The following is a 72,089-nucleotide window of genomic DNA, read 5'->3' on the forward strand; positions in this document are numbered from 1 at the left end:
TTCATGCACTTGAGACATCTTGGTGATTCACTAGTAGATTTGGTGTGAGCCTTCAATCATCTGTCTTTAATATCTTTGACTTATCTCAGAGCATTATCACTTACTAGTGGTAGAGGATCCTTGTCATCTTCTTCCAATATTTGCATCAATATGGCTTACCTATTTGAGCAGGAATATCTTCAAACAACCACATATAATCTTGTTGAGCACACTCTCTATCAACCTTCTCTTCATCTGGTGGGAGTCCTAAAGATTGACATCCAATAGTATACTGATGACCTCCACATACTTCTCCTCTGGTGTTAATGTGATTCTTGATAATATTCCCCCTCTTCATCACAATCAACATCCCAACATCTTTCTCTCTTGTTGGTTGGCAACAATGCAATACTAACATGTCACTTACCATTCTGCAGTACTTATGTATTCAACACAATTCAACACTAACTTGTGTACCGGTGACTCCAATGACCATTCTGCTGACTGAGATTCTCTCCCTTACCGGTGACTTGCTAAGCTAGGTGACATCAAAGACATCACATCTGGTATGCATCAATGATAGTGTTCCATGTACAACTTTTATACCAGTGGTCATCCTATACCAGTTGACATCAATGACAACACAATGCCAACAAGAAAGAGAGAGGGGGGAGGGAGAGGGCAGAGATAGGATGGGAGAGAGAGAGAGTGAGAGAGGGTGAGAGGGAGAGAGACTTGAGAGAGAGAGAGAGGATGGGAGAGGGAGAGAGAGAGTGAGAGGGGAGGGGGAAAATGGGAGGGAGAGAGGGAGAGGTAAGAGATAGGATGGGGGAGAGAGAGGGGGTGAGGGAAATAATGGGAGGGAGAGAGGGAGAGGGAAGAGATAGGATGGGGGAGGGAGAGAGAGAGTGGGAGAGGGTGAGAGGGAGAGAGACTTGAGAGAAAAAGAGAAAGGGAGAGAGAGAGAGAGACTAGGAAGGAGAGGGAGAGAGAGAAAGAGAAATAGAGGAAGAGTGAAGAGATATGATGGAGGAGGGAGAGAGAGAGAGAGTGAGAGGGGAGGAAAAAATGGGAGGGAGAGAGGGAGAGGGAAGAGATAGGATGGGGGAAGAAATGAGAGTGGGAGAGGGTCAGAGGGAGAGAGACTTGAGAGAGAAAGAGAAAGAGAGAGAGACTTGAGAGAGAGAGAGAGAGAGAGAGAATAGGACATGTGTTAGACCTTAGAACCCTTAGGACCCCATATGACACCTGACGATACCATATGACCCCTTAGGACACCATATGATCCTTGAGGACACCATATGGGCCCTTTTAACATCCTAGTACACGACATGACCACTTATGACACCATATGACCCCTTAGGACAATATGATGTCCTAATGGGTTATATGGTGTCCTAAGGGGTCATATGGTGTTCTAACACATGTGTGGGCCCTTAGGACTCCATATGACCCCTAATGACACCATATGACCCCTGAGGACATTATATGACCCCTTTTAATATCTTATACATGACATGACCCATTATGACACCATATGACCCCTTAGGACAATATGATGTCGTAATGGGTCATATGGTGTTCTAACACATGTGTGGGCCCTTAGGACCCCATATGACCCCTAATGACACCGTATGATCCCTTAGGGCACCATATGACCCTTGAGGAGACCATATAGCCCCTTTTAACATCCTAGTATACAACATGACCTCTTATGACACCATATGACACCTTAGGACAATATGATATCCTAATGGATCATATAGTGTCCTAAGGTGTCATATGGTGTTCTAACACATGTGTAGGCCCTTAGGACCCCATATGACCCCTAATGACACCATATGACCCCTAAGGACACAATATGACCCCTAAGAACATCATATGGCCCCTTTTAACATCCTAGTACACGACATGACACCTTATGAGACCATGTGACCCCTTAGGACAATATGATGTCCTAATGGGTCATATGGTGTCCTATGGTGTCATATAATATTCTAACACACGTGTGGGCCCTTAGAACCCCTAAGGACACTATATGATTCATTAGGACACCATATGACCCCTTTTAACATCCTAGTACACAACATGACCCCTTATGACACCATATGACCCCTTGGGACAATATGATGTCCTAATGGGTCATATGGTGTCCTAGTGTGTCATAAGGCATTCTAACACATGTGTGGGCCCTTAGGACCCCATATGACCCCTAAGGAAACCATATGGCCCCTAACAACACCGTATGACCCCTTAGAACACCATATGACCCCTAACTACACCATATGACCCCTTAGAACAACATATGACCCCTAAGGACACCATATGGCCCCTTTTAACATCCTAGTACATGACATGATCCCTTATGACACCATATGACCCCTTAGCATAATATGATGCCCTAATGGGTCATATGATGTCCTAAGGTGTCATATGGTGTTCTAACATATGTGTGGTCCCTTAGGACTCCATATGACCCATAACGACACCATATGACCCCTTTGGACACCATATGACACCTTAGTACACCATATAAAGTCCACATGGTGTCTTAAGGGCTCGCATGGTATTCTAACACGTGTGGCCCCTCAAGACTCCATATGACCCCTAATGACACCATGTGCACCCTTAAGGCACCATATGACCCCTTTTGATTCATTAGGACATTATGATGTCCTAATGTGTCATATGGTGTCATAAGGGGACAAATTGTGTCATAAGGGGTCATATGGTGTTCTAACACATGTGTGGGCCTTGAGGACACCATATGACCCCTTAGGACACCATATAACCCCTTAGGACCATATGATTTCCATATGGTGTCTTAAGGGGTCATATGGTGTTCTAACACATGCTTGGACCCTTAGGAACCCTTATGACCCCTAACAACACCATGTAACCCCTTATGACACCATATGACCCCTTAGGATAATATGATATCCTAATGGGTCATATGGTGTCATATGGTTTTATAACACATGTGTGGACCCTTAGGACCCCATATGATCCCTAACGACACCATATTACCCCTTAGGACACCATATGATGTCCAGATAGTGTCTTAAGGGGTCACATGGTATTCTAATATGTGTGTGGTCTCTTAAGACTCCATATGACCCCTAACGACACCATGTACCCCCTCAGGACACCATATGACCCCTTATGACACAACATGACCTATTAGGACAATATGATGTGCTAATGTTTCATATGGTGTCATAAGGGGATAAATTGTGTCCTAATGGGTCATTTGATGTTCTCACACTTGTGTGGACCTTGAGGACACCATAGGACCCCTTATGACACCATATAACCCCTTGGGACCATATGATGTCCATATGGTGTCCTAAGGGGTCATATGGTGTTCTAACACATGCGTAGACCCTTAGGACCCCTTATGACCCCTAACAACACCATGTGACCCTTTATGACACCATATGATCCCTTAGGACAATATGAAGTCCTAATGGGTTATATGGTTTCTTAAGGGGTCATATGGTGTCCTAAGGCATCATAAGGTGTTCTAATACATGTTTGGCCCCTTATGACCCCATATGACCCCTAAAAACACCTTTTGACCCCTCAGGACACCATATGACCCCTTAGGACAATATGATGTCCTAATGGGTCATATAGTGTCCTAAGGGGTCATATGGTATTCTAACACATGTGTAGCCCATTAGAACACCATAGTATCCTAAAGAGGTAGGGAGGGGAAAGAGAGAGGGAGGGATAATGAGAAAGGGAGAAAGGGAGAGAGAGAGAGAGAGAGAGAGAGAGGAAAAATGGGAGACAATTGATAGAGAGGGAGAGAGAGAGAGAGGAAAAATGGGAGAGACAATTGATAGAGAGAGAGAGAGACACCTAAGAGAGAGGGAGAGAGATAGGGAGGGGGAGATATACAGAGACCTGAGAGGTGGATGGAGGGATTGTGGGAGAGAGAGAGAGAGAGAGAGCTAAGAGGTGGAGGGGGGGATGGTGTGTGTGTGTGTGTGTGAGAGAGAGAGAGAGAGAGCGGTAAGGAGAGCCTAAGTGAGAGGAAGGGATGAAAGGATATTACAAGAGACTAGAGAGAGAGAGAGGTGAAGAGAGGGAGAGAGGGAGAAAGAGATATAATGAGAAAGGGAGAGAGGGAGGGGGAGGAGAGAGGAAGAGACTGGGAGAGAGATACACTTGAGAGAGGAGGAGAGTGAGATATAGAGATAGAGGTTGAGAGGGAGAGACTTAAGAGATAAATAATGGGAGAGGAAGAGAGATGGAGAGAGTGTTGGCAATTGACACTCATCCAGTAGATACTAATGCATGAATAATGGTATAGGGTTTTCATTGATGGAAAATCTCCTTGGAAATCCTATCCGGTAATCACAGATTTTGATATTTGAAAGTTATTGTTATCCGGTGGCAGACTACCGGTATTTCGGGATAAGCAGTCCAATTTTGGTCTAGAAGCTTTTCAGTGATTTTGGTGGTCAGATTCGTGCATGGGATGATAGGGCCAACTTGTGGAAGTCATTTTGACATCATTTTATGGATCCGTATATGTTTTGGTGATTCGGTTCAAGCCGACTCATGATTACACATTACACTATAGTCCTACTTGACAATTATTTATTTTGTGAATGCAGATATATAAGACTGGTGTAGAAGACCTTTTTGGTGAATGGTGTGATGTGATATGAGAGAATTGTGATCGAGAAATCCTTTTGGTGCAGTTTTACGTGCGCATTCTTTATCTGGTAGCTGACTGAGACATAAAACATAACATAGTAGTAGAGGTGGTACAGTCAAACTTTATGCACTTAATTGGAACTCATCCAGGAATTGTTTTATGCTATTTTGGATTTCAATAATTGTAATTCATCATTGTAAATGATTTGTAAGGCAATGAGCCTTTTGAATTATTGTATCTTGAGTTGTAAGATCTAGGCAGTGTGCCTGAATGCTAGTGCATTCCACTTTTGTGTTGGCATTTTGGATATGTTGATATGGTTTTGTCATTGATGTCAACACCTGTCATCACTTGTCAGCACTTATCAGCACTTGGAGATCTTTGGTTATGTTCACCGGAAAGTCAGAGACTTATAAACAATCACCGGTATTTGGTTCACCGGTAGATTATATTGCTCACCGACACTTGGAATGACTTGGAGACTACTTGGTTATGTCGAAGAAATTATTCGATCACTTGGTTTTGGCGATTTGGTTATTTGTTTATTTGGGTTTTCATATTTGTTATTACCGGCAAATAGGTCCAGTATATGCACTGGCAAGTATATCTATTCCAGATCAGCACAACACATTATGGAGATGATCTATTATTATTGTAAATGCATTGAGCCGACATCATGCATCAGATATTGATTTATTTGTAATTGATTTTATTGTAATATCTTTTAGTGAGCTGACCTATTCAAATTGGTCTTAGGTTATGGTATAAATGTAAGATCTCATTTGTGAGATTAAAAAGATATTGTGAAAAGGATTATAATAAGGTATATGCAAAAATAAGCAGAGCTATACATGCAAACATCATTTGAAGGTTGAAGGAAGGATTTTGTGAAGCCAATCAAAACTAAACCAGTACTGAATCTAGCATATGAATATGCTATTTTGTGCATTACATTATCATTGGATTTAACCATCCAGTTGTAGTTAGTGTGACTCTCATTTTGTGACTGAGCAGTGAGCTCTAGGTAGCTGGCCTTTCTGCATGTGCAAAATCCATATTGTACACACATACTATCTGCAGTAGTATCATTTGATTGTGGGTAAGGCTTCCCATTATGGTTTTTCCCCTTACAGGGTTTCCACGTACAAATATTTTTGTTATGTGTTGTGGATGTTATTGTCTTTCTATTTCATGCATTAATCTTTACCGATACTACAATTAACTGTTAAGACTATCTACCGGCATAAAGTTTGGTTTACCAGTATTAAGCATTAAGTTTTGGTTAAGTTAATTTTGGTTGAATTTATTGGACAACTGATTCACCCTCCCTCTCAGTTGTCTCCGAGACCTAACATTTTGTACTATTGTTTTTCTACTGGCCATAATAGAATAATATTGTTGGTTCAAACCCCACTGTGGTTTTTCCCATTTGGGTTTCCATGTAAAAATCATGGTGTTATGTTTTTGTGGTTGATTATCATGTGTTTCAACATTTTAATTTCTTGCATATGCTTTCGGTGGTTTAAGATTAAGTCAAAAAATTTATTTTTCAGTAGATCATTAGCCCCCCTCTCCGTGATCCTTGATTCCAACACACACACACACACACACACACACACAGAATTAAGTGAAAAAAAGAAAGGGAGGGGGAAGAAGAGAATGGGAGAGAGATACACTTGAGAGAGGAGGAGAGTGAGATAGAGAGATAGAGGTAGAGAGGGTGAGAGACTTAAGAGATAAAGAATGGGAGAGAAAGAGAGGGAAAGAGACTTAGAGAGAGAGAGAGAGATAGATGTTGGCAATTGACACTCTATTGGTTGGTTTCACTATGTTGTCATTGATGGCAACATGATTTTGTGTATGAGCTTCATATGGTGTACCGGCAAGCACTTCATAGATTCTAAACCAACACCGACGCTAGCAGGATAGAAGAATTTCTTTGGTCACTGACAATGCAGATCGACATGATATAGAAAAGGTTATCAGTATTCGAGGCTGCCATATCTTGGATCCGGCATCGACAATTTGTTTTAATGTTTATATGTTTGTGATATCTGGCTGACATGTAATTTGATATTGTATATCTCTTTGTAAGCCAACATAAGGCATAAAATGTATAGGGTATATAGGTCAGTTTGATAAGATCATTTTGATAAGGTAATAGACATGGAATGAAAATGTGAATGTAATTACTCAGAGAGATTATGTATGTGAGGAATTTATTGTAAGGGTTATTTTGATAAAGGGGTTTAGGGTTTCAACCAGAATAGACAAAGCTTAAACTGGAACTGTATTCTGGAATAGAAGATGCTATCTTAGCAGTTCACTCTTCCCTAGATTGTTGTCTGGAATTTTATGTAGTCAGTGAGGCTCCTATTGTGATTGAGCAGTGTGCTCTAGGTTGTAAGCCTTCCTGCAAGTGCAAGCCCATCATATCTTGTAATATCTCTTCATATCACTAGTGGATTGATATTGTGGGTCACAAATCCCACCGTGTTTTTTCCTCATTGAGGTTTTCCATGTATAAATCTATGTGTTATGGTTCTCATTTATGTTTTTGTCTTATTGGTTGCTTTACTTCTTTCAAATCTATTTTACCAGTATACCAGTTGGTGTATGAATATTTTGTTAAGGCTAAAATATACTATTCCGATATAACACTAATTCACCCCCCTCTCAATGTTATTGGTTTCCCAAAATTGGTATCAGATCCTTGTGCCTCGGAGGAAGTTTAACAACTTGAGGAAGATCCTGAAAATAGAATCATTGAATATGGCTTTGGAGAAGCAGCTTGAGATGGCACTTGAAGATTATGATGCTAAACAATTGAAGAACTTAAAATTACACAATGAATTGAATTCTGCTAAGGAATTCATTCTTGTCCTACAAGAGAGGCTATCATCTGTTCAATCTAGGAGGATGAAACTTTTGCAAAATCAGGATGATGAAGAGAAAAATGCACTTAAGGAACAATATCATAAATTGAGTCAAGAGAACATGGTTATGAATAATGAAATGCAAGTTATAACTATAAGGATGTCTAAGGAGATTGAAGATAGAAAAAAAAAATCTTGTTGTGTCCCTAAAGAACAAATTTGAAGAATGTGGTAGGTTGGTTCATGAAAATTATATGTTGAGAACTGATTTGGTACAATCCCAGAGCAATGAGAAAGAGATTGAGAGACAAATGATAATACAAAGAGAAGATTTAAGTGTTGCAAGTGAGTACAAAGGAAAATTCAAGATCAACTCAACACAACTTGATGAGTTATTAAAAGATGGAGACAAATTGGAGATTCCATTGGACTTGGATTTGAGCAAGGACAGAGTTTCGATACTGCTAATGAAGATAAAAACCATAAGGCACCGGTAAGGAAATTCAATTCTTATAAATTCAATGGTAGATGTTTTGTTTGCAATAGATTTGGTCACATGGCTAGGTAATGTAGAAACAGAGAAAATCATAACCCTGATTCTGCTCTCGATAAATGTTCTAAATGCAATAAAATTGGTCATAAGACAGAAGATTGTAGAATGAATGTTAAATGCTATGCTTGTGGAACATTTGGATATATGGCTAATCAGTGTAGGTCAAACAATTTCACCAATTTTAGCAAATCAATTTAGAAGAACAATGTTACATGTTATGCATGTAATGAAATTGGACATATTGTTAAGTTCTATAGAAGCAGAAATCCACTGGTTAGTAATGGATGATCAAATGAAAAAGGAAAAGAGAAGTTTAGTGAAATCCAGCAAGATCATACTTAGAGATGGGTTAGGAAGAATGAAGAACAATTATCATATAGGAATATCTTGGTTACTTATCTGGTAGAAGAAGTTGCTCCTGCACCAGCAGTGAGCTCATCCAGTAACTAAGGCAGATGCCTTAGGGGTATGTAAAATTCATGAAGATTTTGTATATGCCCTGGGAAGAGGTTCTAGAATATGTTCTAGATATTGGAGAGCATTATCTGGCATAGATACGTTCTAAGCAAGATCCGGTATCTTTCACCAACAGTCATTTATGTTAATAGAAGATTAGGGTTTTTGTCAAAGGATAAAAGGTTGAATACGCTTCATTGTTAATCACCTTGCATTTAGAGTGATTTCAGAGTGAGTGAGAGTGACTAAGTGCAATCAGAGGCTATTAAGAGGCAATCAGATTTCTTCTTGAGCGATCACATTGGCATCTAGAAATATTTGTTGGAGGTTTTCACCGAGAGCAAGAAAAAGGTATTTTTATTTAAACATGGAAGCGGGATCATCTTCTATTCCTTTTTTTGTTGCAAACCCAACTGTAGTGGAGGTCAAGGACCACCCCAAGCCAATTTTCAAGTGGTATTCACATGTGGCGACCCAAGAAGATTTGGTTGGAGCATTTTCTCATGTTTCAGAAGGAGTTATGTATGTAGAGGACTTAGGAACTTTAGTGACTAAGGGAATGCATGTTAGGTCCCAGAGACAACTAAGAGGGGGGGGTGAATCAGTTGTCTAATAATTTCAAACCAAAAACCATTTAACCAACTTAATGCTTAATATCGGTAAACTAGTTAAGTATGCCGGTAGATAGTGTTAATAGTAAATTGCTATACCGGTAAAGATTAATGCATGAAACATAAACATAAAGTCATCCACAACACATAACACCAATATTTGTACGTGGAAACCCTATAAGGGGAAAAACCACAGTGGGAAACCTTACCCACAATTAGATGATACTACTGCAGATAGTAAGTGTACATAAATGGGGTCTGCACATGCAGAAAGGCCAACAGCCTAGAGCTCACTACTCAATCACAAATGGGAGTCACACTGACTATAGTTGGATGGTTAAATCCAATAAGAATGTACTGCACAAAATAGCATCTTCATATGCTGGATTCAGTACCAGTGTAATGCTGATATGCTTCTAGAAAAACCTAGCTTCACCTTCAAAAAATGTCTTCATGTATACCTCTGCTTAATCTCACATATACCTTCTCACAAACCTTTTTCACATTCCACATTCGATCTTACAAATAAGATCAAGTTACATTTATACCATAACCTAAGACCAATTTAAGTAGGTCGGCTCTACAAGATATTACAAAAAACATTTTACAAACAATATAATATCCGATGCAATAACCGATTGAACATGTTGGCTTAATGCATTTACAATAATAATAAATAATCTCCATAGCGTGACATGCTAATCTGGAAAAGATAAACCTACTGGTGTAACCCTAGGTAACCCTGGACCTATTTGTCGGTAAAAGAAAATATGCAAATATGAATATACCAATGATTAATTCTTCAAAACAAAGTGTCCACATGATGTCTTCGACATTACCAAGTGTCTTCCATATCATTCCAAGTGTCGGTGAACCATATACCAGTAACTATGCAATAGTTACTTGCTTGCCGGTAAATGTTGCTGGATCTCCAAAGTGCTAGTGTTCCAGTAGGTGTTGACATCAATGACAAAACCATACCAAAATACCAACAATCTCCCCCTTTGGCATTGATGGCAACACAAGATGGAAAAACCATCAAAGTGCCAAAACAGAAATGCCAAATACCAAAAACAAACAATCTCTCCTAAACAACAATCTCTCCCCCTAGGAGCAACATGTGTTTATCCAAAAATTTATTTTCAATACCAATCTTTCTATCAATCTTTCCTCAAAGATAATGTATTTTTCCATAGATATCTCTCCCCCTTTGACATCAAATGCCAAAGTTCATATACAAAATACCAATCAATTCAATATACCAACTACTCCCCCTGAGAAGTAGCTTCCTCATCAAAGACCGGAGTAAAAGATTTGTCTTTCAATTCTGTCGATTGATGACAATCATCAACTGTCTAAGTTTCTATCAGTGGTGGTATGACTCCAAGCTGATCTCTGAGATATTCAAAACTCTCCTCAGGAAAAGGTTTTGTGAAAATATCTGCAAGTTGTTCTTTAGTATTCACATAAACCAGTTTTATCTCCTTTTCTTCAACTTTTTCCCTTAGAAAATTCAATTTGATAGAAACAAGTTTAGTTTTAGAGTGTAATATCAGATTCTTAGTGTGAGATTTTTCCAAGATCAAGAGGCAATGGAAAGCACAAATAAGAGAGAACAAAATAGATGATAGAAATAAACTGTATTCTATCAAGATGAAAAATATGATCAACTAGATCATTAAACATTCATTACATACAATGAATATGAGCCTGCTTATATAGGCAAGGCTATATGGATATGTGAGCACACAAACATGACATGTGGCTCAATAAGAAAAAAGGGTAGGTAGGAAATAGGTGTGGGTAAGTAGGAGAAACAATATAATATTCCACATGAGGTGGATCACCCACTGAATGTGGAGTGTAACAACAAGATCAACACCATAAAAGGTGGAAGTTCTCCTACACACACTATCCAATTGTGGCACAAACACCCAAGTGTCTCATACCCAAACTACTATGAAATGCATGTACCTAAGTAAACTTAAGTAAAGTGTAATAATATCCATGATGAATAATTATTTACACCAACACTTAGATATATCAATTACTGCAGTGTTATCACAATATATAGTAATAGGTTCCTTGCATTTTACCTTTATGTCTTTCAACATTTGCTTAAGCCATAGTACCTGTGTATAGTTAGTTGTTGCTGTAACATATTTTGATTCTATTGTTGATCAAGATGTACAACTCTGTTTCTTACTCAACCAAGAAACTAATCTCTTTCCAAGAAAGAATGCTCCTCCAGTGGTGCTTTTTCTATCATCCACATCTCCTGCCCAATTTGCATCTGTATATGCACATAGATCAAAATTTTCATCTCTAAGATACCATAATCCAAGATTTGCAGTGCCTTGTAAGTACCAGAAAATCCTTTTTACTATTGATTCATGATTTTCCCTAGGATTACTTTGAAATCTAGAAACAATACATACTGCATTCATAATATCCGACCTGGTTTGTGTCAAATACAATAAACCTCCTATCATAGATTTGTATCTAGTTGGATTAATAGGTGTATATTCATCCCTCTGAGATAATTTTTCATTTGTAGTCATAGGTGTGCTTACCGGTTTAGAGTTCTCCATCCCAAATTTCTTTAGTAATTCTTTCAAGTACTTGGATTGACTCAAAAATATACCTTTATCAGTCTGTGAAATCTGCAATCCTAAAAAGAATTTTATTTCTCCAATCATAGACATTTCAAATTCTTGTTGCATTTTAATAGAAAATTCCTTACATGATCCATCTTCTCCTCCAAAGATTATATCATCAACAAATACTTCTATAATCAAGATGTCATCATTAATTATTTTGTAATATAAATTATTGTCTGCATTTCCTTTAATAAAACCAATCTTTAAAAGATACTTATCCAACCTTGCATACCAAGCTCTTGAGGCTTGTTTCAATCCATACAGAGCTTTTCTTAACCTGCAAACCATATCATTGTCATCTGTCAAAGAAAATCCATCAGGTTGTTCAATATAGACTTCCTCTTCAAGATCTCCATTCAAGAATGCACATTTAATATCCATTTGATAAACTTTGTAGTTCTTGTGAGCTATAAAAGCCAAGAATAATCTGACTACCTCAATTCTAGCTACCGGTGCAAAGGTTTCATTGTAATCAACTCCTTCTTTCTGAGAATATCCCTTACACACTAGTCTTGCTTTATTTCTAACAACCTTACCATCTTCATTAAGTTTGTTTCTAAATACCCATTTGGTTCCAATTACATTTTTATCTTTAGGCTAGGGAACTAATGTCCAAGTATTATTTTTCTCAATTTGTCCTAATTCTTTTTCCATAGCTTTAATCCAAAATTTATCTTCACATGCCTCATTGATAGATGATGGTTTAATTTGAGAAATAAGACATACCTTTTCATTTTCCAATCTTCCTCTTGTCATAACTTCTTTAAATTTGTTTCCAATTATCTGATCTTCAGAATGATTCAATCTTACATATCGGGGTGTCTTAGTTTGTTGTTGTTCTTCAATTATTGTGGAATCCTTTGATGGTACCAGGGTAACTAGATCTTCATTCTGTACCAATGGATTTAGTGTAGGTTCATTTATCACAATTTCTATTGCTGGTTCAAAGTATATATACCTTGAAGTTCCTCTGAATTGTTCATCAATCTTTACATTTGTACTCTCAACAATTTTCTGCAATCTCTTATTAAAACATCTATATGCCTTGCTCTTAGATGAATAACCAAGAAATATTCCTTCATCACTTCTAGGATCAAATTTGCCAATATTCTCATCTCTTCTAATATAACATTTGCTTCCAAAAATTCTGAAATACTTAAGAGTAGGAGTACTACCAAACCATAGTTCATGACGGGTCTTACCAGTTTCACCTTTGATGTGAACTTTGTTGAATGTATAGACAGCAGTGCTAACTGCTTCTCTCCAATACACATGTGGTAAATTTGCTTCAGATAACATACTTCTTGTTGCATCCAAGATAGTTCTATTTTTCCTTTCAACAACTCCATTCTGTTGTGGTGTCCAAGGTGTTGATAATTGTCTTCTGATTCCATTCACTTCACAAAATGTATTAAAGTCCTTAGATGTGAACTCTCCTCCTTGATCTAATCTTAAACATTTGATTTTCTTACCGGTTTCATTTTCAACCATTGCTTTGAACAGTTTGAATTTTCCAAGTGCTTCTAATTTTTCTTTGAGAAAAGTAACCCAACACATTCTAGAATAATCATCAATAATTAGCATGAAATATCTATCACCTTGTAAGCTTTTAGTTCTAGCTGGACCACATAAATCAATGTGAATTAAATCAAGAGCATTATTGGATTTTTCTAGAATACTTTTGAAACTAGCTCTAATTTGTTTTCCAAATTGACATTCCTTACAAATTTTATTCTGAGGTTTCACAATTTTAGGTAGATCTCTAACTGCCTTGGAAGTACTGATTTTTACCATGCAATCAAAGTTTACATGACATAGTCTCTTATGCCATAACCAACTTTCATCTATATGTGCAATCAAGCATGTCTTTTCACTGTTATTCAAATGAAAGATATTACCTCTAGTCTGATTACTGGTTGCAATTTCCAAACCAGTTCTATTCATGATTTTGCATTTTCCATTTTTAAATTGTAATTGAAATCCCTTCTCAACTAATTGACCAACACTTAAAAGACTATACTTTAATCCTTCAACATAGTAGACATTGTAAGTGTTATGCTTACCATCAAGAGATATTGAACCCTTACCTTTGATTGAATAGGATTTGTCATCTCCAAATCTTACTAAACCTCCATTGTATTCTTGAAAGTTCAAGAATTTACCTTTGTCTCCTATCATATGATGTGAGCATCCTAAGTCAATGATCCATTCATCCTTTACTTCAACTTTAGCTGCTAGGGCTTGTTCTACCGGTTGAGAGTAGGTGTTGGTTGATCTTTTGTTATAGCAACAAAAACCCATCCATTGTCTACTGGATCCTCATCAGAATCATCAGTCACACCTTCATCAGCAATGTAACAAGATTTGTCTTTGTTCTTCTTAAATCTGTATCTCTGATGTTCAGGATTAGGCTTGTATGTTCTTCTAGCTTCTTCTTGTAGTCTAGCATGTCTATCAGAGCATCTCGAAGCCATATGACCAATCTTATTGCAGTTGAAATATTTAAAGGGTGTTTTACCTTCATACTTACTTCCAACTGGACCTTTTGGCATTTTCATTGCAAATAGTGCTTCTAGTTCTTCAAGCTCTTCATTCTCCTTCCTAGTTTCTTCAATTTCTCTTACATAAAAGGATTTCCAGTCTGATTTGTCAAATGATGGAGCAAATGATGTTGATGCTTTAAAGGCCAAATCTATCTTTATAGTAGCAACAGGACCAAATTCCTCAATTTCAAAGGCTGAAAGTTTTCCAATCATTGTATCCCTAGTTACTGATGTATTAGGCATTGTTCTCAACTCATTTGTAGTAGTAGACTTCATTTTATATGTCGGTGGCAATCCTCTTAAGATTTTTGAAACAATTTCATCCTCACTTAAGGTTCCTCCACAACATTTAATACCCAAAACAATTTCATTTACTCTTTCCATAAAAGCAGAAATCCTTTCATCTTCTTCCATTTTTAGATGTTCATACCTGACTCAGAAGCTTTCAAGTTTTGCAATCTTGACTATGGAATCTCCTTAATTTAGTGTTTCCAAATTATCCCAAATAGTTTTAGCAGTAGACCTATTTGATAATCCCATGATTTGTTGATATGATAATGTGCTCAGAAGTGCTTCTCTTGCTTTGCAATCATTCTCCTCATCTTTAGCTAAGGTAGTTGGAGCAGTCTGACTAGCTACAGCAGCAGTATAACCATTCTTTGTAACTTCGCAGATGTCTTTACCAATGCAATTCATATGTGTCTCCATCTTGATCTTCCATATCCCATAGTTGGTTCCATCAAGTTTAGGACTGTCCTTCCTAAAATAATTAGTAGACATTGGATCTCCTCAAGTTGTAAAACTTCTGCAAAAGAGGACTGTGCTCTAATACCAATTGTTAGGTCCTGAAGATAACTGAAAAGGGGGGGGGGGGGGTGAATCAGTTGTCTAATAAATTCAAACCAAAAACCATTTAACCAACTTAACGCTTAATACCAGTTAAGTATGTCGGTAGACAGTGTTAACAGTAAATTGCTATACTGGTAAAGATTAATGCATGAAACATAAACATAAAGTCATCTACAACACATAACACCAATATTTGTTCATGGAAACCCTGTAAGGGGGAAAACCATGATGGGAAACCTTACCCACAATCAGATGATACTACTGCAGATAGTAAGTGTACATAAATGGGGTCTGCACATGCAGAAAGGCCAACAGCCTAGAACTCACTGCTCAATCACAAATGGGAGTCACACTGACTACAGTTGGATGGTTAAATCCGATAAGAATGTACTACACAAAATAGCATCTTCATATGCTGGATTCAGTACCGATGTAATGCTGATATGCTTCTACAAAAACCTAGCTTCACCTTCAAATGATGTGTTCGTGTATACCTCTACTTAATCTCACATATACCTTCTCACAAACCTTTTTCGCATTCCACATTCGATCTTACAAATAAGATCTTACATTTATACCATAACCTAAGACCAATTTTAGTAGGTCAGCTCTATAAGATATTACAAAAACATTTTACAAACAATATAATATCCGATGCAATAACTGATTGAACATGTCGGCTTAATGCATTTACAATAATAATAAATCATCTCCATAGTGTGCTATGCTGATCTGGAAAAGATAATCCTATCGGTGTAACCCTAGGTAACCCTAGACCTATTTGCTGGTAAAAGCAAATATGCAAATATGAATATACCAATGAATAATGTTCACTGGCACTTGGAATGATATGGAAGACATTACCCAAGTGTCTTCCATATCATTCCAAGTGTCGGTGAACATTATTCATTGGTATATTCATATTTGCATATTTGCTTTTACTAGCAAATAGGTCCAGGTTATCTAGGGTTACACCGGTAGATTTATCTTTTCTAGATCAGCATGGCACGCTATGGAGATGATTTATTATTAATGTAAATGCATTAAATCGACATGTTTAATCGGTTATTGCATCGGATATTATATTGTATGTAAAATGTTTTATTGTAATATCTTGTAGAGCTGACCTACTAAAATTGGTCTTAGGGTATGGTATAAATGTAAGATCTTATTTATAAGATCAAGTGTGGAATGTGAAAAAGAATTAAGTGAAGGTATATGCGAGATTAAGCAAAGGTATACACGAAGACATCATTTGAAGGTGAAGCTAGGTTTTTGTAGAAGCATATCAGCATTACACCGGTACTGAATCCAGCATAAGAAGATGTTATTTTGTGCAGTACATTCTTATTGGATTTAACCATCCAACTATAGTTAGTGTGACTCCCATTTTGTGTTTAAGCAGTGAGCTCTAGGCTGTTGGCCTTTCTGCATGTGCAAACCCCATTTATGTACACTTACTATCTGCAGTAGTATCATCTGATTATGGGTAAGGTTTCCCACCATGGTTTTTCCCCTTACAGGGTTTCCATGTACAAATATTGGTGTTATGTGTTGTGGATGACTTTATGTTTATGTTTCATGCATTAATCCTTACCGGTATAATAATTTAATGTTAACACTGTCTACCAGCATGCTTAACTAGTTTACCGGTATTAAGTATCAAGTTGGTTACTTAGTTTTTGGTTTGAATTTATTAGACAACTGATTCACCCCCCCCCCCTCTCAGTTGTCTCCGGGACCTAACAATACCAGTAACTGTGCAATAGTTGCTTGCAAGTAAATGTTGTTGGATCTCCAAAGTGCTAGTGTTCCAGTAGGTGTTGACATCAATGACAAAACCATACCAAAATACCAACAATGTATATGAGTGAACTAATGGGAGAATATGAAAAGATAAAACTGACATATAAACATATTGAAGAACTAGGGGTTACAGACATTCTGGATATTCTGGAGTTTGAGGATGAGATAATCAGATATGTACTGAGCAGAGTACATGGGTAATTCATATGGGTAGACAGACCTTACAAAATTACTAAGGAAGCCATCTAGGCAATTACTGGTTTGTCATTGGTAGGGCAAAATCTAGATAAGAAATTTTCAAATGACTTCGTGAGGAAGATCACCGGTGCTACATCTAACAAGAGATCCATGAAAGTGAGCACCATCACCGACACAAACATCAAATTTAGAAGCATGATTATTGAATATAAGGTAACTTAGTCAAACCAACTGAATTATGTTTCTAGTTCATGCATTTTGGCTGCATATAAAATGATGAGAGACAAAGTAAAGTTAGATCTTTGTGGTTGGATGCTTGATGAGATGCTAATCAACCTAGGAAAGATTAAGGGTGAGAAGAAGGGCACTTTCCAGTATGAGAATTCGTTAGTCTTATTAATGCTATATTTTTTGAATGATACACTCAGTTCTAGTAGGAAACAATGGGCTTTTGACATTCCGGTGAGAAGACAATTAAAACATACAATTGCTGCATTAGGAAGTCAAAGAGATGACAAGATATGGGGGTATTTCAAGGCATTTCAAAAATCTATGAGGTCTAGGGTAAGGGTACCTGAGCATATAGTAGAAAAATATTCTACCGACATTTGCTTCATGGTAAAGAAGGATGAGACTCTCTTGGAGGCAGTTAAGCCCTAGAAGATTTGGATTGAGGAAATGGGCTATGAGGTAGATGCACAGATTCTTGATGCCTATGAAAAAATGCTAATTGATGCACCAATAGATGAGGCAGAGAATCCCTATGGAATTGTACAATAGAAGAATCTAGAGGTTGAAATAGAGTTCAACTAGAAGAAAAGGGAGAAACAAGAAAGAAAAGCAAGTAAGCTTGTACAGAAGGTCTCAAAAGACATTAGGGCACTCATTGATCTTGTCTCAGAGAAAGGTAGAAAGAGGAAGGATCCAGAAGTTCATATTAAAATTGTTACTATAGATTTTGAATCAGAGGATGACACTTCATTAGCATTCAAGAGGGTTGTTAGGAAGAAACCAGAGGAAACAAAGGTGGAAGCAAAGAAGCAACCAGTTAGAAAGGTCACAATCAACCTACCGACACAAAAGAGAGCACCTAAAGCTACACCTACAACTGCATCCAGTACTGTCAAGAGGAAGAAGAAGAGTGGCATTGATTTGGCAATTGAAACTGGTAATGTAACTATCATACCACCAAAAACTTGTGCATAAATTGTAGATGAAATTTCAAAAGATGGCATGTTGAAGAATGTTAAATTTTATGATGAAAACTTAGAGGATGATGAACAAAGAGAGGTAGAGGAATCCGTCCTATTATACTTAGATATCTATAAGAAAGCCTTAATAGAGATAGAAAATCAAATACCGGCTGAGTTATATAACATGTTGATGCTAGAAGATTATCTGCTATGCAAGAGGACAAACACATTAAAATGAAAGAACTACTAGCTATATATGTTGCTATAACTCTAGATGAAATGGATAAGACAATTGAGGCAACAGACAGAAAGCTCTTCAATAGTAAACATAGGATAACTAGCTTGATGCTAGGGAGAGTGAATGAAGTAATAAAAGAAACTCAGAAGGCATGGATCAAATTTTTGGGAGAACACAAAGGATTCTTTACTTCACTGGTGACCAAGACAGATATTGTAGATACCCCGATTGAAGGGAAAGGAAAAGGGATTATGGGCACTTCACCATGAATTTTGAAAAATATTAAGATTGGAAATTAAGCCACCGGTAAATACAGATGTACAGACAAATACAGAGACATTGGTTAATACAGAGAATGTTGTACATGATACTAATATTGAGGACAATTGTCCTCTGGATACTAACGTACAAATTGAGGATGTTGTTCCTGTAGAGGAATCAGAAGTTACACAGACTACACCAAGTGGCGAAGCCACTGGTGCAAGTGAGGAGGTAATAAAGGATAAAACATCAGAGGAGAAAATAGGGGAATCTGACAGGGAACCAGTTGTTGGCCCATCATTATTGACAATTGACACTTCTTAGGTTGAAAAGAAAACCATCACAGAAATGAGTCCCACTAAACTAATGATAATGGTTGCTCAAAAACTAATGAAGGAGAGAACTACAGACAAGGGGATTATAGATCAATCAATCATTGTTCTACACAGATTGGTCCTAGACTATAAGATTGAAAATGAAGCGAGCCCTTCCGACAAGGTTAAGGTAATCACTGAGAACATATCAAAAGACTTTCAATCCTTACTACAAATTTCAAACCGACAAACATTAGAAAGATTTTTCTCAGGCTAAGAGAGCCACTTTTGATCAGGTAATTGAGACAAAGAAGAAAAAGATTGAGTAGAAGCTAACTCTAATAGAAAATTCTTTGAAACAATGTACAAATATATATAGGCTATGTTGCAATACTAAAATACTTACAACAAATGTAGATAAAAAGATAAAAGAGATACATGAGAAAATTGCTAGTATTGCTAACTCTTTTGATAGATTAATTTCATTGACTACATCAATTGATGGTCAAATTTTGATTTTGGAGATCCAAATTTCTGCTCTTGAGAAGGAAAGAGATAAAATAATTCGAAGAGCCAAAAGTCTAAGAGGTTTGGTGAGTCCAAGATTAGATTCACTCTGTGTACATAAGATGGAATGCATGGATATGCTGGGAAAGCCTACACCGATAGAGGTGAATGAGAAAGAATCTTTTGCATATTTATTGAGTGGTCTTGTATCTATTTCTGGCACATTCAAAACCAGCTGGGATACTTATGTGGAGTTACTAGAGAAAGCTTATCCAGAAATTTTGAAATTGGTCAAGCTTCAATAAGACATTTTTGGAGGTATTCATTGTACAATTCTTTCACATTCTTTTTACAATTCTTTTTGGGCATTGATGTCAAAGGGAGAGTAGTATAGATGTGAAAAAGAATAAAGAGTTGCATACATTAGGGGGAGTTACAAAATTTTAGAGTTTCTGGAGATATGGAGTATTTTGCATATTCAGCTTAGGGGGAGCAAGGAAAGATGAAACCGACAGATGAAACCATGACCATTTTTCACATGAGTGTTTCCATCAATGCCAAAGGGGGAGATTGTTGGCAATTGACACTCTATTGGCTAGTTTCACTATGTTTTCATTGATGGCAACACGATTTTGTGTATCGGCTTCATATGGTGTACCAGTAGGCACTTCACAGATTCTACATTGGCATTGGCACTGACAGGACATAAGGATTTATTTGGTCACTGACAATGCAGGCCGATATGGTATAGAAAAGGTTATTGGTATTGGAGGCCGACATATCTTGGATCCGGCATCGGCAATTTGTTTTAATGTTTATACATTTGTGATATCTAGCTGACATGTAATCTAATATTGTATATATCTTTGTAAGCTGACATAAGGCATACAATGTATAGGGTATATAGGTTAGTCTGATAAGATCATTTTGATAAGGTAATAGACATGGAATGGAAATGCAAATGTAATTACTCAGAGAGATTATGTATGTGAGGAATTTATTGTAAGGGTTATTCCAGTAAAGGGGTTTAGGGTTTCAACTGGAATAGATAGAGCTTAAACCGGAATTGTATTATGGAATAGAAGATGCTATCTTAGTAGTTCACACTTCTCCGAATTGTTGTTTGGAATTTTATGTAGTCAGTGAGGCTCCTATTGTGATTGAGCAATGTGCTCTAGGCTGTAAGCCTTCCTGCAAGTGCAGACCCATCATATATTGTAATATCTCTTCATATGGCCAGTGGATTGATATTTTGGGTCACAAATCCCACCGTGGGTTTTCCTCATTGAGGTTTTCCATGTATAAATCTATGTGTTATGGTTCTCATTTATGTGTTTGGCTTATTGGTTTCTTTACTTCTTTCAATTTTGTTTATACCGGTATATTGGTTGGTGTATGAATATTTGTTAAGGCTAAAATCTACTATTTTGGTATAACACTGATTCACCCCCCCCTCTCAGTGTTATTGGTTTCCAACAATAGAGAGAGAGGGAATGAGATGAAGAAAGGGAAAATGAGTAAGAGGGGAAGAGAGAGAAATAATGGGAGAGAGAGACACTTGAGAGAGAAGGAGAGAGATATAGAAAGATAAAGGTTGAGAGCGATAGACTTGATAGAGAGAAGGAGAGAAGGAGAGAGACTTGAGAGAAAGAGAATGGGAAAAAGAGGGAGAGAGAGAAAGAGAGATAGAGGGAAATTAAGTCTTGAGAGAGGAAGAGAAAGGGAGGGAGACACCTAAGAGAGGGGGATAGAGTGAGAGATAGAGATACATGAGAGAGGGAGAGAAATAGAGAGACCAAGTGGAAGAGGGAAAGAGAGGGATAGATGAAAGAAAGAGAGAGGGTGAGGGAGATGGGAAAGAGGGGGAGAGACCTAAAAGAGAGAGAGGTAGGGGTTAAGGAAGAGAGAGGGGGAATGGAGGGAAGAGACCAGAGACATAATATTGATATGAGCATGTTGATTACTGGAATTTGATTAAGTCTAAAATTTATATGAATACTCAAAAAACTAGAATCTACAGTATAACTCTTGGAGATATGGAACCACTCTCAAACATCCTGACAATATATACATAAAATATAACTTAAAGTAAGAAAGAAAAAAGACAAATAGAAATGTGACTTATACTTAAATATTATATTTTATGTATATATTCCAAGAGAGAGAACACTTTCTGCTTCCTAGGATGAAAAATTACTATGAATACATTTGGTGTGTGCCTTATTTGGCATGCGCCAAATTTGACACACACCAAATGAATTTTTGATTTTTTTTTCATTTGGCGTGTGCCAAATTTGGCATGCACCAAATGTGGTTCCTTGGAAAACACCAAGCCAAAGGATTGGATTTATCTTGGGCATCCAACCCAAAGGCTTGGATGCCCTTCTCAGGCTTGACACATGTTTTCCATCAAATATTGAAAATTTTCTTACTTTTTTGTTCATGCTCTCCATCAGGTTTGCACGTGTTTCAATGAAATTAAAAAACACCATACAATCATCAAGTTCTCTCTTAGCTATCCAACCATATAATTCTTTTCAGATTTTGATAATGTTAAGTTCTTCGTCTATAATTTCTTTTGTTAGTGTGTCCATTTTTTGTCAAAAACCAACATGTCGTATTTCAGTCATAGATTTTTGCTTATTTATCAAATTTTGAAAAAAAATACATTTTCAGAAACTATACTCCATTCTACACAATTTTTAAAAAAATTGATTTTTGATTACTTTTCACAAATTTTTAGGGGGAGCATGCTCAAATTTCATTAAAAAATTAGTGTCGACTTCAAAAATTGGTAAAAAAACATATATACATTAACAAATTAGCCAAAAAATCTAACATAAACTACATGGTGTTAGTTAATTTCTCACTGGAGCAATTTTTAAAATTCCAAAATAAAGTTCAGAAAAAAAAATAACACTACTTTGTGTTCTCCCCCTTTTTGAAACCCTTAATCTCCACCATTTAAAAAAAAAATAGTATTTAGAAAGTAGACTTGGAGCACTACAACTCTTGTTCTTACTGCATCCTCATATTTTAAGTGTAACTATCTTCATTTTCTTGTCAAAGTTCAGACTTTGCTGATTTTAGAAAAAAAGTGGCATCTTAAGATCCCATTTTGGTCCCCCATCTTTGTGCACTTACCTGTGTGTGTGTGTGTGTGTGTGTGTGTGTGTGTGTGTGTGTGTGTGTGTGTGTGTGTGTGTGTGTGTGTGTGTGTGTGTGTGTGTGTGTGTTTGTATATGTATATGTATGTATGCATATGTATGTATGTATGTATGTATGTATGTATGTAATAATCAAAGTTAAAAAAAATTATTAGAAGGGGATTTTAACATTGCATGCATTCTAATATATTTGAATGATGTAATATCATCTCTTTCACATTTAACCAACAATTAAAGAATAATAATCTCCTCATCTAATTAACTACATTAATTGACAACATCAGCATTAATTCATTGCAGCAATAACATATAATTATTCCCCAAATGATTAACATCATAACATCATCTTCATCATAACCCTTCATTGAATCTAAAGGGATTATCATCAATTCTATCAATAAGGATTTAATCTCCTTAATAGAATAAAATAACATAAATATAATCTATTAGTTTTAATTTGACCAATCACGTTAATATCACTTGCTACATTCCAATCAATAATCAAATTAGTATCTTACACATGGCAGTTCTAAATCACAACATCAATCCATTATTTTCATCATAGACACAATAGATCATCATGCATCTCAATACAACTACAAAATCACAAATCACCATAATGCAATCTAGCACATCACGGGTCTAGAACAATCACTAAACATAAATCAAATAGAGCATAAGATAGGCACTCAAGGCCATACACTGAAATCAAATAAACCATCCATAGTAAGATCAAAGCCCCATAGAATGATTTACATCCAAAATGCAAATGGCACAATTATAGACACATAGCCAATCCATATTGAGAAAGAAGAATGCAGAAGAGCGAACCAAAGGGGCATTACATCTTCCCCCTAAGGCTAGGCTTACTCTTGGAAGCCTAAAAAATCAAGAACAAGGCACCTCTAGTGCACCATCTAACAATCACATTGAGCAAACAAAATGACCATTTGAATCTTTCACCATTTCACTAAAGGAATAGAAATTCTTGTCATAGAACAAAGGCACTATCTACAACATGTTCTCAAATTCACATAATCACAACTATCCATGCAAGAGAATGCAGAGAATTCTTCCATATGACTTGAATTTGCATATTTGTTATAATAGAATTGATAGATAAAAAGAATTATCTTCTTTTGTATGTGATGGAAACAACTATAAACTTGATAAAATGCATAACGCCTTGTACCAAGGAGAACTTCAAATTTGTATAGTAAGCTAGTGCAACATGGAGAAATGCAAACTATTAATACTAACCATAGTCACAGATAAATTAACTAACTTAATAGTTAGACAAGTTTTCCTTCAACTATAGATGTAAAATTGAAACACCATAGCCATAAAGTCTTCTTCATATCAAGTAAGCTTAAGTATCATCAATATAGATAGATAACCATGACATGCAAGACAAGTCATGGGATCCAGAGAGATATATGCAATCATTAGTTGAGCCTCTAGAGTGACTGTTGCACCAAATCACAACTTGTCACCATGCCTTCAACATACTACTATCAATACAACATCATTCTATCATCTGATACATCGAAAATCATAATACATTCATCTTTGACCCAAACTAAGTGACAATGCATATTTCCATACATAAATGTTGACATCAATGACAATATACATTGCCAACATACACATACTTAGATCAACAAGTCTCTAATAACTCTCCCCCCCCCATTTGTCATCGATGGTACCACTACATACATATCTACACTAAGATTTGTATATAATCCCCCTTAGCTTATTTCTCCCTCTTTGATATCAAGAACAAAGGAAAACTTATTTACACTAGTAATATATGAAACTATACATTCTCCACCTAAGTGTATCTACATATTTCAAAAATCTACTCCTTGGATGGAAAGTCCTCAAAATTGATACAAAAACTCTTCATAAAAAATGTAACCAAAAATTCATGAAGTCTGAACAACTCTTGTGGAAGGTAGGGTACCTTTGTATTGTAACTTTACAACAAGAATAGTTTCCTAGGTAGCCAAGGTAGAAGAAAGAATCATATTCTAGCACTTAAATTGTATAGATAGATCTTCTATAACACCAACATCATCCAACTCCATTATCTGTTGTTCAAATTTTACCACATCACCCAGAGTTATAGATAATGGCACCAACCTCAAATCAACAATTTCTCTCAATAAACCAAATTGCTTCTTTATTTGCTTCCTCTGATCTTGCAACAAATTCAATTTTACATATGTAATTGACCAATCTATAACCATAGGTAGCCATCCACATCTTTCTCTAGGTCATATGCACCATTCATCTAAAAATATGGGACTCAATCGAGTCCATTTGTGCTTTGATGTTCTTTGTAGAATTTGGCCATTTTAAATAGTGTTTATACAGATTGTAGCTTTATTGACACTAGCATTAAACTTCTTCATAGCATCTTGTAGAAAGGTGCCCAAGCATGGATACACCTATCAAAAATATCTTCCTTTCTCTTGTCATTCAATCTCCTTAGATAATCTTCTTCTACTTTATTCTTCAAGTGAGCTAAATGATCTTTAAAATAACCATTAGTAAATTCAATTTTTTCTCTAGAGCCAAGTAAATGGCAATGTATACCTCTCACAATTCGTCATGGATTAACTTTACTGCATCTTCAATAAGACTAGATTTCTTTGAATGCTCTTGTACGTACTCTTTTTTGTTATATGAACTCAATAAATCACTTAGTTGAAATTTTTTAAGGTGAAATTGTAGAGAAATCAATCTATCCCTCATGTATAGGGACCTTCAACAATTGCAGAGTTACAACTAGCTCAAATTACACTTGTAGACCTAATAGGTATTTGAAAGAATCTATATCATCAATACTCTGACCACTAGATGAAGCCTCTTATTTCTTATTTGACTCTACATGATCATGTTATGCTTTCTCAATAGGCATATCTTCCTCCACTTCTTCACTAGCCCCTATTGTTTTTTTATTTTCCTCTTAGACTTCCTTTTTGGCATCCTTCCCATTTTGTCCTTCTTCTCCAATTTTTTCTTTTTCTTTAATATTATTCTTATGTCCTCCTTTATTACCATTTTATTCTACTTCATTATTATCCTTAGCAACAAACATATCTGCATTGCCTATGTCCTCTAGAATTTAAACTTCAATTTGGCTTGTATTCTCCATAATAGGAGCACACCTCTTATTTCCTTTCTCCATTTCCTCTACATCAAGATCTGCAATATCATCTAAACAAGCATCATTTTTGTCACTACATTTCCTTACTTGATTTCCCTTAGAATTTTTGCAGTATGTTCCTCAGTCTCACTTTGTACTTTATATTTATCTTCTCTTGTCATGTGCATAAGAACATTCACCCTTGATTTCATTCTTAGTTCTTGAGCATGTCTCCTAGTTAAAAGGGAAATTCTTTTCTTGGACAATGTATCACTCTATTATTTGATGACTTGTCTTTTCATCTTTGAATCAAGTTTCATCGCTTCACTTATTCTTTCTATTATAACATCCACAACGAACTCTAGAATTTGAACTCTAATATCACTCAAAGTATAATTTTGCTTCATCATGTACATAATAATGGCTTATTTAATAGCCTCCTAGTCATATAAGGGTATGTATATATGTGGTTAAACAACACATTTTAGTGTAACATGGCACTCTATGACATTAAAGATGGTGTTTACATCATAGGGATCCTCCTTATGCAACTCTGAGGAAGCCTTCCTAGACTTCTTAGTTTCTCTTTCCTTTCCTTTGTCTATTTAAACTCTGAGCTTTCTTCTTTATCATCGTCATCATCAATATTTACAATCTTTTTCTTCTCTCTCTTTGCCTTTTGTTTGTTTCTTTGTATATTTTTCTTTGTGGAGGTCTCTAACTACTGTGAAACATTAGTACTTGCTATTTTTCTGCTCTAAGTAGTGTACAAAAGATGTGGGAATGTGGTAGTAGCAATAGTAGTTCTAATAGATCTTATTAATATTGATGATGTAGCCATAAGCACACCAAATTTTTCTTCCAAATCATCTTTCATCTCTCTAAACTTCTCATCCGCTTTCTTCTTTTCAAAATTGTCTTCCACCCTCTTTCTAATCAATTTATTTGGAATCGCATTATAAGTGCCAAATCTTTATTTATCTGGATCAATTGGTTGATGAAGTAACAAATCAGCATAGGGTACCCACTTAGGTCCAAACAACTCACTTGGAAATTTAGGAACCTAGCTTATCCTTGGCTCAACAGCCTCCATGTAGGAGTTATCCTTATCTATGATTAAAGTTAGTACTTCTTTATATGTTTCTACTACATCTCTTGGTATCCTATACTCTTTGCTCATGTCATCTTGATTTTTTTTTATAAAGCCCCAATATGTAGTATTCATTTCTTTCATGGTCAGATAGTTTAGCACGTGTCTCCTAATTTGAGATCCAATAGGAATATCTCTCTCAAACAACATTTTTTCTACTAGACAGTTCTGTCAAGAAATAAAACATTAAGAAAATGATAAGTGAATCATACTAGAAAGGATATTTTGACTCCTTTGTCTTTCTCAGGTTCTCAAAGAATTGCAGTCTCAATAACTCAAACAAATCTATATCCTTTCTCTCCTTCACCATCTGGTAAGTAGTGTGGATAGCAGTGGCAGATGCAGTTACTTCTCTATTAGTGAAATAAATTTTATAAGCAATCCCCATTGCAGCATACCTAACACCAAGATCTCTGACCTCATCAATTGTAAGAACCCTGTTGTGATTTCTTGCTCCAATTAGCCTCTCAATTTCATCATTCTTTACTAGTTTTAGAACAGGAACGTCTCTAGCAGAGCAAAGACCACTAACATCTCTGATAGCCTCCTTTGTGATCATAAAAGGGTTTTCCAAGCCACATTAATTCCTCATGAATTCTTCTCAAAACAATATGAAACATCTCCTCTTCTCTAAAAAAGAGAGAATTTCTCCATCCATCCAATTTCATCTCTTGTAGGAGGAATATTCAGGTTTCAACACAAACTAACTAGTTTGCAAATTTTCTTCTCTAAACTCCATTATCTTCATATGATTTTACTCTTCAATGTGAGCATGGATATAGATGTGCACATCCTTAGATTGAATTGCATTAAGGGCTACTAGATAGAATGCACCAATGATATCAATTAAAATAGATTTTTATGGACTCTTTTTGAAAATTGCTTGATGTTTGTCTACCACATTGACAATCTTAGGTGTAGTCATAACCAACCTACAAAGGACAAGGGTATGTAGAATAAACTGATAAATACCTAGAAAATGGGTGGCTAGGGTTTGTGAAAACAATTGCATTGCAAATTCTTCTTCGCTCCTAAGCTCCATAAATACTTGAGTGCATCAAATGACTTAAAAAATGACCAAGTATGCCATATATACCACTTTCACCTACCCTAAAAAATTGGTATTGAATGAACTTCATTTTTAATAGCTTTTTGTTCTCTGTCAAACAACAACAAGAAAAACCCTTTGCATTCTTCCCCAAGTACACCATTTTCTCTAGAAAAAATGCATCAACAGACTCCAACTTACTAGATTATCATATTTTGCACTTCTCTTCCAATATGTTGACCATTTCAATATATTTCCTTCATAGGGGGTATGATACATTAGACAACTAAAGCTCCTTCTTAAGTAATGCAATCTCATTTAGTTTTTAAAAGAGGAACCTACACCATTCTAGGGTATAGATCCATCACATACATTGCTTTCCTCGCACTCTTTCCATTACCTTAGATATCTTTACCCATTTTTCCTTCATCTTCTTTTATTTCTCAACACCAATCTTCTTCTATGGAGCTGAAGACCTAACATTCTTCCCTCTACAAAATCTAGCAAAGTGTCCTTGTTTATTGCAATTGTAACACATAGGACCATATTGTGAAACATTGCCACTCCAGCTTAGCACTCAACAACCTGATGACCAAATTTTTTGTAGGCATAAAAATGACCATTGAAATATTGAACACTTCTAGAATTATTTGTATTCAATAAGTTATTCCTTACCATTCTACTTTGGCATTTATTAGTTATGATAATATTTATTACAAGTAAAGAATTGACCATTAAATGGTTGAGATCTTGAAGCCTTATATGAGTTCTAATTAATATTGGTTTTGTATTCAATGGCTGAATGTCAAAAATTATTACAAGTAAAAAAATTTCTATTAAAGGATTCAGAATACTTGGTTTAAGAAACTTTATTGGGTACATACTTGTTGAAGTTATCCCTTGTTCTTTAGATTTCAATGAATTTATTCATGTCTCCTTCAGCCTTCTTGAGTTCATCTTGCACCTTTTCTTTTCCCTTATCATTTTCAGAGCATTTTCCTTGTTCAAATCCAAGATCTCTCTTATCCTTAGGCATTTTCTGCATATTGATCATTTCATTAAGATTTTCACTACCACCTTTGAGTTTTGGTCCCTTTTCAATTTGTTCTTTTGCATCCTTCAATTCCTTTTTCAAGGAAATAACTTCTTCCTCAAGCCTTGTGTATTCAACAAACTTGTTATGTAGCATAGATTCAAGGCAATCAGTAGTCCTATTTCCTCCTTCAATTTGAATCTTCAGATTGATTATATCATCTCTTTGCCTTTTGAGTTTATTATCACATCTCTTTCTTTCATCATTTTTTGCAATCTATGTCTTTAGCCTTTCAATCAACCTTTTTACTATGGTAAGTTAATCTTGATGTTTTTTGTACTCAAATTTGACATCATCCAAATAATTAAGATCAATTTTGAGTTCTTCATCATCATCTATTTCTCCATTAGTAAGATTAATATCCCATTCTTCAAAATTCATGTCCTCCAGATCTATTTCCAAACCAACTTTTCTACTAAGGATTGCTCTTGATTTCATTCATTCAAATGCAAGATCTACCTTAGTTGTTGGACTATTTCTTGGGAACCTCACTCTAATACCAATTTTTGAACACACTTGGATGCTAAGAAGGGGGCGAGTGAATTAGCATACACTAAAATTCATTCATTCATTAATCATCAAAACATTGAATCCAAATTTGTAGAAGTAAAGAAACGAACAAAGCAAGAACCACATAGAGACAGAGAATTTATAATCAGAAAATCCAAGGAGGGGAAAACCACAATGGGGATCAACTCACAATATGAATAAGAAACTATTATAATATATATTTTATGAATACTACCAAGGGCTCACTACCACCTAGACTTGCAGGCTAAAGCACACTGCCCTAGGGAAAGATACAAGGACTTGCGAACTAAAGATCACTTCTTCAGAGAAAGATACAATATCATAATCATTATAATATTATAATAAATAATACTAGTTGAAGTATTATAAAATATGCATCTCAAATGTTGGAATTGTAGTCATCTTTTAAGAACAAAAAATAATCATGTCACACAAACTCTACACTCTTCATAAATTGCACATTAACTATGATGTTTCCACTATTCGATCATCATATGCACAATAATCAATTCACCAATAATTTGTTCCTTATATATACCCTTTGCATCACTAAAAAACTTCTATTAGGTCAGCCAAATAGGTCCCAATAATAAAAAAATATGTGACAGGACTTAGGTCAGCCAAAAAACCTAATATAACTTCACCAAATAGGTTATCGAACAACCCAACACTTAGTTGTCCTCAACAACATGATAAAGCATGTTCTAACCCAAAAGGAATAGATCCAAACCATCCACAATCATAGGAATGTTGAATGGATAGGGATACTGAGAGGGGGAGGGGTGAATCAATATTCCCACACTTATAAAAATTTTACTGAAAAGTTAACTTCATCAATTAATCTCATCAACATGAAATAGAAAATGTAGAATAAACAAACAATGCAACCAAAAATTTAACAATAGATTTTTTATACGTGGAAAAACAAAATGGGAGAGGGTTAACTCTCAAGATAATATAACTAGTTATATGGTATTTTCAAAATGGGGGGCTCGTTGCCAAAATACAAAGTGGCTCACTGCAATAGAAAATAAATGAACTGAGGAAAATTGCATCTTTTAATGCATGAGATCAATTCCAATATAAGCATAGATATCAACTCACAAAAACTTATAGTAGATCCAGTAAAGGATCTTTCCAACCTGCCCAAAACTGCCTGCAATAGATCTAGTAAAGGATTACTACACCACTGTGACTACACTTTGCTAAACTAACTATTTGAAACAGATTTGATAAAGGATTACTGCACCACTGTGACTGCACTCTACTAAACAAATTGCTTGTAGAAGATCCACTAAAGGATTACTATAACATTGTATTCTCTCTAACACTTCTTCATACACACCTTCGCTCACATATCATATTCCACTGCTCACATCGTATATTTCTCTCTAATTGTAACTTCTCTTTTATCCATAGCTTCGTCACTCACACACTCTAACTCTGCCACACACTTTTTTCACCCAATTGCATACATCTTCTATATATATGTCGGTAAGACATACTCCAATCATATGTTGGCCAAACACAAAATGATTTGCACAATGATACATTGCTCTAATCAACATGTTATCCAAAATATACCTCGACCAAAAATAGGGTAACCAAGTCAACCTTGACTGATCTTCCACATGATTCAATCGCACACTTCATTTACCGAAACATACGCCTTAATTACCAGAACAAAACAAGGGTCTGCCAGACCCATAGACTCAGATCCATAAGAACAAATTCCAAGTACAACAACTCCCAAACTTAAAGATACATATTGCACATATTCCAAAATATAGAACCATGGAATATAATCATTTGGATAGAAATACAACTGATACAACTAATACAATTGATATGATTGATATAAATGATACCAGAACTGGATACAAACTATGATAAGTAAAAGACAAGATTCTAAAGAAAGGGATTTTCCAGAAATGACTCTAGTAGATCATACATGCCTTACTGCTTCATATCAAATACATACCTATCTTCCACTATTTCTCAACATGCCATATCTAGTCCTAACTAGATTATCAGGTTTGACATCAATTGCAACATTCACTCAAATATAAAAATCTCCCCCTTTTTCATTGATGGTAAAACACGATCTCAAAAAAATCTCAAAAATATATCTACTTATAACTCCCCTGTACTCATATATATCCATTATTCTACCTATCTTCCATTTACCTTTCTCCTTCTCCTTGCTCCTTCTCCCCCTTTAACATCAAGGACAAAGGGTGACTTTGATGAAAAAAGAAGGAAAGAAAAATGAATGCGTTCATCAACAAAAAGAATGTCAAAATTGTATGCCAACTAAAAATAATTCTTAACTACTTTTCTTCTAAAATATCTAAATGTATTTCTCCTTAAGCTCTAGAAGGAGAACCTTACAGGACTGAACAACCAATTTAATGCTAACCGATAAAATTCTGCACTCTACTAATACATCAATAGCATGGAAAAAACTGTCTGAAGCAGACGGATTCTACTCATACCCAATTACATCACCAAGCAATGCTGAAAAATGTTCCAGATTAGCTTCAACAATCTCCTTGAATTTCCAGAAAACACACACATAATCTTCCTTCTTCCTCTGCAGAAAATAACAACTCAAATTGCAAAGAATTTACCTTTTTCCTTTTCTCACCATCTTTATCACTGAGAAAATCAAATGTATTATCTAGAGAACTCAATTCTTCTTAAATAGATTCAACTTTCTCTTTGTGCTTCACTATAGCAACCGTCCATTGTAGACAATATCTGTAAACTCTGCTAGCACTATTGATACAATCTTTCATCTCATTTATGCATTGTAATAGAATCCTTTTAGCATCTTCACATTTCTTCAACAAATCCCGCATGTTATCAGCTCCTTCCTTTGAATAATCTTTCTCTTTCTCTACAACCTCCAATTCTTGTCTAACCATAGGGGAATCTAGATCATCCAACTCAATTACTTCTTCAGGATTATACTCTTTCTACTTCTTCTTAGGTTTTGGAGAACCAGACAACACAATATCCTCTAACTTTATCTTTCTAAAGGCCAGACCCTCCTTTTCCGAACCAATAGCAAGGGATACCAAACCAATACTCCACATATCTTGAAATAATTTAAAGTAATCATCACATGCTTCTTCTCTCCTTTCCAATCCATTAAGATATCAAAAGATCTACATAGCAATCGAGACTCTAGATTCCCATATCACATTTTTTTCTTTGATAAAGATCTTAGACAAAACATAGCCTACCATACAAGCAACGATCTAAAATGGAAAGGGTAACCTTTATCTTTTATCATTTTCATATTCTCTAACAACTGATTCTTTAACAATTCACACAAATTTAATACATCATCTTCCATAGCAATCATATGCGCAACATACATAACAACAGTTGATGTAGAACCTTCCCTATTCCTAAAATAAATCTTGTAAGATATATCATATGCAACATACCTCACAATGGGATTAATGATTTTTTTGATCAACAGTGCTCTTTGATCACCTATCACATTGGTTAGGGTTTCAACCTCCTTATTATTTACTGTCTTCTTAACCAATATGCTCCCTTTGTCACACAAACCAGTAACAACCAAAATAATATCCTTGGAAATCAAATAGGGTTTATTTAACATGATACAATCACATGACTTAAGAATAATCTGATTACAACCTCATTGTTGAACCATGGGTATTCAGTCCACAAATCCATTCCTTTATGACCTAACTCCTTAACTTTTTGTAAATCTGCTTCACTTAAACTTATTTCCATCTTTCTAGTCTTTTCACTGTCAAGCTCATCTAATCATACCTTTTCCAATTCTAAAAACTTTCACGGCTCGATTCTCTGATAGCCATCTTTGATTCCATGATTACTTTCTCTTCTTCTCTACTCTTCACTTTTTAACTACTACTCCTACTTTTTAAATAATTCTTTTTTTCATAATGATGAAAATGATCTCAAATTCCCAAACTTATCTTACCAATTTCTCCTAGGGTTTTCCACCAAAAAGTGTCTTAGCAATGATGTCAGCATATCAAACACATCAAACATAGTCATGCTGGAACAATAGCATGAACAACTTTGGAAAGAGGGGGTCTGAATGATTTTCCTTGAAAACTCCCTCTAAGTTGAAGCAATAAGCTCAATTATTGGAAGAAGAGGTGCAGGTACCAGATTCTAGTACACCAGACTTTCTCTCATTATTTGCCTCCTTCTTTCTCCATTACATAACTTCCTTTTTCTTTGATTCACTATTTTTCATCACATTCTTCTCTATAGACTTTTCCATACCAACTTCATTTCTGCATTGATTAGCATAATGTCCGGATTGCTTGAACTTGTAACAATTGATGTTTCTCTACATTGAATTTATTGAATGTGTTCTAGATCTATACTGTTTAGCTTTGTGACCATAGCCATTACATATATGACAATATCCATGAAAGTTACTATTCATTTTATTTAGTCCAACTAGATTATGATTTTGACTCACAACATGATTTCTACAAGAATTTTCTTTATGACCAAACTTCTTGCAATTGTGACATTATACTTCTACAATCTGTAGCCTTATGACCAAATTTATTGCATTGAAAACAATAACCATTAAATGATGGGTACCTTTGTGCATTTGGTTGTCAAATCGGTAGTCTCCTTGCATTATATCTCCGACTCTAGATTTTGCTTGCATCTTTAGGTTTCTTCTCTACTTCACTCTTCACTTCCTTGCCTTTGTCTTCTTCATTTCAATTTGAACATTCACTAGTTTGAAAACCTAGTCCAATTTTGTCTAAATGAGCTTTCTGCATGTTAATCAAATCTTTTAGTAATTTTCTACTTTCAAGAACTTTACTTTTTGCCTTCAACTTCTTCACTTCTTGTTCCAAATTCTCACATTCCTCAATCTTTAGCTTAATTGATTCTTTCAAGGTTTCTTCTATCTTGTTCTTCTCCTCAATCTTCAACATTAAATATTTAACGGTTTCATTCACCTGCTTCAACTAATTGTTAACTTCCTTATGTCTCAAATCAAATTTTTGGATTTGTTCTCTCATCTTTTGCATTCATTCATTCACTACCTTCACATTCTCTTTCAATTCTTTATTCTTAGATTCCACACTTTCTAGATCTTCAATTCCTCATCTATCATATGATACTCTTTGGTCATACTCATCAATGCAATGACTCAACCAACAAGGATCTCCCTCAAGAGTTTAAGCTATCAAACAAGGGACCAAGCTCTGATACCAATTGTTGAATGGTTGAATGGACCAGGATACTGAGAGGGGGATGAATCAATATTCCCACACTTATAAAACTTTTGCTGAAAAATTTAACTTCATCAATTAATCTCATCAACATGAAATAAAAAATGCAAAATAAACAAATAATGCAAGGTTGCAAATTGAACACCAAATTTTTTATACGTGGAAAATACAAATGGGAAAAACCATAGAGAGGGTTAACTATCAAGATAATATAACTAGTTATATAGTGTTTATAAAATGGATGGATCACTACCAAAATACAAAGTGGCTCACTGTCGGAACGCTCATAGCAATAGAAAATAAATGAACTAAAGGAAATTGCATCTCTTAATGCATGAGGTCAGTTCCAATATAAGAACAGATATCAACTCACATAAACTCACTATAGATCTGGTAATGGATCTCTCCAACCTATCCACATCTACCTACAATAGATCCAGTAAAGGATTACTACACCACTATGACTGCACTCTGCTAAACTAACTGCTTGCAGCAAATCTGGTAAAGGATTACTTCACCACTATGACTGCACTCTATTAAACCAACTTCTTGCAGTAGATCCATTAAAGGATTACTACAACATTGTTTGCACTCTGACTCTTTTTCATACACACCTTCACCCATATATCATATTCTACTACTCACACTATATAGTACTCTCTAATTGCAATGAATTTTTTGTCCACAACTTTGTCACTCACACACTCTTACTCTACCACTCAACACACACATACTCTTGCTATTCCACATACTTTTTTGACTGAATACCATACATCTTCTATATATTGGTAAGAACGTACTCCAAAAATAGGTTGGCCAAGTGCAAAATGATTTGCACAATGATACATTGCTCTAATCAACACTGTATCCAACATATGCCTCAACCAAATCTAAGGTAACCAAGTCAGCCTTCACCGATCTTCCACACACTTCATTTACCAAAATGTATGCGTCAATTACCAAAACAAAATAAGGGTTTGTCAGACCAATAGACTTAGACCCATAAGCACAAATTCCAAGCACAAAAACTACCAAACTTCAAGATACAAATGCCACATATTTTGGAATATAGAACCATGCAATATAATCATTTGGATAGAAATACAACTGGTACAACTGATATGATTTATATAGCTGATCCGAAACTGGATACAAACCATGATAAGCAAAACAAAAGATTTCAGAGAAGGGGATCTTCCGAAAATGACTCCAGTAGATCATACATGCCTTACTACTTCATATCACATACATTCTTTTCTTCCACTATTTATCAAAATGCCATATCCAGTCCTAATCAGATTACTAGGTTTGACATCAATGGCAACATTCACACAAATCTAATAAGGAACACACCAAGTCATCCACAAATAACATAACTACTTCTCAAAGACTAGTCTATGGCACAACTAACTACCAAAGAATAATGCAAACCGCCATAAAAGACATGTGGCCCAACAAAATACATCCTTCATTCATCTCCCGAAGTAACCTACCATAGGAAGTTGACGCACAAGTAGTATATAATTGAACTGTCAAGCATTCTATAATATATGTAAATTGTGAAATAATAGTAAGTAATAACTCTTTCACCATTTCACCAAAGGACTAGAAAAACATGTCATGGAACTAAGACAGTGTCTACAACACATTCCCAAATCTACACAATCACAACTCTCCATGTGGGAGAATGTACAACATTCTTCCATATGACTTGAATATGCAGATCTATCAAACTAGAACTAAGAGACCAAACAAGTATAAATTCTTTATTATGTGATGAAAAGAGCTGGAAATTTGATAGAATACATAATACCTAGTGTCAAATAGAACTTCAAATATGCATAGTAAACTAATGCAACATAGAGAAATGTAGAGAAAAAATACTAACCATAGTCACAAATAAATTTAATAGCTCAACACTTAGACAAGTTTTCCTTCAATTGTTGGATGTAAAACTGAAATGGCATAACCACAAATTCTTTTTCAAATCAAGTAATATTAAGTATCGACAATATAGATATATGACAAACCATGCAGTGCAATATAAATCATGAGCTCCAAAAAGATATGCAATCATCAATTGAGCTTCCAAAGTGACGGTTACACCAAATAACAACTTGTCGCCATGCCTTAAATAAACTACCATCAATGCCACATCATTCTGTCATATGATACAGTGAAAATCATTATACATTCATCTCTAACCCAAAATAAATGACAATACATATTGACAAACATCAATGTTGACATCAATGATAGCATACATTTCCAACATACACGTACACAAATCAGCAAGTCTCCAACATATCTTTGAACAAAGGTGCTTTTAGCTAGAGCTATGTCATAAACTATAGGTTCATTCAAAGGTATGTCTTTGAACGAAGGTATTTTCAATTTAAGCTATGCCATAGATTAGCTTCATCCAAAGGTATTTCTTCGAACAAAGGTGCTTTCATTCAAAGGTAGGTCATAAAGAACCTTTGCTTGAAGGTTGAAAACCTTAAAACGGATGTAATTTCTAAAACTGGAAGAAAGGAACTTTTTTTTAAGATTCCTTTTTATTGGAATTTTATGGAAACTACCAAAAATGGAAAAAAGTGTTGAAATGTGGTGACCGATCAAAAAAGTACTATACACTCAGCACGTATCCTCGTCAGGGTCCAGGGTCGGGCTAGGCCCTGAGTAGGGGTTCGAGGGTGGCAGCCCCTGAGAAAAGCGAGGGTTTGGGGGCGGCAACCCCTGAGAAAAAAAAATTTTGCCGTTTTTCGTTGATGAAAACCGACATTGTAATAAAACCCTAAAAAGGCCAACTTTGTTTATTGCCCTAAAAACGCATGTTATAAGCAGCTGGGATGCTTAAGGCATTGTAAGGTTGATGTACTGTTTTTGCTTGATAATAAGAAAGATTGGACGGCTATGTATGGTGGACGTAACCCATTCTGGGTGAACCACGTTAAATCTTTGTGTTATCTATGTCCTATTTTATTTCTTTATCTTTTGTATTTAAATCTGCATATAATTGTTAGTTCATATTTGCTTCGAATCTGCTTGAAACCCTAACAATTGGTATCAGAGCGAGGTTTTCTGTAAATTGGCAAGACTTTCAAATTTGAGTGGGAGCAATGGAGGATTCCAAATTCAAGGTCGAAAAGTTTAACAGCCAGAATTATCAGTTATGGAATATGCAGATGGAGGATTACCTGTATCAAAAGGATTTGTGGCGGCCATTGGAAGGAAAGGCAAAGAAACCGACCACAATATTAGATGAAGAGTGGCACATTTTAGATAGAAAGGCACTAGGATCCATTCGATTGTGCCTTGCGTCGTCTATAGCATTCAATATAACAGAAGCAAAAATGACTATAGATTTGATGACAACATTGGCTAAGTTGTATGAGAAACCCTCGGCTTCGAATAAGGTATTTCTTATGAAGTGTTTGTTTAATTTGAAAATGAGTGAGGGAGGATCTATAGCGGAGCACTTAAATGAATTTAATACAATTACCAGTCAATTGTCTTCGATAAAAATTACCTTTGCAGAAGAGGTTAGTCTCTTGATTTTATGTTCTTTGTCAGAAAGCTGGAATAGCTTGGTTATGGCTATAAGTAACTCTGTCTCTGGTAAAAATACTTTGGTATTTGATGATATTGTTGGTGTTATCCTAAGCGAGGAAATGCGAAGGAAAAGCACAGGTGAGACTCCAACATCATTGGGTAGTGTTTTGAATGTGGAGAACAGAGGAAGATCAAAGGAAAGAGGAAAAGGCCCTGGGAATGAGAAGTCATGAGGGAAGTCAAAGAAAGGATGCTCTCAATCTAGAGGAAAGAAAGATTGTTGGTATTGTGGAAAGCCTGGTCATCTAAAGAAAGACTGTTGGTCTTGGAAAAACAAAGAAGGAGACAAAAATGAAAATGACAGTAAGGAAGCTAATATTGCAAGTAATACTTTACAAGATGCTTTAATCTTATGTTTGGTTAATGTTAATGATTCCTGGGTAATAGATTCTGGGGCTTCATTTCATGCTACACCCCATAGAAAATATTTTCTAGATTATGTTCAAGGTGATTTTGGACAGGTATATTTGGGTGATGATGAGCCCTGTCAAATTGTTGGAAAAGGAAAGATAAAGATCAAGTTGCAGAATGGTAATGACTAGTTTCTGCAAGAGGTAAGACATGTTCCTAATTTAAGAAGAAAATTAATTTCTGTAGGGCAACTAGGTAGTGAAGGTTGCATAGTTACCTTTTCAGATAGTATGTGGAAGGTCACTAAAGGATCATTAGTAGTAGCTAAAGTTGTGAAGGTAGGCACATTATATCTGTGTACTGGTAACACTTACTCTACCTTAGCTGCTACAAATAAAGTTACTGCAGGGACAACAACAATAAATGTTGCAAGAACAGATTCGATAATGTGGCACCATAGGCTTGGGCACATGAGTGAGAAAGGGATGAAAATCCTTCACTCCAAAAATCTATTGCCAGGACTAAAGAAGATTGATTTAGAGTTTTGTGAAAACTGTGTTTATGGTAAACAGAAAAGAGTCAGATTTCTCAAGGTTGGGAAAGAGAAGAAGAGTGAGAAGTTAGAGCTTGTACATTCAGATGTATGGGGACCGGCTTAGGTATCATCTCTTGGTGGCTCTTGTTATTATGTTATTTTTATTGATGACTCAACCAGAAAAACATGGGTATATTTCCTAAAACAAAAATCAGATGTTTTTGAAACTTTTAAGAAATGGAAAGCTTTGGTTGAGAATGAGACAGGAAAATAGTTGAAGTGTCTCAGATCGGATAATGGAGGTGAGTATTGTAGCAAAGCATTTGAAGATTACTGTTCCTTAAATGGGATTCGAAAGTAGAAGATAGTTCCAAGAACTCCACAAGAAAATGGTGTGTCAGAGAGAATGAATAGGACCATAATGGAACGTGCGAGGAGCATGAGATTGCATGTTGCATTGCCCTTACATTTTTGGGGGCAGATGTTGTACATACTATTGTCTATTTGATAAATAGAGGACCTTCAACCCCTTTGGATGGTGCTATTCCAGAGGAGGCATGGACTGGTAAAAAGGTAAATTATTCTTTTCTAAAAACTTTTGGTTGCGAAGCTTTTGTCCATGTTGATAAAGAAAACAGAACCAAGCTTGATGCTAAATCTCAGAAATGTACCTTCATTGGATATGGGATAGATGAATATGGCTATCGGTTATGAGATTTTGAAAATAAGAAAATAATTAGAAGTAGAGATGTTATATTCAATGAGAAGGTTATGTATAAAGAACAGATGCAGGAAAAGAAGCATGAACAGGACAAACAAGAATATGTGGTGTTGGATGAGATTCCTGAAAATGAAATGCCACAGGTACTTGATGCTCAACAACAACAGATTGTCCCACAAACTCATGCAAGTGTTAGACATTCTACGAGGACAAGTAGACCCCCTGAAAGATTTTCTCCTTCTTTGTATTCTATTTTATTAACAGATTCTGGTGAACCAGAAGAATATGAAGAAGCAATGCAGGTAGATGCCAAACAACAGTGGGAGCTAGGCATGAAAGAGGAGATGGACTCCTTGATGAAAAATAAGAATTGGGACTTAGTCCCTTTACCTGCAGAAAAAAGAGCCTTGCCTAACAAATGGGTTTATTGGCTGAAGGAGGAGGAAGGAGGTCAGAAAAGATACAAGGCCAGACTTGTGGTAAAAGGTTTTGCACAGAAAAAGGGTATAGATTATGATGAAATATTTTCTCCAGTTGTAAAAATGACTTCAATTAGAACTGTACTTAGTCTTGTGGCTGCAGATGATTTACATCTTGAACAATTAGATGTCAAAACAGCTTTTCTCCATGGAGATTTGGAGGAGGAAATTTACATGTTGCAACCACAGGGATATGAGGTCAAAGGTAAGGAGAACTTTGTGTGCAGGTTGAAGAAAAGTCTATATGGCCTAAAGCAAGCACCCCGACAATGATATTTAAAATTTGATAGTTTCATGGCTGAACATGGTTATCATAGATGTCATTCTGATCATTGTGTATATTTTAAGAGATTTGATAATGACAGTTATATTATCATGTTGCTTTATGTTGATGACATGCTTGTTGCTGGGTCTAACATGCAACATATAAATGATCTTAAACAAAAATTAGCCAGGTCATTTGCTATGAAGGATTTGGGTGCAGCTAAGCAAATTCTTGGTATGAGGATTACACGGGATAGAAAAAATAGAACCTTGAATTTGTCCCAAAGTGAGTATATAAAGAAGGTGTTGAAAAGATTTAACATGCAGGATGCAAAAGCAGTTAGTACACCTTTGGCTAGTCATTTCAAATTGACTAAGGAGATGTGCCCAAAGGCACAGGAAGAGGTTAATAAAATGTCTAACATCTCGTATTCATCAGTTGTTGGCAGTCTGATGTATGCAATGGTATGCACAAGGCCATATATTGCACATGTAGTGGGAGTTGTGAGTAGGTTTATGAGTAATCCAGGTATGGAACATTGGAATGTTGTGAAATGGATTCTTCAGTATTTGAAAGGAACTACTACGAAGGCATTATGTTTCAAAGGATCTAATGTTGCTCTAAGTGGATTTGTTGACTCTGATCTAGCGGGTGATATTGATTCATGGAGGAGTACTACAAGGTATGTTTTTACTATAGGGGGAACTGCAGTCAGTTGGATTTCTAGGCTGCAAAAGATTGTTGCACTTTCAACCACTGAAGCTGAGTATGTTGCTGCTACAGAAGCCAGCAAGGAGATGATTTGGTTGCAATGTTTTTTGGAGGAATTAGGTCAGACACAAGAGGATAGCTCATTATATACTGATAGCCAGAGTGCCATTCATCTTGTGAAGAACTCTGCTTTTCATTCAAGGGCAAAGCACATTCAGCTCAGGTGCCACTTCATTCGGACTATTTTGGAGGAGGGTCAGTTACGGCTTGAGAAGATTCACACAAGTGAGAATCCTGCCGATATGTTCACAAAGGCAATTCCACAGGAGAAGTTGATTTCTTCATCAGTTTCTGTTGGTCTTCTTGATTGATAATTGTGGAATTTATACCAGTCAAGTCCTAGTGTTTTATCTAGCGGATGTTGCATGTACAATGGTGTCGTGTAGTATCAGTCTCCAAGTCGGAGATTGTTCGGTGTGGAGCCTGATCAGTCTCCAAGTGGGAGATTGTTGAAATGTGGTGACTGATCAGCAAAGTACTGTACACTCAACACGTATCCTCACCGGGGTCCAGGGCCGGGTTGGGCCCTGGGTAGGGGTTCGGAGGCGACAGCCCCTGAGAAAAGCGATGGTTCGAGGGCAGCAGCCCCCGAGAAATTTTTTTTTTGCCATTTTTCGTTGATGAAATCCGACATTGTAATAAAACCCTAAAAAGGCTGACTTTGTTTGTTTCCCTAAAAATGCATGTTATAAGTGGCTGGGATGCTTAAGGCATTGTAAGGTTGATGTACTGTTTTTGCTGGATAATAAGAAAGATTGGACGGTTGTGTATGGTGGACGTAACCCATTCTGGGTGAACCACGTTAAATCTTTGTGTTATCTATGTCCTGTTTTATTTCTTTATCTTTTGTATTTAAATCTGGATATAATTGTTAGTTCATATTTGCTTTGGATCTGCTTGAAACCCTAACAAAAAGGACCTTCATTAAAGGTCCCTTTTTATTCCTTTTATGGAAACTATCATAAAAGGAATAAAAATGGACTTTTTAACAAAGTTCCCCTTTTCTCATTTTTGAAAATTACATTTGTTTGAAGTTTTACTTTTATTTTTGGTGGGCATGGCATACCTTTGAATGAAGATCCTTGACTATCTTCAAACAAAGGTTCTTTCATTCAAAGATCCTTCAAGTCAAGGTGTTTGACTAGTCACTTTCACTCTTTACCTAAAATTTTATTAGAAATTTTATTTTTAAACCATAGGTTGGACCTTGAAATGTAATGAAATTGACAAGATGATTTGTAGGATTATAGCCCTATAAATGAGCTTTCAAACAAGTATAATTTTACTATATTTTAATTTTATTTCATATTATTTTTTATACATATATTAAGCATAAGTTTTTCACCAAACAAAACGTTCTTTATTCTACACATTTGCAAAACTATTAAAATATATTCAATCATCCAGAATAGATTTTCCTTGGCCTTAGTGGTGATGAAATAGCTATGATTCTGGGAAGACAACTCTGAGGGGGGGGGGCTGAATCATTTGTCACAAACACTTACAAAATTTAAACTTATTATCAGATCTAATAATAAAACATGAAAGCGTGAATCACCAACACAACATGAACAAACAAAACACCAAGATTTTTGATGTGGAAAACTTGTTCAAGGGAAAAACCACAGTGGGAGCCTACCCACAATATGATAATACTCTGTTAGAACTATTTAAAATATTACAATAGAGAATGCACATGCATTCAGACACACTTCCTAGAGCTCATTGCTAAAAAACAACAAGGGCTACAACCCAGGGAAGACTCGTTGTCTTACAAACACATTTAGATCATATTCGGAAGATCATGAGATAAATAATAACATCTCCTAATGCCTGGTTACAGTTCCGGTTAAGCACATAACAACTTCCTCTTCACTCTTCTTTCCCTCTGAAAGATTAATGAATTATACAAACATACATTTGATTCTCATCCATACACTCCACCTCTCCACACTCTTAACTACAAAAGATATTACATTTATTTATACATGACATCAACCTTATGAAGGTCATAAAGGTCGGCTCAACACTCACCACCTAATTACAAAATATAACCACACATGCTACAAAATCATATGTGGACCAAGCAATGTCAACCAAGACATAGCATGGACCCATATCACATGCCTCAAATGTGAAACATCTTCAAGAATTATGCATTGAACATCCACAACATGCTACAAGCATGTGGTCGCCCACAAATATGAAGAACACTAACACGGTAGAGAAAATCATCAATTACACACACAATGATCAATCCAGACCAATAACACAAAAGGAACACAATCTAGAAACATTCACAAGCATCATGAATTACCACCACAACATCCACAAGCATCATTATACCAAACCTCGAGAACACTAACTACAAAAACTGTCAACCTGGAAAAATAACTTGCAAAGCTCCAAACCATGAATCACTTGAATTGAAGATACACATCAACATCCCAAACATCCCTCCAAATCTGTAGATCAAGATATTACAATGCAGAACAATGCAGATCAAATCACTAACACTTTGCCACCACTGGACAACTAAAAAACTAGTCTCAACACACATATCCATAACTCACTCAAATCTTCATGTGGACCCCAGAAAATTACACTGAATCATCTATACACAACCCTTAACAAATCCTTTAATACGCAGACTCTTGTCATCAACACGCTGAACAAAATAACTCATTGACCTTCACTACAGCACTATCATAGATAGAGAAATATGTTGACATCAATGACAACACATCTCTTAGATATCTCTTAAGCACATATTTGCAGCATACTTACAACAATCTCCAACAAGTCGGTTCAACTCCCTTTTCTTCAACATAAGGTGTATATCCTAGTTGCATTAAGGCATCCATGCATTTTGATGCAATGTGTTGTAGTTGTATGGTGTTAGCAATGGAAACTTAGAAGGATCTATTTATGAAGTGAAATGAGAACAAGTGGAAAGAGACACATAAGCACAAGTACACCAAGAGACCCCCCTTGATTCACTTAACTAAAGAACCCCCTACAAAAAAAAAATTGGCACTTTATATTTAATGTTGTTATAATTTTCACCAATGAAAAAATATTGAGTAAATTAGACTTCAATGTTTTTTAAAAATCCTCATAAATGGCCTTATACTAATAGTAAAATTTTGGTATACTATCAAGTGAAATAAACAGTGCCATTGAAAAGTACATGAAAAATCACGCACTTTCAAAAAATGGATTGCCTCAATCTAAATTTGTATGTAAAAATTATGCAACATTGAAGTTCCCAAAATGATAATTGTATAGTGTATTTTGTGAGAATCTAGCAAATTTGTCCAAAATTGATAGTTCCATAGTTATATTTAAGGTTTTTGAACCTTCTAAGTGAGATAACAAAATCAATTTTATCCAAAATGATCTAAAATGACGATTCCTTGATGGATCTAGCAACAAAAGTCTTGCTTCACACCTTTGTAGATTTGACCTCAAATGTCTGATTCAGACAAAAAAATTACAAATCTAACTTTGTTAGTTGCTATAGACTCAATGGTGAACTCAAAATTTCTCCAAGAAGCCCAAATATACCATTTGGATGTCTCAGATTTAAGATTGATATTTTAAAATAAGTACCAAAAAATCATAAATCACATGATTAGTGTTATCCTAAACTTTTCATAAAATTTTCTTAACTTAATTTCAAAAAATGAAAAGGATTTTCTCATGAACCAAAAGAAATCTCACTGAACAAAAAAAAAACTTAACCTCCAAAAAAAAACTACTCAATCAAAGAAAACAATCTTTCACCACAACCAAAATAGAAAAATAATAATAATAATATTCACCAATCACAATTAAATAAACCACCTATTCCTATAAAAGAGGTAATGCAATCTCAAACAGACTAATGGTGACCTCCTCCTCTTACATGAAAGGAAAGATTCTGTATTGCAATGATTACCCTCACTAAGTTTTAGGTCTCTATTCTCAATCTTTCTACTTATGGTCTCCTCCCTCAACACTTGCCTAAAGATCCATAATTTGATTTGATCTTCTTGCTCTTCAATTAGGAAATTTTTAAAATAGTATTATGTTTCTTCTTCCCCAAGGAACTTTGAAGATTCAACCTCCTCCTTTCTTATATCTAAGAGGAATTATTAGTTCTTTTCACTGTAAGATCAAATTGGAACACTTACACTATCCAATGCTCTGATGATGTGAAAATATTCCTAGACATCATTACCCAGCTCCTTGTTTTGGATAGATGGAAATGAGATGGACTCTCAACCTTCTCAAAGAAATGATCATGAAAATTAGTACAAGGGTTGCCAAATTTCCTCATTCATTTCTAAAGACAAATTGAACGATAACCCCAGCTTCATGATAGAAGGATATCAATATCCTTGTTTTGGATAGATGGAAATGAGATGGACTCACATTTCTAAAGACAAATTGAATGATAACCCCAGCTCCATGACAGAAGGATATCAATATCCTTGTTTTGGATGGATGGAAATGAGATGGACTCTCATTTTTAAAGACAAATTGAACGATAACCCCAGCTCCATGATAGAAGGATATCAATATCCTTGTTTTGGATAGATGGAAATGAGATGGACTCTCATTTCTAGAGACAAATTAAACGATAATCCCAGCTCCATGATAGAAGGATATCAAACCTAGTGTTATTGCCAATATTTCCCTTCTACAGCGAACATCTGAAAGCACACCATCTGCAATGACAATCTTATTCAAGCATTTGCCCAAATAAGTTATTAAATAAGCACACCATCTGCAATGACAATCTTATTCAAGCATTTGCCCAAATAAGTTATTAAATAAGTTAAACACCTCTCTATGACAAGAGGAGAAGCCCAAATAACTGATGTTACACTTAGAAAAAATCACTGCACAAATGAAATGCGTCAGAAGAGTTCTTCCAATCTTTAAAGATGGAGGAAAGCTAGAAAAAATCAATGCACAAATGAAAAGCGTCAGAAGGGTTCTTGCAATCTTTAAAGATGGAGGAAACCTAGAAAAAATCAGTGCAGAAATGAAAAGCATCAGAAGAGTTTCTACAGTCTTTAAAGATGGAAGAAAGCATAATAAATTCATTTCTCCTGTCATATTGAGTAAATATGAGAGATTGTTCACCCACTCTACATAAATATGTGTCATCATGATAACGTACAATATTCATTCAATCCAAGAATATCATCGATTGCCATGTGAATATCGTGTGATTTTACTTCGCCAACTTAGAGAACTCCTATACAAATTTCCTCTCAAGATTATTTAGGGTTTGTTGTACATGCACTTTGTGCTCTATGGAATCCACTCCAAGCTTTCTGGATTGAATCTGTACCTTATACGTTTTCAAGTTTGCCTAGTTCTAGTGAACGTCTATGGCAATTTGGACCGTGGGACTAGATTATCTAACCGTTGGGGTAAATGCCCCTCCTACCTTTAAACTCAATTCACATAAGAGGTATTGAAAATAATGAAGTGTTTGAATATAACGGGCATTTAAAAGGTAATTTTAATATATAGGGTTGTAATTTAAATCGATGATGGTGATAGTTTATTCTTTGGGCGTGTCATTTATTAATGTTCAAATTTTTCTGAAGTGCAATAAATAAGGGATGAGGTTGGGATTGTGTCTACATTAGATTGCAATAAATAATTTAGTTTGACAGAGACACTCTTCAACAAAAAAAGGAGGTAAACTATCTAAAAGAGTTAATAGTACATATCAAGAGAAAGGGACAAGAAGAAGAAGAAAACATTCAATTGAGTGGAGTTTATTGAGAAAATATGTGTTAATGTGGTTGCTTTCTTTGCACTTTACTTTGAGTATTTTCTTGGAATTTGGAATATGAGTATGATATTTTTATACATGCTTTTTGAATTTTTGGTTTTCAATCTTTTCTTTCTTCACTTTTTTTTCCTTTTATTTAAGGGATGTACCCTCATAACCTAACTCTATGCAACTAGGAGGATCTAAGGTCTTATCATCAAAGGCTAGCCTTTAACATCATATATGTGCATGCTAAGGATAGTTTTTATATGGATGCATTTTCATGGGACTCCAGGCTTAAAGAGGTGAGAAAGATGATGATCCACCTATGAACATCTTGGAAGAACAAGATTGAATATTGGAATCAATAAGAATAGAAAAATACAAGCATGGATAAATCATGAGAAGCCTATTTAGCACAAGATGGTGAACACATAAAAAATTGATCATAAAAGTGGTCATGACAATGCAAAACATAAATCACTATAAATCAAGGAATAATGTAACTAGGTCCATGATATTGTATACACAATAGACATAGTTGATGAAATTATAACTAACATATGATATGTAATAGGAAGAAAGGAAATATAAAGAGGGTATGCATAGCCATAAAAGTGATAAATAGCATTAAGGAACTCCTCACCTTCATCGGATGCATAATTAAAGGGTATTCTTATGCACATCTAAAGTGATATAATCCTACAAAATAAGCCAAAAAAATACAAGGTGGAGAAAGATGATGTTTTAAAGAAAATTTAGGAAGGAAATCTCTAATGTTCATTTTGTAAAAATAAGGATTATTTTTTTTTTATTTAGTACCTTAATATTATCCTTATGGGAGCCATAAAAAATTCCTTTATATCAAAAGTTAATGAAGATCTTAAATCCTTTCCAATCAACTTTTTATACTTTAAGAAAGGAGAAAGTGGTATCTAAATTAAAGATCTTACCATGTGAAGAACAAAAAATAGATGAGGAGTTTATAGAAGAGAACTTTATAGTATTTTGGTCATCACCTAATATAAGAATATCAATCTTATGAGATTAAATCTATATTCACCAAGTAAGAAGGTAGTGAAATCTAGAAAACTTCAATCATCTCTCAAACAAGCACTAAAATTGCAAGAACATGGATCATTGGAAGATAAAAATATTATAGGGTAGGATTTGAAGGAGATTGGCAAGAATAAAAAATAATTTTAATGAGGTAAACCATGAGTATAGGTGTCAATATGCAACTCTTGTTCATATTAGTTATATTAAAAGGATTTACCTTTGTTGGAATAATGAGTGAAGCCTAAAGGGAACACTCATCTCAAAGAAATGGATAAGAAGGTGGAGATAAGGGTTGAGAAGATGATTCATAATCAACAATAATAATGGGATCTGTTGTATATTGGATGTAGAAGACCGTGCCATTTTAAAGTGAGGAAGAAGAATTGGAAGGATCATTTAGGGGATGAAAAGTAGTAATCGTAATAGATGAGTTAGAAGGATTCTCTTAGCAAATATTTAGAATAGAGGGGAGATGTTATTGGAAAGTTGTAAAACCTGTTTGTGATTTAGCAATTTGGAAATATTAGAAGGAAGTCACATCCATGTATATTATGTGTAATCAACTAGTATGCTTGAATTTAAGGCAACAATGTAAGCTAGTATAGGAGTTAATGGAGAATCCTCTACACCCCTAGGATCAACTACTAGACCAAAATATCTTCCAAAATAGAGAAAACAACAAGAATAACTTTCTTTAGCAATGCAATATTAATTTATTGAATATGAAATATATAATTATATGCCTTGCTTATAAAGACAAGGTTGTGACATAAGATTAGACAATATTATGACATGCGTCTCAATCCTATGTTATGAGATAATTACCTCAAACAATTATTAAATGGCCTAGGTATCTAGAATTTTAAAAAAGTCATAAAGATAAGATATAACATCTTCGCAAAACCTTATTTGCACTAGCAACTAGAAGGTATGACACATATATCATTGATATAAATTCAACCAACAAAAATGTTATAATCTATATCACATGATGAAGTGTTTAAATAATGGCAGTTAAAATTCTGATAGACAAGTTTATGGATCTATGAGTTTTGTACTAATATTCTCATATTTATGGATGTATAAATCAAATTTATCTATGTGTGAGAAGTCAACATAAATATGTTGGCATTTCATTAAGGATATTGAGAAGGTTGTTGGAGATTATTGATATAACTAAAGAAGGATGATTACTGTCTTAATAATATTATTTTGTCATTGATATCAAGAAGTTGATTTTCTGATTTAGTATGATGTTGCCATATCTTGAGAAGTATGTTTTGATGAGTATTATGAGGTCGGTAAGTGACACAGAAAGAATGTGATAATAAAAGGGAGAAATAAGTTATTCAATGGGCAACTATTACCGAGTTAGACAATGATGAGATCATGTTGTTTTGATTGTTTTGATATCCTACATATGTTGTTGATTATAAGTTTAATACTCTATTATGTCACCGAGCAAAGAACCTAGTCGGTAAACCCTAAGGTTATCGATATTGGTTAAAGAAAGAAGAATGTTAACCGAGTAACAACCGAGTTTTAATAGATCACATTGGATGAATAAAAGCATTATTTAATGGAGGATGTTGATGACTTGGAGTTGATCAGATGATTGGTATGTTGTGCAAGAAGTTTGTTAAGAATTGACGACATGGAAAATACAAGAGGAAGATCTACAGCACATATCGAACCGTAATAACCTAGCACAAGTTCCTAGGAAGGAATGCAAGTTCCAAGGTGAGGTAAAACATTTTCAAATCAAAGGATACATTGAACCTAGTCAAGTTTGATGATTTGATGGCTAAGATTGATCATGGGAAATGTGATCAAGGAGATTAAGCAGTTAGAAATTGTTTATAAATAAGGAATTGTTGATAAACAATGTATGCGGGCAAATGTATGCACAGTGATGCTATAGTAATGTTTACCAAGCACAGAAGCTTGAAGATCTGATTAAAGAACAGATTGAGAAGCCCAACAAGCCCAACAAGGGACAAGATAAGTCTTATGCCAAGATTGTTTAGAGCAAATAGAATCTGCTTTAGCATTTCAGATGTGAAGTTGCAGATATAATTTATTACTGTTATTTATTTTGTAAGTGATAGGAAATCTCTTAACCAAGTGGACTTAACAGTATTATTTGTAAGTCCTCTAGCAAGGTAACATTCTAAATGAGTGTTTGAAATCCTTTGACAAGGTCACTTCTAACAAAGTGCAAGACTCTAATAAGTTTGAGGGAAATCCCTTAACCGGGTCACATCTAGCAATGTGTTTGTAATCTTTAACAGGATTAGCTTTTAACCAAGCATACTCTAGAAGGGTATATTTCATAGTGGGTCCGAAATCCCACAGTGGTTTTTCCCTATTTGGGTTTCCACATTAAATCTGGTGTTATATGTGTTGTGATGTTATCTGTTCATGAGCTTGAATGTTTTACAGTTTTGGTTATATATTCTAAAGTATAAGCTACCGAGGTTGAATCTGTTGAATATATTGAAGATTAAGTTTTTATGATTCACCCCCCCCCCCCCACTCATCTTATTAACTATTGACATCAGAGCTTTACAATTGGTATCAGAGCTTTGGACTCTGGAAGAAAAGTTTAAAGGTACTTGAGGCAAAGATCTGAAGATGTATAAAAGGGATGCATCAAAGCTAAACAAGTCAAGTTTCTCCACATGGCAGAAAAGGATGAAGCTACATTTATCAGGAATTGGAGAATATGCAACATATTATTTGGAGAATGATTACATAGCACCTAGCACCAACCCGATGACAATGGAAGCGATAAAGGCAAAGCAAGAACATATTCAAGCTATGATTGAAATAACATCTGCATTAACCGACTCAGAGTTTAATGATCTAGAAGGTTGTAATGATGCAAAGGTGATGTGGACCAAGCTCATATATGTGTCTGGTGGTGATGAACATGTTCAAAGAGCAAAAGTAGATAGTCTAAGAGGACAACTTGAATCCATGAGAATGAATGAAGGTAAGAACATAACCCAATACAGTACAAGGTTAAAGGAAATTGTCAATTAGATCAAAGGAGCAGGAGGAACTATTGAAGAAAAGGATGTAACAAGTTGTTGAGAACCCTTCTACCTGCTTATGCCATTTGAGTCTCTGCAATCAATGAATTAAGGTCTGTACCAAATATGCTAGTCTCTTTGGATGCCACTATCGGTAAGCTACATGCATTTGAGTTAAGTAATTTTGATAATAGTGGGTCTTCGGTAAATAAAGTTGAATCTGCATTTAGTTCTATTCATATTGGTGAATCTGATGACTATAATGATAGAATGAATAAGTATTCTGAAGGAAATCATAGTGGAGCAAGTGAGAGATTTCGCAAAAACATGGAAGAAGTACACAAACTGTATGAGGAAATCAGAAAGCAAGAAGAGTTTGAAGCACTATTGGCCAGAAGGTTACCGAGAGGCAAAGGTAAGTATAAAGGAAAGCTACCTTTAAAATGTTTTAACTATGATAGAATAGGACATATGGCCTCTAACTGTCCTGACAAAGAATCTAGTGAAAAGAGAGAATACCGAGAAGACAGACAGAAAGACAATCACTACAAAGGACACCGAGACTTCAGAAGGAGAGATAGAAAGACATGCCTACTAGCTGATGAGGAATCCAACGATGATAATCTAATGAAACTGATACAGAGGAAGTTGTTTATGTGGCTATCAAACATGGATCAGATGAAGAAAGGTATGAAGAAAAAGCCCTAATATCTCATATAAATAAAAATGATTCTTGGATCATAGATAGTGGATGCTCACATCACATGACAGGTGATAAACACAAGTTTGTTAAATTAGAAGACTATGATGGAGGATATGTAAGATTTGGTAATGATGCACCATGTCCGGTGAAAGGTAAAGGATCTATAACACTTCTTGACAATGTTAAATGTGATGATGTATACTGGATTGTGTTGGTATTTTGGTATGGTTTTGTCATTGATGTCAACACCTACTAAACTCTTATCAACTCTAGCACTTTGGAGAATCAGCAACAATCACCGACAAGCAAGTGACTCATGCACAGTCACTGGTATCGGGTACACCGGCAAGATATAATGATCACCAGCACTTTGAATGATATGGAAAACACTTGGTAATGTCAAAGACATCGTTTGGACATCTTGTCCTGGAGTTTTGTTCATTGGTATATTCATAGTTGCATATTTGTTGTTACCGGCAAATAGGTCTAGGGTTACACTAGTAGGTTTATCTTTTCCAGATCAACATGGCACGCTATGAAAATGATTAATTATTGTTGTAAATGCATTAAGCCGACATGTTTAATCGGCTATTACATCGGATATTATATTGTTTGTAAAATGTTTTTATTGTAATATCTTGTAGAGACAACCTACTAAAATTGGTCTTAGGTTATGGTATAAATGTAAGATCTTATTTGTAAGATCAAGTGTGGAATGCAAAAAAGGATTGTGTGAAGGTATATGCGAGAATAAGCAGAGCTATACACGCAGACATCATTTGAAGATTGAAGGAGGTTTTTTATGAAAGCATATCAGCATTACACCAGTACTGAATCCAACATATGAAGATGTTATTTTATGCAGTACATTCTTATTGGATTTAACCATCCAACTGTAGTCAGTGTGACTCCCATTTTGTGATTGAGCAGTGAGCTCTAGGCGGTTGTCCTTTCTGCATTTGCAGACCCCATTTATGTACACTTACTATCTACAGTAGTATCATCTGATTGTGGGTAAGGTTTCCCACCATGGTTTTTCCCCTTACAGGGTTTCCACGTACAAATATTGGTGTTATGTGTTGTGGATGACTTTGTGTTTATGTTTCATGCACTAAACCTTACCGTTATAGCAATTAACTATTAAAACTGTCTACCAGCATATTGAACTGGTTTACCGGTATTAAGCATTAAGTTGGTCAAGTTTTTTTTGGTTTAAATTTATTTGACAACTAATTCACCCCCCCCCCCCCCCCACTCTCAGTTGTCTTTGGGACCTAACAATTGGTATTAGAGCCTAGTTCTCTTTTGCAGAAGTTTAACAACTTGAGGAGATCCAATGTCTACTAATTATTTTAGGAAGGACAGTCCTAAACTTGATGGAGCCAACTATGGCATATGGAAGATCAGAATGGAGACACATCTAAATTGCATTGGAAAAGACATATGGGAAGTTACAAAGAATGGTTATACTGATGTTGTACAAGGTCAGCCTAGTCCAGCTAACTTGACAAAAGATGAGGAAAATGATTGCAAAGCAAGAGAAGCACTTTTGAGTGCATTATCAGATCAACAAATCATGGGACTATCAGATAGGTCAACTGCTAAAGCTATTTGGGATCATTTGGAAATAGTGAATGAAGGAGATTCCACAGTCAAAATTGTAAAACTTGAAAGCTTCCAAGTCAGGTATGAACATCTGAAAATGGAAGAAGATGAAAGGATTTTTGCTTTTATGGAAAGAGTAAATGAAATTGTTTTGGGTATTAAATATTGTGGAGGAGACTTAAGTGAGGATAAAATTGTTTCAAAAGTTTTAAGAGGATTGCCACCAGCATATAAAATGAAAGTCACTGCTATAAATGAGTTGAGAACAATGCCTAATACATCAGTTACTAGGGATACATTGATTGGGAAACTTTCAGCTTTTGAAATTGAAGAATTTGGTCTTGTTGCTACTATAAAGATAGATTTGGCCTTTAAAGCATCAACATCATTTGCTCCATCATTTGACAAATCTAATTGGAAAGCCTTTTATGCAAGAGAAATTGAAGAAAGTAGGAAAGAAATTGAAGAACTTGAATAACTTGAATGACTATTTGCAAGGAAAATGCCCAAAGGTCCAGTTGGAAGTAAGTATGAAGGTAAAGCACCCTTTAAATGTTTTAATTGTAATAAGATTGGTCATATGGCTTCAAGATGCCCTGATAGACATGCTAGACTAAGAGAAGAAGCTAGAATATCAGAGATACAAATTTAAGAAGAATAAAGACAAATCTTGTTACATTGTTGATGAAGGTGTGACTGATGATTCTGATGAGGATCCAACAGACAATGGATGGGTTTTTGTTGCTATAACAGAAGATCAACTAGCACCTACTACTCAACCGGTAGTACAGGCCTTGGCAGCTAAAGTTGAAGTAAAGGATGAATGGATCATTGATTCAGGATGCTCGAATCATATGACAGGAGACAAAGGTAAATTCTTGAACTTTCAAGAATACAATGGAGGCTTAGTGAGATTTGGAGATGACAAAGCTTGTTCAATCAAAGGTAAGGGTACAATATCTCTTGATGGTAAGCATAACACTGACAATGTCTACTATGTTGAAGGATTAAAGCATAATCTTTTGAGTGTTGGTCAATTAGTTGAGAAAGAATTTCAATTACAATTTAAAAATGGAAAATTCAAAATCATGAATAGAACTGGTTTGGAAATTGCAACCGGTAATCAGACTAGAGGTAATATCTTTCATTTAAATAACAATGAAAAGACATGCTTAATTGCACATATAGATGAAAGTTGGTTATGGCATAAGAGACTCTATCATGTAAACTTTGATTGCATGGTAAAGATCAGTACTACTAAGGCAGTTAGAGATTTACCTAAAATTGTCAAACCTCAGAATACAGTATGTAAGGAATGTCAATTTGGAAAACAAATTAGAGCTAGTTTCAAAAGTATTCTAGAAAAATCAAATAATGCTCTTGATTTGATTCACACTGATTTATGTGCTCTAGCTAGAACTAAAAGCTTACAAGGTGATAGATATTTCATGCTAATTATTGATGATTATTCTAGAATGTGTTGGGTTACTTTTCTCAGAGAAAAATCAAAAGCACTTGGAAAGTTCAAACTATTCAAAGCAATGGTAGAAAATGAAACCAGTAAAAAAATAAAGTTAAAGATCAGATCAAGGAGGTGAATTTACGTGAAGTGAATGGAATCAAAAGATAGCTATCAGCACTTCGGACACCTCAACAGAATGGAGTTGTTGAAAGGAAAAACATAACTATCTTGGATGTAGCAAGAAGTATGTTATTAGAAGCAAACCTACCACATGTATATTGGAGAGAAGCAGTCAATACAGTGGTCTATACATTTAACAAAGTTCACATCAAAGGTGAAACTGGTAAGACCCCTCATGAACTATGGTCTGGTAATACTCCCACTCTTAAGTATTTTAGAATTTTTGGAAGTAAATTTTATATCAGAAGAGATGAGTATATTGGCAAATTTGATCCTAGAAGTGATGAAGGAATATTTCTTGGTTATTCATCTAAGAGCAAAGCATATAGATGTTTCAACAAAAGATTGCAGAAAATTGTTGAAAGTACAAATGTAAAGATTGATGAACAATCAGAGGAACTTCAAGGTATATAGACTCTAAACTAGCAATAGAAATTTTGACAAATGTACCTACTCTGAATCCACTGGTACAGAATGAAGATCCAGTTACCCCGGTATCATCTGAGGATTCTACAATAATTGAAGAATAACAACAAACAAAGACACCCTGGTATGTAAGACTGAATCATTCTGAAGATTAGATAATTAGAAACAAGTTTAAAGAAGTTATGACAAGAGGAAGATTGGCAAATGAAGAGGTATGTCTTATTTCTCAAATTGAACCATCATCTGTTAATGAGACATGTGAAGATAAATTTTGGATTAAAGCTATGGAAGAAGAATTAGAACAAATTGAGAAAAACAACACTTGGACATTAGTTCCCCAGCCTAAAGATTAAAATGTAATTGGAACCAAATGGGCATTTAGAAACAAACTTAATGAAGATGGTAAGGTTGTCAGAAATAAAGCAAGACTAGTGGGTAAGGGATATTCTCAGAAAGAAGGAATTGATTACAATGAAACCTTTGCACCGGTAGCAAAAATTGAGGCAGTCAGATTATTTTTGGCTTTTGCAGCACACAAGAACTACAAAGTTTATCAAATGGATATTAAATGTGCATTTTTGAATGGAGATCTTGAAGAGGAAGTATACATTGAACAACCTGATGGATTTTCTTTGACAGATGACAATGATATGGTTTGCAGGTTAAGAAAAGCTCTGTATGGACTAAAACAAGCTCCAAGAGCTTGGTATGCAAGATTGGATAAGTATCTTTTAAAGATTGGTTTTACTAAAGGAAATGAAGACAACAATTTATACTATAAAGTAACTAATGATGACATCTTGATTATAGAAGTATTTGTTGATGAAATAATCTTCGGAGGAGAAGATGGATTATGTAAGGAATTTTCTATTAAAATGCAGCAAGAATTTGAAATGTCATGATTGGAGAAATAAAATTCTTTTTAGGATTGCAGATTTCACAGACTGATAAAGGTATATTCTTGAGTCAATCCAAATACTTAAAATAGTTACTAAAGAAATTTGGGATGGAGAACTCTAAACCGGTAAGCACACCTATGACAACAAATGACAAATTATCACAAAGGGATGACTCTACACCTGTTAATCCAACTAGATACAAATCTATGATAGGAGGTTTATTGTATTTGACACAAAATAGACCTGATATTATGAATGCAGTATGTATTGTTTCAAGATTTCAAAGTAATCCTAGAGAAAATCATGAATCAGCAGTAAAAAGGATTTGTCGATACTTACAAGGCACTATAAATCTTGGATTATGGTATCCTAGAGATGAAAACTTTGAATTATGTGCATACACAGATGCAAATTGGGCAGGAGATGTGGATGATAGAAAAAGCACCACCGACGGAGCATTCTTTCTTGGAAACTGACTAGTTTCTTGGTTGAGTAAAAAACAAAGTTGTACATCTTTATCAACAGCAAAATCAGAATATGTTGCAGCAGCAACTAACTGTACACAGGTACTATGGCTTAAGCAAATGTTGAAAGACATAAAGGTAAAATGCAAGGAACCTATTACTATCTATTGTGATAACACTGCAGCAATTGATATATCTAAGAATCCAGTATTACATTCTAAAACCAAACATGTTTCTATCAAACTAAATTTTCTAAGGGCAAATGTTGAAGCAAAGGAGATAAACCTGGTTTATATGAATACTAAAGAGTAGATTGCAAATATTTTCACTAAACCTTTGCCTAAGGAGACTTTTGAATATCTTAGAGATCAGCTTAGAGTCATACCACCATCGGTAGAGACTTAGACAGTTGATGATTGTCATCAACCGACAAAATTAATAGAGAAATCTTTTATTCTGGTCTTTGATGGGAAGTTACTTCTCAGGGGGAGTAGTTGGTATATTGAATTGATTGGTATTTTGTATATGAACTTGGTTTTATTGTAACTTTGGCATTTGATGTCAAAGGGGGAGAGATTGGTATGGAAAAACTTTCAAAAACACAAGGAAAACACATGTTGCTCCCAGGGGGAGAGATTGTTGTTTAGGAGAGATTATTACTCTCTGTATTTGTATTTTGATTTCTATTTATGATATTTTTGGAGATTGTTGGTTTTTAGTACTTGGCATTTCTGTTTTGGCACTTTGATGGTTTTTCCATCTTGTGTTGCCATCAATGCCAAAGGGGGAGATTGTTGGTATTTTGGTATGGTTTTGTCATTAATGTCAACACCTACTAAACTCTTATCAACTCTTGCACTTTCGAGAATCAGCAACATTCACCGACAAGCAAGTGACTCATGCACAGTCACCGGTATCTGGTACACCGGCAAGATCAAGCTTTACAAATAAGTCCTACACTTCTAAAGGAATTTTAGATCTTGTACACACTGATCTTTGTGGTCCTATGAAAGTTCAAAGTCATTATGGTGATAAATATTTCATATTATTTGTGGATGATTACTCAAGAATGATGTCAGTTATGTTTTTAAAAGAAAAATCAGAAGCTTTTCAAATGTTTAAATGGTACAAGGCAAGAGTTGAAAATGAAATAGGAAGACAGCTAAAATGTCTTAGATCTGATAGAGGAGGAGAGTTCACTTCTGATGAATTTAACTTATTCTGCAATGATCATGATATAAAAAGGCAAGTATCTGCACCGAGAACTCCACAGCAAAATGGGATAGCTGAAAGAAGAAACAGATCAATTGTAGACTATGCCAGAACCCTGATGATAGAAAAGAGGGTACCTCAAACATTTTGGAGAGAAGAAATCAACACTGCAATTTACACCCTGAACTGAGTACAACTAAAGAAAGGAACTTTGAAGACACCATATGAAATCTGGTATGACAAGAAACCTAATGTGAGTTGTTTTAAAATCTTTGGAAGTAGATGTTATGTTCACAAAGATGACAGAAATGGAAAGTTTGATCTGAAAAGCAAGGAAGGAACATTTCTTGGTTATTCTTCTAGAAGTTAAGCATTTAAATGTCTGATCAAATCATCTAACAAAATAGTAGAAAGTGCAAATGTGAAAATTGATGAATTTGCAGAAAGAAATGATGAAGGAAATTCCAAAGAGCCAGAAAATTATGAAGAATTTGTTTATGTTCAACCAAGAAATCCTATCGAGAAGGTTGCTGAAGAAAATGAAGATAATATCCAGTTACCGAGTGATGAAGAAGATCATACAGAGCCTACCCAGCCTATATTAGCCAAATATGTCAGAAGAAATCATGCATCAAGTTAGATTATAGGAGATAAGGATGATCCAGTGATGACAAGGAACAAACTGAGACAGAACACGTGTCTGATATCTGAATTTGAACCAAGAATAGTAAAAGAGGCATTTAACAATGAAGATTGGGTAAATGCTATGACAAAAGAGATTGATCAAATCAAGAAGAATGAAACATGGACATTGGTCCCAAGACCGATGGACAAAAATGTAATCGGTACAAAGTCTATTTTCAGAAACAAGCTAAATGAAAATGGTGAGGTCATTCGGAATAAAACAAGACTAGTTTGCAAAGGTTATGCTCAAGAAGAAGGAAATGATTATGGTGAGACTTTTGCACCTGTGGCTAGACTTGAGGGAGTGAGAACATTGTTGGCATATGCTGCTTTCAAAAATTTCAAGGTATATCAAATGGATGTTAAATCTTGATTTTTGAATGGTATACTAGAAGAAGAAGTTTATATTGAACAACCTAAAGGATTTGTTGAAGACAAGAATAAAGATCAGCTATGTAAATTGAACAAAGCTTTATATGGTCTGAAACAAGCACCTAGAGCATGGTATGAAAGACTGGACTCTTATTTGATCAAGACTGGATTTATAAGGACAAGTGAAAACAAAAATATGTACATGAAGAATGATGAGGACAATGGAATACTAATCTCAGCCATATTTGTTGATGATATTATTTTTTGTGGAAATGATTCTCTATGCAAGAACTTTGGAAATGAAATGTGCAAAGAATTTGAGATGTCATTAATTGATGAAATAAAGTATTTTATAGGTTTACAAATACTACAATTGAAAGATGAGATTTTCATTACTCAATCCAAGTACATAAAGGAAACTTGAAGAAATTTGGAATGGAGGATTCTAAACCTGTAAGTACTCCTATGAGTACTAACTGTAAACTATCAAAGAATGATGAATCTGCATCTGTTGATGAGACACTTTACCGATCTATGATTGGAAAGCTACAATATGTTGTTCACAACAGGCCGGATATAGCACATGCAGTAGGAATAGTTCCAAGATTTTCTACAGATCCCAAAGAAACCCATATGATAGCAATCAAGAGAATTTTTAGATACCTGAGAAGCACTGAAGAGTATGGCTTAGTATATGAAAAGATAAATGATTTTGATTTAAAAGTTTATACTGATGTTGACTGGGCAAGAAACATTGATGACAAGAAAAGCACAAGTGGTGGAGCTTTCTTTTTGGGAGATAGACTAGTAAGTTGGCTTAGCAAGAAACAAGGATGCATTTCACAGTCAACAACTGAAGCTGAATATGTCGCTGCAGCATTGAATTGTACCAATATAGCATGGATCAAGCAATTGTTGGAAGGTATAAGTGAGAAAGTTACCGAACCAGTAACTATATTCTGTGATAATACTAGTGCCATTAACATTTCAAAGAATCTAGTAATGCACTCTACGACAAAGCATATCTCTATAAAGTATCATTATCTCAAAGAAGAAGTTCAAGAGAAGAAAGTTGTGCTGGAATATATCAGTTCAAAGGAGCAAATAGCAAACATCTTCACAAAGCCACTACCAAGGGACACTTTTGAGTATCTCAGAAGCAAGTTAGGGGTCCTACCCCTATCTTCTACTCACTGATAGAGTTCGGTGAAAGCATCAATTCGATGACTCTATAGAATATTATTTGTGGATTGATATTTATTTATGCACTTTAGGAGGTTTTCTAAAGGTGTGCAGGAAATAGTGAATAGAGACAAGTTGCTCTGACCAAGACTGAGATGATACATGCGTAACACCGTAAGGAAATTACTTCACAAAGGAAGAAATCATGAATTAGTTTTTTTTTCTTTTTGGCATTGTTTTCAAAGGGGGAGAAGACTAAATGGAGAAAATAACAAGACTAATGACAAAGGGAGAAAACTTCAGGAGAAGGTTTAAATAGCTCAAGGATAACATGAGAAGTCTAACAATAATCTGAATCGGAATCAATCTGAATCTGAATCAGTTGGAACAAATCAAGTTGGTATTGCCATTTAAAGTTGGTTTCGCCATCAATGCCAAAGGGGGAGATTGTTGACATTTCAATAGAAAAGAGATTGTTGGCATTTCATTAAGGATATTGAGAAGGTTGTTGGAGATTATTGATATAACTAAAGAAGGATGATTACTATCTTAATAATATTATTTTGTCATTGATGTCAAGAAATTGATTTTCTGATTTAGTATGATGTTGCCATATCTTGAGAAGTATGTTTTGATGAGTATTAAGAGGTCGGTAAGTGACACAGAAAGAATGTGATAATAAAGGGGAGAAATAAGTTATTCAATGGGAAACTATTACCGAGTTAGACAATGATGAGATTATGTTGTTTTGATTGTTTTGATATCCTACATATGTTGTTGATTATAAGTTTAATACTGTATTATGTCACCGAGCAAAGAACCTAGTCGATAAACCCTAAGGTTATCGATATCAGTTAAAGAAGGTAGAATGTTAACCGAGTGAAGTTCAGTATTAACCGAGTAACAACCGAGTTTTAATAGATCACATTGGATGAATAAAAGCATTATTTAATGGAGGATGCTGATGAGCTGGAGTTGATCAAATGATTGGTATGTCATGCAAGAAGTTTGTTAAGAATCGACGACATGGAAAATACAAGAGGAAGATCTACAACACAGATCGAACTGCATTAACCTAGCACAAGTTCCTAGGAAGGAATGCAAGTTCCAAGGTGAGGTAAAACATTTTCAGATCGAAGGATACATTGAATCTAGTCAAGTTTGATGATCTGATGGCTAAGATTGATCATGGGAAATGTGATCAAGGAGATTAAGCAGTTAGAAATTGTTTATAAATAAGGAATTGTTGATAAACAATGTATGCATAGTGATTCTATAGTAATGTTTACTGAGCACAGAAGCTTGAAGATCTGATTAAAAAACAGGTTGAGAAGCCTAGGAAGCCCAACAAGGGACAAGATAAGTCTTATGCCAAGATTGTTTTGAGCAAATAGAATCTGCTTTAGCATTTCAGATGTGAAGTTGCAGATATAATTTATTACTGTTATTTATTTTGTAAGCGACAGGAAATCTCTTAACCGAGTGGACTTAACAGTCTTATTTGTAAACCCTCTAGCAAGGTAACATTCTAAATGAGTGTTTGAAATCCTTTGACAAGGTCACTTCTAACAAAGTGCAAGACTCTAACAAGTCTGAGGGAAATCCCTTAACCGGGTCACATCTAGTAATGTGTTTGTAATCTTTAACAGGATTAGCTTTTAACCGAGCATACTCTAGAAGGGTATATTTCTTAGTGGGTCCAAAATCCCATAGTGATTTTTCCCTATTTGGGTTTCCACGTTAAATCTGGTGTTATATGTGTTGTAATGTTATATGTTCATGAGTTTGAATGTTTTATAGTTTTGGTTATATATTCTGAAGTATAAGCTACCGAGGTTGAATTTGTTGAACATATTGAAGATTAAGTTTGTATGATTCACTCCCCCCCCCCCTCTCATCTTATTAACTATTGGCATCAGAGCTTTACAAAATATGTCCTGATAAATTAATTCGATAGATAATTAAACTAACTAACAAAATTATATAAATATGTCCTAATAATGTTATTTATTATATAACACACTTTAATTGAGTATTTCTATAACTAGCTACATTCATCGGGAGTAAGGATCGTTCCTTAACAAACTAGGAAGGGATTTGAGAGAGAGAAAAGGAATTATTTTGAACAAATTACATAACAAAAGAAAATTTGGTAGGTCTCATGGTAGATTGGACATAGATATTTTGCCAAGACTATTAAATAATACCATAATGAGGAGAGGTCTAAAGGAGATCCCAAGGAAAGATTTTGGTTTGTGTGGATTGTTATTATTCTATCATATCATAGTGTTTAAAAGTCTTCGAAGTAATACAAGGTGGAGGATGATAAATAGAAATGGAATTGTAGTTGCGATACATAATTTTTTATTATTTCAATGAGTTTCATAAGTATGAACTACTACATCATAATCTAGGGTAGGAAAAGATTATTTATGGTCAACAAAGGAGGACATAGACCACCCTCTCAAAAATACTTTAGATCACCTTTAGATATGCATGTACAATCTTAGGAGGAGTAACATAACAATGAGTATGGAATATAATATTATTGGATTAAGTAATATGGTTTTGTTTTGATTTGGAGAGGTCTATATATTGTCTAGTATAAACATTAAGTGATTTTTTAATCAAATATGTTTTTAAAATAAGAGAGAGGGCCATGTTTGGACAATATGTATAGAGTGACTAATAAATGTACTTGGAATCTTTTGAAAAGGAGTTAAAAGAATTGTGTATAATTATGCTATTATTTAATGGAATAGGAAAATTAAAAAATTAATATGTTCATAGAAAAAATTATAAATAGAATCCATAAAATATTGCAGACGTGCTTTAGTGTCCCTAGCTTTGGAAAATACAGATGATGTAGTAGAGTTAGAATGCAATGTTAAGGAAGATGCAATATATATAAAACAATCATAGTGCAAAAAGTGAAATAATTAGTTCCTTACTAGATGATTTGTTCAAGATCTCGTACTATTTGGAATGATTTTAATTATGTTAGGAATCTAAAGGAAACCCATGATTGTTTGATAAACACTATGTAATAATAACAACTACTAAAGTTGAATATATGGTAAAATCTATGGAGGAGATGCATTCCTTCAATTCTATTAGATTGATTTAAATTTAACATAAATATAAATTTTGGAAATGAAACTAAAAGGCTTAGTAAACTACTAAGCTATGGTTCCAACTAAAAACTAAATGTTCACGACATTTCACCTTGGAAGTTGAAATAGATAGATAGACAAAGAAAAAAATAACTACAAGATTCAAAGAACTAGGAGATTATTTAATATTCTAGTACCCCAATTTGGTGGGGTCATAACTCATAGTATTTTGGGTAAAAAATGAATCTATCATATGTGTTGGAGATAATTCAGGATGCTAGTATAACTCTTCAAGAGGTTAGGCATGAATCACTCATCCTATATGAATTTAAGGGCCAAATCCACTTTGAATTACTCAAAAATGTAAATTTAAACTAGAGTTTGACTTAGGCAAACCCTTATTGCCAAGCATTTCTCATTTCTTTCCGTGTGCAATAAACAAGTACAGAGTTGTAATTTTCAAGATCGGTATTATTCGTAGAGACAAATAGGTTCCCTTTTGAACAACGAAAAGTTTGGAAGACCAGAGTGACCAACATTCTAATCCCAATTATTCACATCGACCTTCTAGGAACAAATCCAAACACTCACATATTGCTCAGATCTAGGTCTGTGACTCCGTTTGACAACTATAGCTCAATGTTTATTATGATTGCTTCAATTTACACAAATTTTCCCTAATTTCAACATCTTCAACAAAATTAAATCAAATCAACTCAAGGGAAAGAAGAGGTGCATCTAAAACACCTAGAATTTTATTAAAATCTAGATCTATTAGATACATATCTATCAAATTCCTATCTTTCCCTAATGTGATGGTCGCTAAGCAAAATTAGTGTTTTTTCTACACCCAGTGGTGGAAATCCTAATTTTCACCACCCTACATTTTGGTGAACCCAACTCCTTACGCCTATATTTATTATTTATGTTCTCAAATATGACTTTTTATGAATTTTAAATTCAATTTTACATTTACAAGTTTAATTTTCAAGTGAATTACATAAATTTAGAGGTTAAATTCATACAAACCCTAATTTAGAATTCTAAAATTGAACTTGTGGGTTGCCTAATTTGGATTAATTATTTCAGATTTGATTTTGGAACATTTTAATTTTCAATTCTCCATTCATAGATCTTATTTAAATCAAATTACATAATTTAGAGGTTAAATTTCACAAAAACCCTAATTTATTTTGGTTAATTTCGATTTGTGAGTCGCATAATTCATAACTATTATTTTCAAATCTAATTTTAAATATTCAAAATGGTAATTAATAGATCTGATTTATTTTCTATTTCACATATGAGTACATTATTTTTCACTTATGTTTATCATAATCATGTGTTGGATAATGGTTTTTGTCACTTCACATTGCTTCTTTTCATTCATATCACTTTGGCATATTGCATTTTTATAATTTCCATATTGCTTCCTATTAATTAAATCAATCTCAAAGCTTTTATCCATGATGCCTGTTGTGTTATGGTTATATTTTTAGAAAAATACATTACATATATATAGATCACATCAAATATTTTGTAGATCATAATCCTAGAGATACTACTAAAAAACCTAATACTTGTACTTCTCTTATGGTATCTAATGTGAATTTATAACTTAGAGAAAATACTCCTATCAATGATCTCTCTAATGAAGATCAAGCATTGAAGAGAAACATGGAACCATCTTCTTCTCATACTCATACCTTGATGCAAGGGAGGCAAGATCAAAATATTGGTGTTTCAATCTCTCTAGATCTCCCTCATTCTCCTAGAGCCTATCTTAATCATCATAACATTTGTAGAGAAAATGATGTTATTTGTTTCATTCATGATCTATCTCCCTACATAATATTAAGTAAATATGAGGCCTTATATGATAAGGATCTTCCTTCCCAACCCATACAAGAGGACATGCATGATGATAGAAAGGAGAATCTCCCTACATAGTATATTCCTTCATCTAATTTTCCCTTTGTTCCTCCTAAATACACTTACACTATAAATTTTAAAGAAATGTATTATAATGTTACTCCTCATTCTCAATTTAAAAGATCTAATAGGAGTGGCTATAACATAATATCAAAATAAGGTTTTAGAGGACAAGGACTTAGAAATTTTGAAAAAGGAATTAAAGTCCCTATAAACCCTCCTACACAAATTACTACCTAAGATCTAGGACATTATCATGATTCACCTATGGATGATCTCCTTATAATTCAAAAATTTAAGGATTATCTTGCAATACAAAAGACTTATCGTTCAGCTAAAGGTGCTTCTTCTTCAAACACTCATTTTCGTTCATATCATCAAACTCATGACTATCACGCTAATGATTGTCTGGATTTCCAAAAAAGTATGCAAGAACTAGTTGATAATGGAATTATTAAAATCACATATTACAAGCCATCTTCTTCTAACAACCCTTATCCTAAATCACAAGAGACAAGACTTACTCCTACTGATGACCAAGAGAATTGGAAGAGGATGGATGTGAGGTCAGCCTTTTCAAATGGTGAATCGAAAGAGGAAGTCTACGTTGAGCAACTAGATGGATTTTCATTGACAGATGAAGAAGACATAGTATGCAGACTGAAGAAAGCATTGTATGGACTCAAACAAGCCCCTAGAGCTTGGTACACCAGATTGGACATGTATTTGATGAAGTTGGGATTCTGTAAAGGTACTGTTGATAGTAATTTATACTTCAAGATTAATAATGATAATATTCTGATTGTTGAATTTTTTGTTGATGGCATTATTTTTGGAGGAGATGATGATTTGAGTAAGAAGTTTGTTGATGATATGCAAAAAGAGTTTGAGATGTCTATGATAAGAGAGATGAAATTATTTCTGGATTGTAAATTACACAGACTGATAAAGGCATTTTCATATCTCAATCAAAGTATGTGAAGGAATTACTAAAGAAGTTTGGGTTAGATGATTCCAAACCTTTTGGAACTCCTATGGTAACTGGATACAAGATTGCAAAAGATGATGAATCTCCAAAGGTTAACCAGGCCCTATATAGATCTATGATTGGTGGATTTCTATATTCGACTCAGACTAGACCTAACATTATGAATGTTGTATGTCTTGTTGCAAGATTCTAGGCTAATCCTAAGGAAAGTCATGTTATTGTTGTTTATTATGGCTTGTGGTATCTGAAGAATGACGATTTCATTTTAAGTTCTTATACTGATGTTGATTGGGCAGGTCATGTTGATGACTAGAAGAGCACTACCAGTGGTGGATTCTTTTTGGGAAAGAAGTTGATTTCTTGGGAAAGTAAGAAGCAAGATGCTATTTCTTTATCTATTGCAGAAGATGAATACATTGTTTCTGCTAGCAATTTTACTCGGGTAATTTGGATGAAGAAGATGCTAAAGGATATTATAGTTGTTTATAATGAAACTCTTGTTATATATTGTGACAATTCAAGTGCTATCAATATCTCTAAGAATTCGGTATTGCATTCTAAGAAAAAACATATATCAATCAAGTTTCATTTCTTGAAATAGAAAGTGAATGGGAAAGAAGTCAGATTGGAGTATGTATCTACAAAGGAACATATTGCAAATATCTTCATGAAACCTTTGCCTGTAGATACATTTGTATATCTGAGGGAGAATTTAGGGGTGATTGCCCCTCCTAGTGTGAACTAGATGCATTGAGTTGCATCAATCCGATGGAATTCATAGTCTTATCATGATATCAGGATTGATGAGTGGTTGTTGCTACTCAGGGGAAGTAGTTAGTGTGTGATTATGTTGTTTAGATTTGTAAGTTTGTTCTAAGAGGGAGATAATAATTATTTGTGTATGCCTTTAGCATTGATGTCAAAGGGGGAGAGATGCATGTGAAAATTTGCCTTATCTATCTGAGGTAGAGATTTATGTGTGCATGATCTCAAGGGGAGATTGTTGGAGTTGATTTATTTCTTTGCATTGATTGTTTTTTACATTCATATGTTGCCATCAATGCCAAAGGGGGAGATTGTTGGATATTAGAGTTGTTCAAATGTGTTGTTATCATTAATGTCAATATATTCATGTGTTTCTTGTGCTTTGATGTTGCAGAGAGTTGGTTTGGTTGCAAATATGATGATGCAAATTAATGGGTTTTGAGATACTTATCTCTAGTTGATTCGGTATGAGTTTTAGTGTTCTGGAAGGTGATTTGATCAAGTTATGTAATCCGGTGTGATGATTGGTTTTTCTGTTGATTTTGTATTGCAGAGTTGTGATTTATTTCAAGTTTGTATTGCTCCGGAATTAATTATTTATGTTCTATAGATTTTGGAGAGTTTTCGATACATTCATGTGTGTCCTCGGTTCAGGTGGTTCATGATTTGAAACTTTTACAAGCATATCTTTCAGTTTGTCAGTAAGTTATGTTGGTGTTCTTGAGCTCTGGAAGGGAAATGATGATGATAGATAGTTATCCGAGTTATTGTGGTTGTTGTGGAGGAATGCATGTTGCTTGTTGATGTTCTTAGATCATGTTCTATGTTTTTTGATTGTTCGCATTGATCGTGGTGTGCATTATTAAATATTTATTGGTCCAGTGGTATTCTTTGTGTTATACTACTTTTTGGTCGATCTAATGGTTGTTGCATGTTGCGGATTATTTTGGTGACATATTCAGTTGCATTGAGGTTTTCATTTGGGTCCATGATATGTCCTTGATAACATTGTATTGGTCTATATTTTGATTTATGTATCATGTGATGTAATTTTGTAATTAGGTCTTATATGTTGATTTGACCTTGAAATATAGGTTGATGAATTGTATAAATACATGTAAAATTCATTTGAAAAAAGTAATCTGCATGTGAAAATATTGTTTTGATCCTTCAATAGTAGAGGAGAAAAGAAAAGAAGTACAAAAGAGTGTGCAGAAGTGTGAAGAGAAGAGAAGTGTTGCAGTGCAGACACTGTGCTTAACCGAAATTGTGATTAGGCATTTGGAGATGCTATTCTTTCAGTTCATATAATCCAGATTGTTTTTTGATCTATGTAAGGTAGTGATCCTTCCTAGGGTTGTAGCCCTTTTTTGTTCTTGAGCAGTGAGCTTTAGGAAAGGTGCTTGAATGCATGTGCATTCCCCATTGCAATATTTACTCATACTAAGTTACAAAGTATCATCATATTGTGGGTAGTATCCCACCATGGTTTTTTCCTTGACTGGGTTTCCATGCCAAAAATTTGTGTGTTGTTGATGTGACGTTTATCTTTTCTATTGTTGTTCTTGATCAAATCTTAAGTTGAGATTAAATTGTTTAAGTTTGGTGAAAATTGATTCGCCCCCCCCCCTCTCATTTTTCCTACATTGTTGTTGCCAACATATAGGAGATAAGGATTAAGACATGCTATATTAGGGGCACAAACATGAGGTGTAAATTGGTTGGTGACAATTTACGATGCTGCATTTAGCCCCTACTTTGATTGGAGTATGAGCCTATGCAAATACTCATGGTAAAGTAGGTGAAAGATGAAAGATGGGAGAAATTCGGAGCACAATCACAAGGAGTATAAGACAACACTAATTTTGAGGAACTAAGCCCCCAATCTTAGGATCTTAACTCACTCAATGATGTGCAAGGGAACACAAAACAAGACAAAAAAAATTCAAAAGGAAAAAGACACACAACACAAAAGCTAAAAACTAAAAACAAAACCTCAAGTCAACTAGTTGAAGCAACCTCGATATCAAAATTTCTCAATGACTAATATCATTCTTGAAAAATGCCATCTCAAGAACACAAGTGATCACATAAAAGAGAAAGAGCATGCATCATCCATGAACTACCAATAGAAAAGTTATGGGCTCATGAGAACAAAGGAAGAATCATAGATACACACTCTAAATGTGTTTTTCTAGGTGATCCATAAGAAGAAGGGAGAGGACATGGATACACATTCTAGATGTGTTTTTCTAGGTGATCCATGTTGGGGATGAGAGTAGAATATTCTAGTTGTATTTTCCTAGTTCCACTCATCCTTGTGTGTGTGTGTGCAAATGATTTTTGGTTTCAGGTGTTAATAATCTCATATAAGAGTTTTTTTTCTCTGGTTTTAAGCATGCAACAACCTGTGTAAGACATGTAAGGAAAATACAAATGTGTGTCTGATATCGGGAACATCTCATGTAAGAGTTTGTTTGCTTTGGTTTTGAGAATGTGTAACCCTTTGTAAGGAAAATATATGCCTAGTTTCGAGGACATCTCGTGTAAAATTTTATTTTCTCTGGTTTCGAGAATGTGCACCCCATCTAAAACATATATAAATGTTGCATCTATTTTTTATCATGAAGCATCTCATATAATACTTTGTTTTGTCTAGTTTTGAGTCTAAACACCCCATTTAAGACATGAAAAAATAAAGTACAATATAGTACAAATAGGGTGGTATGTATTCCCCCCCTTAAGATGTCAACATAGCCCTATGTTGATGTCTTAAGGAAGCTAAAAATAAGTATACCCACCTTCAACACCAAGGAGATATCTTTTTTAGGAAACAACATTCATAAATCCAAGCTAAAGAGGCAATACTCTTACAAGAAAGTATAAGATAGTTGTAAAAGAGATATCTTGCAACAAATTTAAAGATGATCCTTAGAGGAGAAGAGATTTTTCTCAAAATACATCTATCTCCAAGAGGAGTTCTTGAACAAACATAACATCTTCTACCAAAGGAAGGGAAGGAGAACAAGAATGCATACCTTCCCCCTTTTTCTAGGTGAAAATGATTCTTGAGGAAGGATGACACACTTTTGACCCAATGTGAGGGGTAAGTTTATAATAGATATACATTGCTAAGTATAAAGAGGTTGTATTCAAATATACACACCTCTTGTATAAGAGATAATCCCTGAGAAAACAACTGCTTCACACATGGAATGACATCAAATCATAAGGAAACACCACTCAACAAAGGAAAAGTGGATCCTTAGAAAGAAAAAGGAAAATATCAATTCCCCCCAAGAATAGGGACAATGAGAAGGATTACACAACCTCTAAGGAGAGATTAGACATATAGAAAATGCACAATGTACTCACATGAAGGAATATTAAATGTGAGAAAAGACATCAAGATATGTAAAATGTAACTCTAAAGAAGAGGTTGTTGGGATCTAAGAACACTAAGAGGGGGGTATAGTTTTTAACTTTCTACACCATGCAAGTATGTATCGGTAAACAAATAAGCATATAACAAGAAGAAAATAAATCATCCATATAAATGAACTCCATAACACATAGAATTTATACGTGGAAAACCTCAATGAGGAAAAACTACGGTGGGATTTGTGACCCACAATATCAATTCACTGGCCATATGAAAAGAAATTACATAAACAGGGGCTTGCACTTGTAGGAAGGCATACTACCTAGAGCATACTGATCATCACTAAAGAGCCTCACTAACTACAAGCTTTCTGCCAAAGTAAATTAATTAAAATGAACTCAAGAATGCATCTGCTATGCCAAATAGAGTTCTAGTTCTGGTTCTGCTCTGTACCGGTTCACAATCTTGAACTATTACTGGTATTACTTCTCCTCCAATAATCTTTCCTAGCTATCTATATATCATTTCATGAAATAATGTTTGCATACAAAAATGATCTTCATACATATATTTTGCATCTCACAGTTCTGCTATATGTCTATCTCTATACCATTTCTATATGTTAAATTGACCTAGCAGATTGAATTGTATACCTATTACATATGATATGCCTTATGTCAGCTTACAATGCATTTAAAAAGAATATTCAATGTCAGCCTCCACAATAATTACAAATTGATTTACTAAAATAAATATTTCTTGATGTCGGCTTCCTTGAAGTACTGATGTTGGGTGTCGATGTAGCCCTGAATGCTTCCAATGCTGGTATCTGCCAGTATAGTGCCAGTTTGTGACTTCCATCAAGTCTTGTTGCCTTCTATCTGATCTTGTTGCCATCAATGACAAAAAAATGAATCCAATGAGTGTCAATTGCCAATAGAGGTAATATTCAAAGAGAGAAGGAAAGAATTAGACGAAGGATCACAAACT

Source organism: Cryptomeria japonica, chromosome 3, assembly GCF_030272615.1.
Source record: "Cryptomeria japonica chromosome 3, Sugi_1.0, whole genome shotgun sequence".
Classification (NCBI taxonomy): Eukaryota; Viridiplantae; Streptophyta; class Pinopsida; order Cupressales; family Cupressaceae; genus Cryptomeria; species Cryptomeria japonica.